Raw genomic sequence first — 72,089 nt, forward strand, 5'->3', positions numbered from 1 at the left:
AGACTCCTTTAGGATGGACCATACAGGGACCTGTATGTGTCGACAGAATGCATCCTCCGTCTTCTCTGTGTCCAGATCAGCCAAACACCCTCAGCTGTGGCAGAGTCACCCTCATGCAGAGTTGCCTCAGCCACATTTCTGTTTGCTGCCAAGGAGTTTCATCTGAGTTTTCTTCCATCTTCGATGTATCCCAGGACGACGAGAACACAGCGCTCTCCCGAGATGAACAAGAGTTCCTGGACATCATGAACTCCGAGGTCACTCTCAGCGAGGAAGGGAATTGGATCGCCCCTTTGCCCTTCAAAGCAGACCGGCCTACCCTGCCTCCCAACAGACAGGTAGCAGAGAAGAGACTGCAGTCTTTGAGACGTAAGATACAGCATGATCCCAAGACCAAACAGCAAATCATTCAGGCTCAAGATTTACACCAGCTGAGCATCCCACGTCAACTCACGGCCAGGAGCCCTTTACAGAGCTTGCACACCGAACTCCATGTCTTTTACGACGCTTTGGAGAAAGCTATCACAGCTGTGGCTTATGCCAGACAAAAGGGCTCTAGTTCTTGCACTTTAGGTTTTGTTATGGCCAGGGCCGAGATTGCTCCATCTGATGCCACCATCCCTAAGTTAAAAGTGCCCCCAGATAGGACCCCAGTGTCAATAGGTATTTGAGTACAGAAAAGGTTTCATGATTGTTTAATGTACTGCATGCGTCTCACATGGGGGGTGTGTGGGAACGTATGATTGGTTTGTATAGAAAGACTTTAAATGCTATGTTTCTAAAGTATAAGAATTTGACTCACGATGTTTTGGTCCGTTTATTATAGTGTAGATTTCTCATCATTGAGAAATCTAGGCCAGGAGTGTTCTGGAACAGCTGTTCCAGGAGCTCCAGATGTATTTGCTGTGTTTAAATGTTTGTGTGCAATCCCATGCTTGGGATTTTGCAGCAGGGGGTTTCCTGTTATAATTTGCATTTATAGGGTAAGCCACCTGCCAGTTATAGTTAGGTTCCCTGATCCCGCCCCTTGTTGAGTTTTGGAGGGAAAAAAGCCATTTTGAGTTAGTTCTCACAGAGAAGCCTTTCACACAGGACATAGAACGAAGTGGCTCCTGTAGAAAAGCTTCGTCTTTTACAGCTTGGCCGGGGTTATACAGCCCTACGGCTTGGCCAGGAGACATACAGCCACAGCTTGGCTGAGGGACTCCAGTCGGCCATCACAGCAACCTGGAGGTCTACAAAGCTCTGTTGGGGCAAGGGTCGCTCGCGGAAGCCAGACGCAGTTGGTACCGGGTGCAGGGGCTCCACGTCAACAGAGGCAAGTACAGACTGCCCAGATTAGAAGCTAGGATTTCCCCTTTAGTTAATTATAGTTAAGAAGACAGTGCCTGTTCCCTGCGGACAAGTTTGGGAGAACTGATACTTTAAAGCTCTACAATACCTGTTTGTTCCTTAATAAAAGAACTTTGTTGGACTTACTTTAAGTATTCTAAAGACTCTGTTTGGGGGAATCTATGGGCCTTTTATTCTGAGGCAGCCCCGGCGTCCCGTTGGGCACAGAGAATTTATGTCCTGTGTACAGTCTAATGTACAGGCCCAGCGTGCGACAGCACACCGTTGTTGTGCTCTTGTAATTTTAGAGTTTTTAAAATACTGGTAGCCAGATTTTGTTCATTTTCATGGTTTCCTCCTTTCTTTTGAAATTGTCCACATGCTTGTGTATTTCAATGGCTTCTCTGTGTCGTCTGACATGGTGGTTGTGAGAGTGGCCCAGCATTTCTGTGTTCTCAAATAAAATGCTGTGTCCAGGTTGGTTCATCAGGTGCTCTGCTATGGCTGATTTCCCTGGTTGAAGTAGTCTGCAGTGCCTTTCATGTTCCTTGATTCGTGTTTGGGCAATGCTGCGTTTGGTGAACCCTATGTAGACTTGTCCACAGCTGAATGGTATACGGTAGACTCCTGCAGAAGTGAGAGGATCCCTCTTGTCCTTTCCACAGATATATAAACCCCTTTTCCTAGTTCCAACAGGCCTCACTACCTCTGAGGATGCTTGCCATAGATGCAGGCGAAACGTCAGGAGGGAATGCCTCTAGACCATGGCCATATAGCCTGAAAAAAACCTACAACAACCCAGTGATTCCAGCCATGAAAACCTTCGACAATACAAAGCAATAGTAAATTACTAATGTGTATTCCTCGCCTAAGAAAACCTTTTCAACTTCATGAGGTTGCCATAAATTGACACATGAGTTGAAAGCATATCCAGGGCCAGATGCAACATCATAGTTGCCGAAGGAATAAGGAAGATACATCTTATAAAACACATTGTGGGATGTATACATATCTACACCAGAGAGACAAAAAGCCAGGGATTTTCATGCATCATGATAAAACTGTCCAAAAGAACTGAACAAAACCAGACCTCAAAGCAATAAATGAGTACTCCTATTTTTCAGATGAAGAACATGGTTTCCAGGAAATCACCAATTAGCACAGTATTAACCATGATCGTTCTGCTTTCATTAAAGCCATACATCTTTGAGATTACTGCAAATCTCCAAAGATTTTACCACTAAATCCCACAGTGTATTGTACTTTTTCCGGACTATGAATTAATCTGAGTGAAGCTGAGAAGAAAAAACAAAAATCAGGATAAAGAGAGAGGGAATAAAGATTAGAGCAGGAAGGAGTTGGATAAGATAGCATTCATCTGTGGGTTTATTTCAATAGTAATAATCCACAAGTTCTTTCCTATCTAGTGACCTACCCGTTCATTTCATACATTTAACCATAGAGCGCAAAATGTAGGTGAAATAATGAATCTGACACCTATAGCCTGTTACACCCCAAGGCCTGGCACAGAGAGCAATGTTTAATGACAGAAGCCAAGCCTAAGGACCTTATCACACACACTCCAAAAACACATTTTTAAATAGGCATGTATGGCAAACCACATATATGGCAAACTACCATTTCAGAATGCTAGATGAGGACAAGTTCTCACATGCCTCTCTCCTTTTCATCTGTCTTTCTATCTATCTTTCTAGCTAAATCAATAAATAAAAGTTAAAAGATGTATATATGTATGCGTTTTCCAAGATGGCTCCCCCATCTGGACACTCTTATGAATGACACCAGTGATGGATCTGGACCAAACTTGGCACACAAATTCATCAAGACAAACTTAAAATACTAGGGGGGGGGGGGGGTTGAGTGACATTTAGAGTTGTAGATCATCCCTTTCTAAGGAACCATGTCAATCCCACCGACTATGGATCTTCACCAAACTTGGCCCTTATACACATCATGACCAATGTAAATTACTGGCAGGTTTTTTTAGGGGGGGGGGGGTTGACACAGCAACGTGGGAGTTGTAGTCCACCCACCTCCAGAAAACACTTTGAAGTCCATCAAGATGGCTCCCCCATCTGGACACTCTTATGAATGACACCAGTGATGGATCCTGACTAAACTTGGCACACATAACCATCATGACCATCTCAAAACACTGGTGAGTTTGGCTGGTGTGTGTGTGTGAATTGAAACAGGATGATGGGAGTTGTAGTCCATCCACATCCAGAGGGCTGTGTGAATCTAATCAACAATGGACCAAACCTGGCACACATACCATCTTAAAATACCGGCAAGGTTTCAAGAGGGATTGAGGGAGAGTGATGGGCACTGTAGTCCACTCATGTGCTAAAGTGTGAATTCCTAAAATCCAAAACCAAACAATGGCAGTTCTTTGGCAGGAAGAAGGAGCTGAAGTGCTGCTTAAAACAAAATGATTTCGTAAATGGTTTAAATCATTTGAAGTCAATACCGTGTGCGTTTGAAATGAAATATAATGCCTTATTTTTCTTATATTTTGAATTAGAGTTTATGGTGCTGTAGCTTTTGGTTCTGTGATTCAGGCAATAAAGAGCCTAGTTCCTGTGTTTCTCCTGAGAGTTCAATTTAAGAAAATTAACTGGCAGTTTTGAAGTTTTGTATTCAAAGGCATACAGCACCCTCTTGTGGTTGTAAATCTTATCTCTCTAGTTAAACCAGTGGTTTCTAACCATGGCCCCTCCAGATGTTCTACACATCACTATCCATGACAGCTAGGGATTCTGGGAGTTGATGCTCAAAATATCTGCAGAACCAAGGTTTGGGAATCACTGAGTTAAATGTTGATAATATGGATTTGGTCAAACATGATTTAGTCAAACAGAATGACCTGGCCAAAACCAAGCAGTGGGTTTCAATGGCTGAGCGGGGATTCAACCTTGATCTTCCAGTAGTTAGAGCATCCTTTATCTCAAAGTGCTCTAAAATCCAAAATTATCTGCATTGGTGGCTGAGATAGTGATGCCTTTGCTTTGTGATGGCATAGTGTACACAAACTTTGTTTCATGCACGTAATTACTATAAATATTATATAATTGGACCTTCAGGCAATGTGTATAAGGTACATATGAAGCATAAATGATTTTCATGTTCAGACTCGGGTTCAGGATATCACATTATGTACCTACATACAAGGAGCCCCCGGTGGTGCAGTGGGTTAAAGCCCTGTGCTGGCAGGACTGAAGACCGACAGGTCACAGGTTCGAATCTGGGGAGAGGTGGATGAGCTCCCTCTATCAGCTCCAGCTCCTCGTGCGGGGACATGAGAGAAGCCTCCCACGAGGATGATAAAACATCAAAATCATCCGGGCGTCCCCTTGGCAACGTCCTTGCAGACAGCCAATTCTCTCACACCAGGAGTCACTCCTGACACGACAAAAAAAAAACTACATACAAATACATACAAATCCCAAACATGTGTGGTTCTAAGCATATTAAGTATGGGACACTCTGTGCCTGTATGTGTGTATATCCAACAAAATCTGGGAAGTCTGACTTGGCCATGGTGGTCCACGCTCTGGTTACATCCCGTCTAGACTACTGCAACGCTCTCTACATGGGGTTGCCCTTGAAGACTGCTCGGAAGCTTCAAATGGTCCAGCGCTCGGCAGCCAGGTTATTAACAGGAGCGGCTCTCAGGGAGCATACCACTCCTCTGTTGCGCCAGCTCCACTAACTGCCAATTTGCTACCGGGCACAATTCAAAGTGCTGCCGTCAGCCTATAAAGCCCTAAACGGTTCCGGCCCTACTTACCTCTCCGAACGCATCTCCACCTATGAACCGACCAGGACATTAAGATTGTCTGGGGAGGCCCTGCTCTCGGTCCCGCCTGCATCACAGGTGCGCCTGGCGGGGACGAGAGACAGGGCCTTCTTGGTGGTGGCCCCTCGGCTGTGGAATGCCCTACCTGCAGACATCAGACAGGCCCCTTCGCTGTTGGCGTTTCGGAGGAAGGTAAAGACCTGGCTTTTCGAACAAGTGTTTAGCTAAACAGTGCAATTGAATATAGGAACATGGTGCAATCGAACATAGGAATATGGAACAAAGGATTACGAGAATGGATTCTGATTTGTTGATGAGGCGCTATGATAATGATTGACTGTTATGTATAATGTATAATGTGTTTTAATTTGCCTATGATACTGTCTTGTGATAATTTGTACTATGTAAACCGCTTTGAGTCGCCTAAGGGCTGAGAAAAGCGGTATAGAAATAAAGTAAATAAATAAATAAATAAATAAATAAATAATCATGATGATGATTTAAAACAATAAAAAATGTGAAATCCCATCAAATAGCTGAATAATGTAGAAGCTAAAGTCAAACCATGTATTTATGCAGTTTAGGCATAAATTATTGAGACCCAAAGAAGAGCCCCTGCAGCAGATCTCTATCCTGGATCAGGTGGATATAGGATCTTATCTTATGAGCATCTTATGAGCTTTTTTTCTTTCCACAAAATACACAAGAAATGTCTCCCTCCTGTGCTCTGGGACAAAGTACCACATCTGTAGTTTGGATATTTCTTGACAGATGGCTCCTAGTATCTAATCAGAATGCATAGTGGAATCGTTTCCTTCCCCCCTTCTTAACAATGATAAGTCATCTCATTAGGGCCTTCAGAAGCCATTCCAGCATGTTGGGATGTAGAAGAACTACCAAAAATTAGAATTCGATCTAATCTTCTTAACAGCAGCTAAACTACAAATAGCAACTAGATGGGAAAACAACTCTGCCATTGGGATGGTTTGATGTTATACAGAGATTTGATTATGGACAACGTTGAAACACAAATTAATGAGGCACCACCATTTTTGGATAATCTAGCAAAATGTTTTCATTTATTTCTGGTTTTCTGGAAACTATGAAAATGAACAAAATCTGGCTACCAGTATTAAAAAAACCCTCTAAAATTACAACAGAACAACAACAGAGAGGAAACAAACAAGGACATCTAATCACCTCTCAACAAAAGTTTGCTCTAGGCACTGTAAGGCCATGATATGCTAATCAAGGTGGTCAGTTGAAACATTCACACCTAGCTCCAGCAGACAAGAGTCCTTTGTCTCACTCTGGTCATTCCACAGATATATAAACCCTTTTTCCTAGTTCCAACAGACCTCATTACCCCTCAGGATGCTTGCCAGGGATGCAGGCGAAACGTCAGGAGAGAATGCCTCTAGACCATGGCCATATAGCCCGAAAAACCTTATAACAATCCAGTGATTCCGGCCATAAAAACCTTTGACAATACATTGAAATAAACTTTATTCCGGTGGAGTTCGATATGAAATTTAGAATAATAATAACAATAACAATAATAACACTTTATTTATATACCACCCCGCCCCCAGAGGGGACTCAGAGCGGATTACGCATATAAACAAATAAAGGCAAACATTCAATGCTTTGTTACAAATAAAACAATGACACACTAATTCACAAAGGCAAAGGCTTCTCCTTTCATTTCCGGCTCTGAAGGCGGTGCTCATCTCCGGCTCTGTGGGAGGTGCTTATTTCCATTTCCAAGCTGAGGAGTCTGTGCTGTCTGTAGACACCTCCTGGTCATGTGGCTGGCATGACTGCGTGGAGTGTCTTATTGCCTTTCCTGCTAGGTTGGCAGGAACTAGGGTAATAGTGGGAGCTCACCCTGTCCCATGTATTCAAACTGCCAACCTTCAGATTAGCAGTTCAGCAGCACAAGGGTTGCACAGATCATGATGATAAGGTTTGGTATTAATGTTCAGAGTGCAGACTCATGTGATGGGGCTTATGGAAGAAACAGGAGTATTTACTCTTCTCTGTTACATATTGCCTCAGGCCCATCCAAGGTAAGAAGGTAGCTAAGTAGAAATTGTTATGTCTATGTGCACATCTACACTGATGACTTAGGTCATTTTGGAACTGGTTTGGGAGAAACTGGTTTCACTGTCCATATTATTAGACTACAGCTCAGGAACAGCAAGGGGGAGAAAGAAGAGGTAGGTCTCACCTGTGATGGCACTTCAGTGCTGGCATACTGGGAACACAAGGGAAAGAGACCCAACATACAAGGTTGATGACAAAAATGTTACAGGATTGGCAGCTATTTAGAGACTTTCCTGTGAATAGCAGGGGACAGGTTAATCACAGAAAAGAGACAGGCTGGCAGTGGCATAACATGGTGTTGTGTGATTGGGATCATCGTCTGGCTTCAATGTCAGTTTGCCTTCCTTGAGTGATAAAGTTCCATATTATTTTCTCTCCTTAAAACTGTATCAATTTGGATAAAATTAGCAAGTAGTTTTCTGAAGGCACTAGGCTTGAAAGGGAGAGCTGCAGGGTTGTTCAATGGGAGTGGGGAAATCACACCTTTCCTCACCCCACTGGGAGAAAGAACTTGGGAACTTGATGTCAACCACAATAATATAACGGCTGGAGCTTTTGGCAGCATTGTGATCTAATCTACTGCTAATGCTGCAGGAAATAGTGAGCCTGGCACAGGATTGGATTCCCACCTTCAAAATCCCCATGTGGCCTGTATACAGGCATGTAGCCTGGGGGGGGGGGGGGAGCTTGAGGGGTTTCAGCCCCCCCCCCCAAATTCTCATGGTGGTCCACGAGTAGGCCTTACTGGTACATTATTTAAACTGTTATGTTTATTCATATCATGATCTGATCACCATGCTCAATATATTCCATATGCATGGGGGTATTGGGGTAACGATACAAAAGGTTTGCTAGGGTCAGGGGCGGCTCAACCCATTACGCAAAGTAAGCATTTGCAGTATAGTTGATTTTGCCCAGGGGCGCTCTTGAGGCACTCTTGGGGGAAAATAGACTTTGACATATGTGAGTTGCAGTTACTGGAATGTATAATTCACCTACAATCAAAGAGCATTCTGAACTCCACTGATGGAGAACTTCCAATGATGGAATTGAACCAAATATGGCACACAGAACTCCCATGACGAACAGAAAATATGTATCAGTGATTGGTTGGGGGGGGGGGGGGCAAAATACTGTTTGCTTACCGTTGAAAATGACCTAGGGCCGCCTCTGGCTAGGGTAGATCCTCTTTCACTCAGACTCACCCCCCCCCCCCCCCCCGAATCAAAATCCTAGCTATGGGCCTGCCTGCATATATTCACGAATCTCTGAATTAACACTGAATATAACTCTGAATATAAAGACCAGTCTCTGAATTAACACTTTCAGACTTCTTTCCAAACCAAATCCAGCACTCCATTGCATGGGGAAGCTTCATTCTCCATGGTACTGCCTGCAGATTGGCTGCATATTCATTTTTCCTTTCAGAGTTAAAAAAAACCTTGCACACAAAAAATAGGGTCTCCTGTATGTGATGGTGAATGTTTGTTCAACCCACACAGGTTCAGATCCCAGCTGGCACACATTGCTCCTTTGTAAACTACAGACTCAGACCTGTGTTGATGGGTGGATCTCACTCAATGCGTACAAATCTAGCTTGATAATTGTACCTTTTACACTTGTTCAACAGACAATGGTTCTTTTCTCTCATCCTGAACATTCCACAGATATAAATATTCCACTTGCTTGACCACCATCAGATCCTCTGAAAATTCATCCACCAATGTAGGTGAAACGTCAAGAGAAAATGCTGCTAGAACTCAGCCAGAAACCACACGGTACCCATTAATAACCCTTAAACACAGTGTGATAACACTTTCAGCTTTAGTTTGTCAGGACATTTATTCAGTAAATTCCTGCCTTTAATTATCTTTCTAATTTCCTCTTTTTTTCATCAGTGAAACAATTAATTCCATAATTTGTTGGTAAAATGAAGACTGGCTTCCTGTTTAAAGCTGTCAACAGAATCATGATTCATATAAAGCTGGAGTAGAAAACAGGACACACTTCTTCTTGTAATACAAAAGGACTTCTTGTAGTTTATCAGAACAGAAGCAACTTTCCCTAGCATCAGATGCCCTGGTGTAATCCTTACATGACCTTTTTTGCAGAGGCCCATGTTCCTTGCATATATTGATTAGGGGACAGATTTATTCTACGAATGTTAAGCTCTGTTGCAAAGGCTCTTGCCTTCTGATAGAAGAAGAGAGACATCTCCCGGTCCACAAGGAAGTTGTGGAAAATTATGGCAAGCCTGGTGTAGATTTTCAGCTGAGCTTTCTTGTTGCCTAAGTCCATGGCAGCTGCAAGCGCTAAATTATAGTATCCAGCAGCATCAAAGGGGTCCTGAAAGAAGCGAAGGAAGATATGAGCCATCAAAAAGTAATCTATGTATGTGTTAAAGAATACCTAAATTGAGGAATCACATTAAAATACTAAACTAAAAGAGAGTAAAAGCATTGAAAACACAGTAATGATGATGATGATGATGATGATAATAATAATAATAATAATAATAATAATAATAACACTTTATTTGTTCCTCACTACCATCTCCCCAAGGGACTCGGTGCGGCTTACATGAGGCTGAGCCCAAATACAACAATACAAGCAATAATAACAACAATACAAGCAATTAAAATAAAAAACATAGACAATAAAATATGCAACAATTAACAATAAGACAACACACATTTAAAAACAGTGGGAAGGCCAAATGTAAAGTTAAAATTGGAAATGATGCCGGGACATGGGCGAAAAGGTGAAAGTGGCATTTGTGGAAAACATACAAGCAAACCTAATATGTAAAGTGCTTCAGAGGACAAAGTGCTATGGGATCATTATTCTGGGAAGGCACACTGGAACAACCACGTCTTCAAACTCCTCCTAAAGACTGCCAAAGTTGGGGCCTGCCTGATGTCCTTAGGGAGTGAGTTCCAGATTCGAGGGGCCACCACTGAAAAGGCCCTCTCTCTCGTCCCCACCAATCGTGCCTGCGATGCAGGTGGGATCGAGAGCAGGGCCTCTCCAGATGATCGAAGAGATCGTGTGGGTTCGTATACAGAGATGTGGTTACGCAGGTAGGCGGGTCCCAAACCGTTCAGGGCTTTGTAGGTAAGAACCTGCACCTTGAATTGGGTCCGGAAAATGAATGGCAACCAGTGGAGCTCCTTGAACAGGAGGGTTGACTGCTCCCTGTAAGGAGACCCAGTTAACAACCTGGCTGCCGCCCGTTGGACCATCTGGAATTTCTGAGCCATTTTCAAGGGCAGCCCCATGTAGAGTGCATTGCAGTAATCCAGTCTAGAGGTGACTAAGGCGTGGACCACCTTGGTAAAATGACAGCTCTGTTAAAAGACCTTTCTGCACCACCCAGTGTTTGTTTTGCTGTCTGTGCCCCTGTTCAGAAGATTTTACCTCATTTTTTGTCCTTGTAACAATTGCATTTTGAAAATTTTGGGTTGTTGTTGAAACAAAGATTTGTGATAAAGTTTCAGTGGAGACACTTTCCCGCTCATGATAACTCTTACAAGAGTAAATTCCCCTTCCCAGAGGTAGATTTCCTCTCTCTTCCTGTTGTCTCACTCCCGTTTGTAACTAAGAATCAAATGGAAGTCAGATGTTTGTAACTGAGGGACTGCCTGTAATACCGTATTACATTAATCCAAACGGGATGTAATTAAGACACAAGCCATCTTCAGGTAGGAGTGTCTCTGGGAACTACTTTTAACTGTGAATTAGTTTCACAGTCACCTCCAAATCCACACTCAAGGTCAAGTCTAGGAATAAACCTTACATTTCAGTATGATTGTGTGTGCACTTGTATAAGCCTATCCAGAACAACTGAATTCTCTGGATGGCATTTTGACTGACCAGGATCATCTCTTTCTTGTTGTTGTTCATTTGTTCAGTCGTCTCCGACTCTTCGTGACCTCATGGACCAGCCCACGTCAGAGCTCCCTGTTGGCTGTCACCACCCCCAGCTCCTTCAAGGTCAGTCCAGTCACTTCAAGGATGCCATCCATCCATCTTGACCTCGGTCGGCCCCTCTTCCTTTTACCTTCTACTTTCCCCAGCATAATTGTCTTCTCTAGGCTTTCCTGTCTCCTCATGATGTGGCCAAAGTACTTCAACTTTGTCTCCAGTATCCTTCCCTCCAGTGAGCAGCCGGGCTTTATTTCCTGAAGTATGGACTGGTTGGATCTTCTCGCAGTCCAAGACACTCTCAGAACTTTCCTCCAGCACCACAGTTCAAAAGCATTGATCTTCCTTCGCTCAGCCTTCCCTAAGGTCCAGCTCTCACATCTGTAGGTTACTACAGGGAATACAATGCCTTTGACTATGCGGATCTTTGTTGCCAGTCTGATGTCTCTACTCTTTACGATTTTATCGAGATTGGACATTGCTCTCCTCCCAAGAAGTAAGCGTCTTCTGATTTTCTGGCCACAGTCTGCATCTGCAGTAATCTTTGTACCCCCAGAAATACAAAGTCTGTCACGGCCTCCACATTTTCTCCCTCTATTTTCCAGTTGTCAATCATTCTTGTTGCCATAATCTTGATTTTTTTTATGTTTAGCTGCAACCCGGCTTTTGCGCTTTCTTCTTTCACCTTGATTAGAAGGCTCCTCATCTCCTCCTTGCTTTCGGCCATCAGAGTGGTGTCATCTGCATATCTGAAGTTGTTAATGTTTCTTCCAGCAATTTTCACCCCAGCTTTGCATTCATCTCTGTCTAGTTGGGATTAAACTTGAATGTGTACACCATCATCCAGTCCCATACCAACCACAGACACAAGTTTGGTCAAGACAGGAAAGGGGTTTTAGATGCTTTAAGCTTTATATATCTCTAACAAGTGGTCCTGTGAACATAATGGTAAGCATTTTCTGTTTATTCTTTAAGTGTTTACTGTAGCCAATAGTCAATATATGTTGAATACTCCATTGTATGAAATATGTGTTAAACTCAACAATACAATATTATATTTTGATCAACCCAAACCAAAAACATGTCTTTCGTCATGCCTTTATCATAACTTTTCCTTCCACAGCCCCAAACAATACCCTCTACCAGCTCTTGACAACAACAAAAATAAGAAATTTAAGTTGATCAACATGCAGCATTCTCCCTTGAAATAATAATAATGATAATAAAACTTTATTTATACCCCGCCACCATCTCCCCAAGGGGACTCGGGGTGGCTTACATGAGGCCAAACCCAACAACACATCAGTAAAAACAAAACAGCAAGCAAATAAAACAGTACAATTAATATAACTCACATATAAACAATAACACAGACAATTTAAAACCTTATAGTCGGGCCAGATGTAATAAATTAATTTTTTTTAAATAAACACTGAGCGTGAACAGAAGGAGGATGTATCTAAGCAGGAGGGTTTTAAAAGATAATGTAGGGAGACCAACCCAACGGATAGTAAAGTGCTTCTGAGGACAACTGCAGAGAATTAATCAGAGCAGGGCATTGTTTCCTTATTCAGGGAAGGCACACTGGAACAGCCACATTTTCAGGCTCCTCCTAAAGACTGCCAATGTGGGGGCTTGTCTGATATCCTTGGGGAGTGAGTTCCAGAGTCGGGGGGCCACAACAGAGAAGGTCCTCTCCCTCGTCCCCACCAATCGCACCTGCGAAGGGTGTGGGAGTGAGAGCAGGGTCTCTCCAGATGATCGAAGAGATCACGTGGGTTCGTACATAGAAATGCAGTCACGCAGGTAGGCGGGTCCCAAACAGTTCAGGGCTTTGTAGGTAAGAACCTGCACCTTGAATTGGGACTGGAAAATGAATGGCAGCCAATGGAGTTTCTTAAACAGGGGGGTTGACCGCTCCCTGTAAGTCGCTCCAGTTAGTAACCTGGCTGCTGCCCGTTGTACCAATTGAAATTTCTGAGCCGTCTTCAAGGGCAGCCCCATGTAGAGTGCATTACAGTAATCCAATCTGGAGGTGACTAAGGTGAAATATCAGTTCTTCTCCCTTCCTCATCTTAGCATGCAAAATAAAGAGACTCTGCACATTAGAAAACTTAAAAGCAACCCATTATTTAAATCAAATGTGTGGAACGTCAGTGGTCTGTAACTTGCAGCACTGGAAGTGCCCAGGTTGAATCTATCAACATGCATTCATCTTGATCATTCAAACAAATAATCTATTAAAACAGAACTGGTAAGCTACTGGGAAGTCACTTATTTGAGTAGCATGCTTATAAATCTGTGTCACCCTTCATATGTACACATTCTCAACCCAGAAAACTCTTTTCCATATTCACATATCGGATTTCTCAATTTTACCTTTAGGTCACTGAATGTAATATCTCCAAGAGCAAGGTACACTTTTACATAGTACATGGCTTCCTCATCAAACTGAAGAGGCGAGGGGCACAGTGACAAGGCTTTTAAGAAGAAGTGTTCTGTAAGTTCACATTGTCCTAGATGACGATAGATAACGGCCAGCCGGTGATATGCCAGTCTTTCACTTAAATGATTTCCTAATGAGGTAAACAAAAAATTAGCATGGAATTTCAAGAAAGAAAAGGATAAATTACAGTACTCTTTATCAAGCCATCTATTGACTTAGGACAGATTTATGCTTAGATGTCCATCATTACAGCGTGTGAATCCGTATCACAGCTAGAACTGTAAGATATCCTCAACACACATATGTTTGACATTTGCATATTCAGATAATATAGATTTCAATACAAATATCTGCAAAGAAAGGAGAGCACTAAATGAAATCGCAGGACCACTTAAGGAGTGCTTCATTTAGATTAATTTAAGATACTCTTCTCAATTGCACAACAGAATTGCTTAAGGAAATATTTAAGAATTATTTAAGGAAAGGTTATCTTCCAAGAAAACATGCTGAACAGCTATAGTACATGTCCAGTCAATGCTGTGCACATGTGGAGTATGTGACTCACATAGTCCACAAAGAAGTTTTCATTTCCATTTTTGATTTCCCACAGTTCACCACAGCATTGAGCTCTCCGAAGCACTAGGTGCCCTTACCGCCTACCACAGGGAAAACCAGCTGATCCCTAATCCATCCACAATACAGACATGTGCCTTTCACCTTAAGAACAGACAAGCATCCCGAGCTCTGAGGATTACCTGGGAAGGAATCCCACTGGAACATTGGAGTGCACCCAAATACCTGGGAGTCACCCTGGACCGTGCTCTGACCTACAAGAAGCACTGCCTGAATATCAAGCAAAAATTGGGTGCGAGAAACAATATCATACGAAAGCTGACTGGCACAACCTGGGGATCACAACCAGACACAGTGAAGACATCTGCCCTTGCGCTATGCTACTCTGCTGCTGAGTATGCATGCCCAGTGTAGAACACATCTCACCACGCTAAAACAGTAGATATGGCTCTTAATGAGACATGCCGCATCATCACGGGGTGTCTGCGCCCTACACCACTGGAGAAATTAGACTGTTTAGCCAGTATTGCACCACCTGACATCCGCCGGGAAGTAGCAACCAATAGTGAAAGGACCAAGGCAGTGACATCTCCAGCTCATCCCCTGTTTGGGTATCAGCCAGCACGTCAATGACTTAAATCAAGAAATAGTTTTCTAAGATCTACAGAGACACTCGCTAGAACACACCAGCAAGTGAGAGTCCAAAAGTGGCAGGCTCAAACCCAGAACTTCAACCAATGGCTGATACCAAATGAGAGACTCCCTCCTGGGCACACAGAAGACTGGGCGACTTGGAAGGCGCTGAACAGACTGCGCTATGGCACCACGAGATGCAGAGCCAACCTTAAGAAATGGGCTACAAAGTGGAATCCACAACATGTGAATGTGGAGAAGAGCAGACCACTGAGCACCTGCTGCAATGCAACATGAGCCCTGCTTCATGCACAATGGAGGACCTCCTTGCGGCAACACCAGAGGCACTCCAAGTGGGCAGACACTGGTCAAAAGACATTTAATCAACTACCAGGCTTGCAAACTTTGTGTTTTGTCTGTCTGTCTGTTTGTTTGTTTTGTTCTGTTAGAAATGTAATACAATTGTCTGGTTGCCCCAGACACGATAAATAAATAAATAAATAAATAAATAAATAAATAAATAAATAAATATCATAGCATTGAATGAAACAGGCAGAATAATCACAGGATGACTTAAACCTACACCTGTTGATAAGCTCTACAAGCTAGCTGGCATTGCCCTCCCGATGTGCGACGGGAAGTTGCTGCGAAATGCTAGAGAAATAAAGTTGAACACTGTGAATGCCATCCATTACATGGCTACCAGCCTCCTCCCAGTAGACTCAAATCAAGGAAAAGCTTTATGAGAACTACCACTCCTCTTGGCGTCCCCCCAGCAACAGCAAAGGTATCCCTCTGGGCAGCTAGACCAGGAAATCCCAACTGGATGGCCCCCATGAGGGTCTTCCTCCAGGGACAAACCAAGAATGGGCAATTTGGAAGTCCCTGAACAGACTCATTCCAGAAGTGGAATGAGCAGATCAAAAGACAACCTGGCAAAATGGAACTACCTAAAAGAATCCGACACCTTGTGTGACTGTGGAGCAGAATAGACAACTCCGCATCTGTATGCTTGTCCACTATGCCCTGCCTCATGTACAGAGGAAGAATTGTTGGAGGCTACAGACAATACCATTGCTATTGCCCGTTTTTGATCAAAAGATATTTAGCCACCTGCGCTCCTTCTATTTTTATCAGTTTTATACTAATTTTTGCAATGCTTTTGATATGAAATAAATAATCATGTCTTCTGAACATGACCATGGTTTGTTAAATAAAAGCCTCTTCTAATGACGTGTTACCGTAGCAACGATGTCTCAGATTGTGGCATAATGATAAACTACAATGATATAAAACCTTTGTAGACACATGGCTCTACCATTGAGGAAAAGAAACAAGTTCACAGGAATCCCAAACTTGCTTGTGTCAGGATAAATTTAAGTTTACTGGGTTATCAAAATGCAGTAATTAAGTTATCAAGCTTTAAGATATAAGAAATCTATGTATGTCTGAACCATCTTCAAGTTACTTTTAAAAGTCTGCTAAATTGATTTCCTTATATATTTTCTTTACCTAAATGGACACTGAGCATTAATGATGCCCGTGCATATTCCAGACACTCCTCATATGCTTGTAGGTTTAAAAGCAATTCCACCAATTTGTTGACCAGTCGAAGTTCAGCATTGCTATTGTTTGTCTTAATCGCAAGTGGCAAAGCCTTGTCCTAAAATGAGTGCAAATAAAAAGACAATTTATTATGAAAAGTATTTTTACAAAGGAAGCTCATGTATCATTATTCCACATAATAAATGAGCTGACATTCATTCTGTATAGCTATTACCAACTCAAGTGTCATTGAAATCAATGTGTTTGGGAAATGGGGAGGATGAACAGGAAGCATACAAGAGTAAGGCAAAGAAGGAGAGGCAAACATGAATGTTTCTGCATGAGTGTTTTGCCGGGGATCTAGAGAAGCTCATGGTTGAAATATAGTAATAAAGAGGTATGACCTATTTCTGAGAAATATACTAAAGAAGGAAGGAGGAATAGCAGCATTCATGCCCGTAGCCAGAATTTCGTTTCGGGGGGAGGGGTGAATTTTTTTCAGGGGGGGTGTTCGGGGGGGGCTGAGTTTCGGGGGGGGCTGAGTCTGAGTGAAAGAGGGTCTAGCCTAGCAAACCTTTTGTATCATTACCCCAATACCCCCATGCATATGGGATATATTGAGTATGGTGATCAGATCATGATATGAATAAACATAACAGTTTAAATAATGCACCAGTAAGGCCTTTTCGCGAACCACCATGAGAATTTCGGGGGGGGGGGGGGGGCTGAAGCGCCTCAACCCCCCCCCCCCCCCCCGGCTACATGCCTGGCAGCATTATATACCAAGGATGTTTACATCCATGAGGAGATTCATGATGTAAACCCTTGGAATATCTGGGAAAAAAGTTAAGGAGGAAACAAACAACAGGGGCATCATTATTAGGGGGCAGGGAGAGAGTCAAAGCTAAATTGAGGACTTGGATAATGCCTTCCTGGAAAAGATGACCACAAATTCAGATGAGAGATTTCAACTATCTTGATATCTGCTGGAAGACAAACTCTGCCAAGAATATCAAGTCCAACAAATTCTTCACTTGCCTTGCAGATTTCATGCTCCAGAAGGTGGATGTTCACCATTGATTGTGTCTGATTTCAATGGGGATGATGGTTTTTCTGGGCCTGAGCTTTCAAGTCCTGGCCTTGCTAAAAGGCCTGAGGTTTCACTGCTTGATAATGAATGGAGTGCTTCTCCTGTAGATTCTGAAGATCAAATTCCAGAAAGGGGCTCACGGCAGCCTTTCTCTGGAGAACCGTCTTCTGAGGATGAATTGTCAGGTGCAGAAGTTAATGAGATAGACGACAGAAGGCAAGACTGGGTTGTTGTAGGTTTTTCGGGTTATATGGCCATGTTCTAGAGGCATTCTCTCCTGACGTTTCGCATGCATCTATGGCAAGCATCCCCAGGGGTAGTGAAGACTTTTGTAAACTAAGAGAGAGTTCCCAAGCTTGCTGAAGGTCAACCCGTTTATTAGAAAAGAGAGAAAAGAAGTCCTTATCTGGTTGAAAAGGTAAACGGAATGTTTTCATTTCATTTCATGAGAGAAGAAACGCTTTATATGAGATGGGGAAAGGATTTTAGATCAGTTTGAGTAACAGTTTTATGAACATCTTTTTTCTAAGTGGATTTCTAATTGCCTGTTTCAAGTTCTGCAAGGTTCTTGTTCTGTGCATTCGATTTCTATGCTGTCTTGTTTTTTTGGATTGTGCATCCTTGGATCTTATGTTTTTACCTTTGTGCCTTGAAGTTCATGGACTATGTGTTATCTTTGGATTATACTGTTTTGGACTAGACTGGTTTTACCATTTTAATGCTTTGCTTACATTTATCCTTCAATAAACTGCTTGCTGATTTTACTGAACTGATGTGGTGATTAGGTACAGAGGTGTTTCTGCTCTGGGATACAACAGTGGAAGAGACAACAAGCGGATCAACTATCCTAACTTCAGTGCCAAGCTGGTTAATGGAGTGGAAGGGATGGAATGAAATAGAAAGTATATCAGATTTGCGGATGACACCATACCGGGCAAGATAGCTAATATCCCATAGGACAGGATCAGACTCTAAAATGACCTTAACAGATTAGAAAGCTGAGCCAAAACTAACAAAATGCATTTCAAGAGGGAAAAATGTAAGGTACTAAATAAATGAAATGCATGGATATAGGATGGGTAACATCTGGCTTGACAACATGTGAAAAGGGATTTAGGAAGCTTAGTAGATTCAAAAGTGAACATGAGCCAATAGTGGAGTCAACTCAGGAGTGTTTTGATTGTGTGTTCCTGAATGGCAAGGGGTTGGATTGTGGTCTCTTCCAAATCTATGGTTCTATGAACAGTTACAAAAAACAAGAAAATAATGCCAACCTTGTAGAAAGCTATTGCCTTTTCTCTTTCCCAGTCTCCATTAAAGAAAATGTCTCCTGAAGCTTCAAATAATTTCATTTCTAAATTAGGATCCTGAATACATATAGCGGCATTTTGGGCAGCCTAGAAAAAGAGATGCATTCTGTAATATTGGTCAAGAAAAATAAAAATAGCAATCCTCTGACTCCTGATGCTGAAACTACAAATGGTTTACAAGCACACCTGGACAGAAGTGCAAAGCTTCGCAAAATCCTGAAAATGTCTCAAAGCAATAAGTGGTTATTTCTTACATAAATAAAAATAATTACACAAATTGTTCTCCCCATCCACTTCTAACCATAGTAATATGTTTCAGATAAACATACACAGATGCAATATTGCATGACTGAAATTGAATAGCTGAAGCATTATATTCAATGTATAATCATAGGATTCCCCATTAATCATTTTTCCCATATTATTTTATCCTATCACACTTTCAGTTTCCCAACCAATGATGACTCTTACCTGGATATAAAGATCTACTAGCTCATTCTGCCTCAATATATAATATATCTTTCCTGCTTGGAGCCAAGCCTGAGCCTCCCTCTCTTTTGCCTGAAGATCAATAAAGATGCCAAGGCTTCTTTTGGTATATTCGAGGGCAGATCTATATGCCCTAAAGGAAATCACAGATAGCATGTTTAAAAAGGAAACAGCATACCCAAATCAACAGATACTGTATTTTTCTTTTGGAAAAGAAAGACAATTTCCAGGTATTGCAACTTGTGTTGCCCCCTAGCACACACTGCTGAGTCTTGCAATGGATTGTTGATACTTGGATATATTGACAGGCGGATCATAGCTAAAAAAACCTGAACGAAATCAGAAAAATATGAAAATGTGGGCAGCTCCTTGATCAATGATGAAGCCTCCCAACAAATTAGAATACCTAAAATCAACATGGAACAGGAGCTGGAAGTGTAGTGCCAAGGAATTGGAACTGTTTAGGCTGCACACTTTTATGGGTATGACTCTGTGCCATTAAGAGATGAACAGCAATTTTACTGAGCACTAGCTTTACCCACCACGCGTTACTGAGGCCAACATTCCATCTTTCTCTCCTTCTTTCCCCCTTCTTCCTTTGCTCCCTCTTTCCGCCCTTCCTTCCCTTTTCTTCTTTCCTTCTTTCCTTCCTTCTCTACCTCTTTCCCTCCTTTCCCCTTTTTCTTTTTCTTTTTCTCCTTTCTTCCTTCTCTACCTCTTTCCTTCCTTTCCCCTTTTTCTTTCTCTTTTTCTCCTTTCTTCCTTCTCTACCTCTTTCCTTCCTTTCCCCTTTTTCTCTCTCTTTTTCTCCTTTCTTCCTTCTCTACCTCTTTCCTTCCTTCCTTTGCTTTTTGTTTCCATGCTTCCTTCTATTTCCTTCTCTCCTTCCCTCCCTCTTTCTCTCCTTCATTCCCTCCTTCCTTCGCTACCTCTTTCCTTCCTTCTCTCTTTCCTTCTTTCCTTCCCTCTCTCTTCCTCTCCTTCTTTCCCTTCTTTCTTCTCTACCTCTTTCCTTCCTTCTCTTTCCTTCTTTCTTTGCCTACCTCTCCCTCCCTCCCTCCCTCCCTCCCTCCCTCCCTCCCTCTCTCTATCTTTATTTCTTTTTCCCTTCCTTCCCTCCCTCATCATTCCCTTTTTTTCTGTGTCGTCATTTAGCATTTTGTCATTTAGCTTTTTTAGATTTTTAAATCATTTCCACTGCTTTTTGGGGGGATTTTATAAGTGATGGTTGTTCGTTGGTCTGTTAGGGGTATAGTGTCCAAATTTCATGTCAATTAATCCAGTGGTTTTTTAATTATGTTAATCCCACAAACGAACATTACATTTTTATTTATACACTAGCTGTACCCACCATGTGTTGCTGTGGCCAACCCTCCCTCCCTCTTTCTCTCTTTCTCTCTCTCTTTCTCTTCCTTCCTTCCTTCCTTCCTTCTTTCCTTCCTTCTTTCCTTCCTTCTCTTCCTCCCTCCCTCCCTCCTTCCTTTCTTCCCTTTTTTCCCTTCTCTCCTTCCCCTCCCTTTTTATTTCTCTCCTTTCTTCCTTCTCTACCTATTCTTGGACTGTAACTCCCAGCAGCCCTTCTAATCAAGTTACCTACCTACCTACCTACCTACCTACCTACCTACCTACCTACCTACGTATCTTTATCTAATCTATCTCATCTATCTAGAGGACTGCTGGGAGTTGCACTCCAGGAATAGGAAATGGGAAATATCTACGGATTGGGGTGCTCTCAAAGAAATCCAAGGAGAAGCAAGCTTGCAGCTTGGAAACAGTGTATTTGGATCATCCTCCTCCCCTAAAGGGTCTGGTCTAGGGGATGCAGGGAGCTGTTGTTTTCGTGCATGCGCTATATCATCATTTATCTTTTTTGGGGTTTTAAGTCCTTTCTACTGTTTGTTGGGAGCTGTTTATGAGTGATGGTCACTCATTGGTCTGTTAGGGGTGTAGTGTCCAAATTTCGCGTCAATTTGTCCAGTGGTTTTTGAGTTATGTTAATCCCACAAATGAACATTACATTTTTATTTATATAGATGAGCAAATCTTTTTAGCATGAGCATAATCTGATAAAGGATATTTCTGTCCAAGCCCAGAAGGTTGCATACGCCTGACTGAGAGAGGAAATGAATCTTAAAATGATAATTTGATTGCTCTTTAGGAAAGGTTGGGAGATAGAAACAGCCTTGATTAGTTTTGGGATGAGCTCTGTTGAGAGAAAGCAAGGAACAGTTTGATGCAGTTGATTATCAGCAGCATCTTCCTAGTTCAAATCCAGGGGTTTTAAGATAGGACATCTATACACATACACATAATAAAAATGGAAATATTTATGTGTGAGTGGTTGGGGTGTTCACTTACACAGACAAGCTCCTGTCTCCACAAACAGCTATAGCTTCCACTACTCAGGAGACACCAATGGTCCTCCCTCCAATAACATTGCAGGTTATAGAGAGCACTGTGAACATGCCAATGTCCTCCACAAACACAATACTGCCCACCACCCAAGTGAAGGCTTTCATACGGAGACGAATTTATCCTTGAGTGTATGTGTTTCCTCCACCACAGACATCTCAGTGTTTCTTACTCACCATTGATGTGAAATTTTGTATGACCCCGCCCACTGCCTCTCCCTTAACCCTTTCCTATTATTTTCTGTGGCACACAGCAAACAGAGAAATCGATCAGCAACTGAACATACTAGAGAGGTTTGGGGGGAATTCAGCATGATTTATAGGAGTTGTAGGTACTGGGATGTATAGTTCACCTGCAATCTAAGAACACTCTGAACTCCACCAACAATGGACCTGGAACTAATTTGGCACACAGAACTTCCATGACCAACAAAAAATACTGGAGGTCTTTGGAGGGATTTATAGGAGTTGTGATTTGTCTACATCCAGAGCACACTGTGAACCCAAACAATGATGGATCGGGACCAAACTTGGCATGCATACCCGATATGCCCAAATTAGAATACTGAAGGTTTTTGAGGGTAATTAGCCTGGACATTTTGGAGTTGTAGGTACTGGGCTTTATAGTTCAGCTGCAATCAATGAGCACTCTGAACATCACCAAAGTAGAATTGGACCAAACTTGATACACAGAGTCCCCATGACCAGCAAAACATACTAGATGTCTTTGGGGGGAAATTCACCTTGATTTTGGGGAGTTGTAGTTCAACTACATCCAGAGAGCACTGTGAACTCAAACACTGACAGATCTGGACCAAACTTGGCACACATTCCTGATATGCTGAAATTTGATTACTAGAGGGGTTTGGAGGGAACTGACTTTCTGGGTGTTGTAGTTCACCCACAACCAGAGAAACTGTGACCTCCCCCGATGATGGACCTGGACCACACTTGGCACACAGAACCCCCATAACTAACTCAGCCTACTGGAGACGTTTGAGTAGACTGACTTAGCATAGTGGGAGTTGCAGTTTACCCTACAGCCAGAGAGCATACTGTACCCCACTGATGAGGCATCTAGAGCAAACTTGCCCAACGTAACAAACTTTATGTACTGGTGGAGTTTCTCAGGGTTAACCTGGCATGATGTGAGTTGTTGTTCACTCACAATCTTGTTTATTTTGTAAAATTAAAAAGTTGACTTTTTCAAACAACCCGGGCAACACTGGGCACCCAAGCTAGTATTGTATATTTGTTGGTGAGCTCCTGCCTACATAGTTGATGTCAAAAGGGGGGCTTGTGTGATTGTATTTCAGGCTGTTGGACTGTGAAAATACCATTTTGTGCCTTGTCAACATTTACATGATGCTTTTGGGAACAGTATGGAGATTTAGAGATCACTGTGCTATTAAAAGTACTTTGCAAACAAATCATATTGTTATCCAAGTTATTTTCCAAGCATGATAGTTTGAGAAGCTAAGATATGCAGTGTTGTTTATTGTACCTGCAGAACCCTGGAAAAGGTCTGTCGGATCCAGAAGTGGGAGTTTTTCTTAAAATACATTTTAATGAATCGATTAGGGATCAGATAGAATTGGTTTGCCTTTTAGGGATATTAAACCAATGAATTTGAGATTTGATAAGAATATATTCGTCATTTACACTGCACGCTTCTCCAGTGTTTGCTCTGTAACTCTCACAGAAACATAGTACAATGGGAAAATTACATTCGAAATGTGCATACATTGGGGCCTTGCTGATCTGTCATTTCAACTGACAGCAAATAATTTTAGCCCATACTTAAAATGGTGGTAATATGAAAATGGAAGCACTAATGTGGATGTATGTGTCATTGCAATGTAATAATACGGGGTGCAGCTATCTACATTTTTTGTCATCCACAAGGGTTCCTGGAACTGAACTTTTGTGAATTCAGAGGGCATACTGTATTGGGAAAAATAGTTTTCAAACTTACATTATAGAAAATCATGGGGGGGGGGGGGGGGGGGAGAGTCTGGACATATCTGTGATTCACCCATCCTTATGAAGTTTATGTGTGTATATTTGTGTTTAGCTTAGCTTACTATGCATATGTACACATTTATTATTAGATTACTTGCCTTATAATTTGTTTTTGCTATGCATAGCTTATTGTCTGATATTTGTTCAAAAATAATTGTTTTTAATCCTTTATGATACTCTTTTGGTACGTTTTTACATCTTTTAAGCCTACCATTTAGCTTCATTTAATACCACTGGGATGTTGTCATAAAATGGGAATTATTCTCCAGCTTCATTTCAAACTAAAAAGTAATTTGTGGGTTTCTAAACCATACCTGTTATTTGATAGATTTAGTTAGGCACCAAATACGATTTTCTTTAGGTACTGTCTATCTCCACCCATACATAAAGAAAATCGTAATAAAGCAAATTGTTAAGGAATTGGGAGAATAAAAATAACTTGCCCTTGAGTGATGTTCCAAATATATTTTTGCAAGAGCTTACATAACAATTTGTATAGTTTGGTTATGGCCAAATTCTATAGCAGTTCTTGCAACTATGTGGAAAAGTTGCCTAAACTCTTGGCAAGCAGAATAATGTCTGCATTCGTTTCATTTTTCTTGCCTAAAGTCCCCGTGAATGCACCTTTGGATCTAACCCAGTGAAATAGGAGTAGCAATGTAACGAAATATCATTCAAGTTAAAACAGATCATGTCACAGTATTGCCGGTTCTTACCTTTCTGTGCCTAAAGATAGATATAGCTGACTGATGGTTTCCAATACTTTTCCCTCCATGACTTTGTCAGACATTTTTCTCACCAGGTACAGTTGATATTCATTGTAAATGACGCACTGAGCTTCATCCGGAAGAATTCTGCTATAGAACTGGCAGAGGTGCTGAACAGCCATGAGCTGCCCTAAGAAAAATAAACAAGACATTTCTCAATAGACAGAACAAGCTAAGTCTATAGGAACATACTACTACTGTACAGACATGACTTTGATAGCCCTCAGTTTCCTGAATACTCAAGAAGCTTTATAGCAACCCAGAAATCAATTCCTGCTTTATGCCAGGATCCTAGGATAAAATGGTTATAGATTGTCCATGCTCCAAAAGCCCAATAAGATTATATTTCTGTTCACAGGTTTTTTGTAAACAGACTATCATTTCCAGGCATTTGGTGTGGAAATAGCAACTTTCTTCAAGACTCCTCTAATTATTTGTTACGTCTATAATTCAGATTGCTTACTGTATTGTATATGTGTGTATTAATATGAAGTTTTCCTTAACTATGTTGTGGGAGGGACTGCAGACCATGTGATCAGAACTGGGACTATTCAGGACTCAGACTCCATTTTAGAAACAGTACGCTTTAGAAGCCAGTAGAAACACGATACTTTAGAAGTCAGTAGAAACTATCAGACTCTCAGACCAGAGAGATGCTTTATAATGAGGACTGTAAAGATTGTAAGATGTCCTGTGTTATCTACATAGAGAAACTACTTCAAATCCTATCTGTAACTGGGTTGTTATGCAATATACCTGTATACTAAATACGTGAAGTTTGTGAGTAAACCAACTATGTTATTTTAACAAAGACTACTTTATTTTGGTCTCTTGAGAGTGTGATGTTTTAAGGGAGAGTAGATGTGTTTGGACAACTGAAAATAACACTTCTGAAACTCTGCTATATATTTGCTTTTTGTGCATTGGCATATTTTTGTCCCTAAGAGTTCAAAGAGATATCTAGGTATATCAGTCTAACAGCTGAGAAACCTAATTGCCTTGCATTAATGCTAGTGGATATTTACAACTAAGGAGAAGGCTGATTCAAGTGAGTTTTTAACTCTTCTCAGGGATATTCCTGGTATTGGTGGGGACAAGGGACAGGGCCTTCTCTGTGGTGGCCCCCCGACTTTGGAACACCCTCTGTTCTGGAACAGCTGTTCCAGGAGCTCCAATTTTGTTCTTTGCACTGAGTGTTTGTTTATAGTTCTAAGTTTCAGGGACTCTGCAGATAGGTGGCTTCTTTTGGCTGCATTCATAGGGCAAGCCACCTGTCAATTATTATTGGGTTCCCTGGTTCTGCCCCCTTTCTAGGCTTTGGAGGGAAGGGAGCCTTTTCCAGTCAGTCACAGCAAGGTTAGCCAATGTATAGGATGCGTTTACTTCCCCTGTACAAAGGCTTCAACCTTTAAGAGCTCCAGGGAAAGAACGCCAGGGAAGCATTACCACAGCTTTAAGAGTCTCCTAAGAACTCCAGGGATTCCTTCCTACAGCCTTGGGAGTTTCCAGGAAGACAGTCTTAAACTCTAAAGAACATCCATTGCCTGTCTGGTAGGTCCTCTCAGTGTTTCGAGAAGCAGTTCAGCCTGGCAGAGGAGCCCACACCAGTGGGGGTTGGATTTTAGTTAAAAAGGGGAATTTTCCTTTGAAGAAAGTTATTGAAGATAGTGCCTGTTCCCTGTGGACAAGTTTGAGAGAACTGATACTTTACCAAGGAAGCTTTACAATTCCTGTTTGATTCATTAATAAAAGACTTTGTTGTACTTTTTAAGCCATTTGAAGATTCCTTTTGTAAAGGACCATTTCTTATTTTGGAAGTATCTGCAAAGAATGTACATACCTTCCAAAGAGTTTGTCTTCATTGCCACCAAAAATGCCCACTCATAGAAACATCTTCCTTCATTTTTACAAATCCCATTGGAATAGTAGCATCCCAGCCTTAGGAGGACATCTATAAAATTTCTGCCACACTTAGCACTTGGCAGTTGAGAGAACAGCATTACTGCTTGAATCAAGAAATGCTCCCCAAGACACTTGGCAGATGAATGCAGACAGAGAATGCCCAAATTGGCCACAGTCACAGCCTGGTTACATAAAATCCCCATCTTTCTTGAAATGGTCAGAGCTTTATAGTAGTTTTCAGTTGCTAGCTTTGTATTGTTCATGCGCCTCAAAGCAATACCGATCATATTATAAATAACAGCTAGCTGTTGGCAAGTGCTTTGTGAAGATTTTACTACGGCATTTAAAATGTCTAAAGCCACCTTATTTTGATGATGAAGAATATATAACCAACTAAGAAAGACTAGATGGTTAATCATTTCTTCTATGCTTGTGTGTGCATTTGTTTCGAGAACCTTTTCCATGTAGCCAATTGCTTGTTTGTACTGTTTGTGATGACTGTGTAGTAGAGAGAGATTATAGTAAACCATCTTGCAGAGTTTTTGGTGGTCTTTGCTAACCTCTAGCAAGCAGAGAATCTGAGCAAGATAGTATGCAATCTGGGAAGGAAATGTCTGCCCCACAGTTTTTGAAGTATGGCATTTGGGAGCATTTTTAAATACCAAATCAATGCATCCGAATGACTCCAGTAAAGTACTTGTTGAGCTGCAAGAAGAGGCAACTTTGCAGCAACTTAGCACAAGGTGGGGTAAACACTTTTGACTGTAAAGTTGGCCTAATTTAAAATAACACTCAATTAACAATGAATGCTTTCTCAATCCCAAGTCATTATAGAGAATCTGCAATCTTTCTAGGAATGGCAGTGCTTCTTCATCTTGTCTAAATTTCAGATAGTGCCTTGCTACCAGGAAACATGCCTTGCCTTCTGCCTTCTTGCTTTGACACACCACTGCTCTTTTTAAAGCGTACTTCAGAATATCCGACTCCATGTCTGTGCTGCTGATGTAGTTGGGGATTCCCATGAGCAAAGAAGCAACTTTGCCAAAAATGCCGGTGCATTTTTCCTTGTTGTTCTGTTTCAGGTAAATCCCAGTTAGATTTGTATAAAGAGCAATTGTAAGATAGAGGTCGCTAAAATCTCCTTGCATCGTCGCCAAAGCCTCCTCAAAATACACCCGAGCTTGAGAAAGTTTGAACTTCCGGGCGCTCATTCTCCCCAGGAGAAAGCACAGCCTTGTCAAGGCCCACAAAAGGTTTGCTCGCTTTGCTGCTTCCCTTGCCAGCACAAAATAGTCAATCAGTTCATCCTCATTGGCATAGCCATAGAATAGGGTGTTGAGAAAGGAAAATGAAAGATTGTATAGGTTCTGGAAGCTGGGATCATAGCCATCACAGTTCAGAAACAGCAGTAATGAATCTGAGATCTCTGGTCCACAAACACCTTCCTGGTATATGCAGAAACGTGGTTCTTCCATTACAGAAGACATCTCGCCCTTCAAAGCCGAAACAGGCCTCTTCTGAACATCTGATTCTTCCTTGTGCAGCTGTAACTTTTTTACTTCCTTAAGGGATTGAGTCACTTTCCGTTTGAGTGTTGGAGAGTCCAAATTAAGAAAGGAACACGACTTCTCTGAAATACACAAGAAAGAAGAAGGCCTATATGGGAAAAGCATTATAGGAAAATAAAATAGCAAAAGCAAATTAGACAAACAATAAAGACTCAATATTTACTTTCCCATTGGAATAGAAATAGACAATTTTTTTTTCAATCCCTTAATTGTAAGCTAGGTCTCTAAGATCGTCTGGGGAGGCCCTGCTCTTGGTCCTGCCTCCTTTGTAGATGCGACTGGCAGGAACGAGATATAGTAGTTTTCAGTTGCATAGCGGTGGCCCCTCGGCTATGGAACACCCTCCCTAGGGATATCAGATCAGCTCCCTCCAGAGGCGGCCCTAGGTAATTTTCAACGGTAAACAAACAGTATTTTGCCCCCCCCCCCCCCACCAATCACTGATATATATTTTCTGTTTGTCGTGGGAGTTCTGTGTGCCATATTGTGTGTGCCAATTCCATCATTGGTGGAGTTCAGAATGCTCTTTGATTGTAGGTGAACTATACATCCCTGTAACTACAACTCGCATATGTCAAGGTCTATTTTCCCCCAAGAACGCCTCAAGAACACCCCTGGGCAAAATCAACTATACTGCAAATGCTTACTTTGCGTAACGGGTTGAGCCGCTCCTGGCTCCCTCCCTCCTAACATTTCGAAAAAGAGTTAAAACCTGGCTCTTTAGGCTAATTTAGATCCATGGAACGATTGGACAATGCAACTGGAAAATGGTTTTAGTAATGAGACACTGAGGACTTGTGTTTTATTATATTTTATTGCTTTTATTGTTTTTATATGGTTTATACTATATGTTAATGTTTTAACTATATTTTATGTTGTCAGGGGCATTGAATTATGCTGATTGTAAACCGCCTTGAGTCGCTTTTGGGCTGAGAAAGGCGGTATATAAATATGGCAAATAAATAAATAAATAAATAAATAAATAAATAAATAACCTACTGAAGGCCACATATTGTCAATAAGTGGGATTCAAACCAGGGATTTTATTCTATGAAGAAAGCAAATCAACACAGACCAGGATTATTCTTCTATTGCACAGTGATGTACACAACCTATTGTCAGTCTGCCATCTTCCTGAAAAATCCATCAATCATTCCTGATCACACTACGGTGACACCACTTGCCTGTGCGATATGCTTGATCCACTACAACACATAAGTGACATAACGGGGAAGGATTATTCACCTCTCTCACTATTCTCCACTCCCTTTCTTAGAAACTAAAGGTTATTTTTCTAAATCTGTTTAATTGCAGCATTACAGGGATGTGAGATCACAAGAGGGACCATCCTAGTAAGCTAGTGGGACCATTGTTTCTTCATAGTAAAGCTAAGTTTCTCCATCCCAAGCGAGGGAAATAAACGGCACAGTTGGTAGTTTTTTCTGCCATAGGAGAAGGTAATGATAGAGGCAACCCAGAGGCAAAGAGAAAGGAAGAGCAGCAGGAACAAAACTTCTTTCTTTTAGAAAAGGGCTGCAACTTGCCTGAAGGGAAGCAGGGAAATCATATCCCGCATGGCTGCTTGCTTTGAGAGAAAGGTATTCTCTCACAAACCCGAAGTGAGATGCTAAAAATCTATCTGTAGCCAAACAATCTAGCGTATTTTAATTTCAGCCCCTTACTACTGCCAAGTTGTGCAGGCCTGGTGTAGGTCCAAAGCACTATCTGTTCAATTAAATGCAATAAGGCTTTCAAGAGAAAATGCAAAATATTGTACTGTCAATATTAACTTACTAAATTAGTTAATTAATTAACTACTAAAGAACATAATAAATATAGCTGAGACAGGAAATTTAGAAGTTGAAAAAAACAACAACAACAGGGATAATGGTTAAACTATGGCCCTTAATGTGGTCATTGTGCAGGTACGGCTGTACCAGGAGCTCCAACTACATTTTCCTTCTATTTAATGTTTGCATGCATTCCAAGGTTTCAGGGGTTTTGCAAAAAGGTGGCTTAACTTGATTTGCAGTTATAGGGCTAGCCACCTGTCTATCATTGTTGTGTTTGGTTCTGCCCCTTTCCCCAGGGATCTGGGGAGGAGAGGGAGCCATTTTAGTTCAGTCTTACAGAAGGAAACTAAGCTATAGGACTGGGCAGTAGCCTGGGCAGCTGGTGGCCCTCGGAGGAATTGCCCAGCCCTCAGCTTGCCCCTTTGGCAAAAATCTTAATCATATTTCCTCCTGAAGGACAAAAGGTCCTCGAAAAAACCCTTTGCCTTCGCTCTGATTAACTCAGCTATCTCCACCAAGAAACAGTCACCCCAGTCTACACGCTGATAGATCAGGCTGGCTTGAGATTTCCCCTTTGTCTCGCTGGCCACATGGCATTTCCTTTGTTTACTCCTTTCTCAAATTCCTTTGTGCTCCCTCATCCCGCCTCCATCTCTCCTGATTGGCTGTCACCACCAGGTGGCAGAGGTCTCCCCATTGGTTCCTACGGACCACTGGAGCTTCCTGATTGGTCCAGAGGCACCGGGGGCGCGAGGGCTGCCTCCCAACTGTATGCCCATCGCACAATCATGGCAGGGAACAACAGGGAAGCCGGGGTGGGGAGTTTGAACTCTTCAACTTTGAATTTGCTATAAATATGCCTCTGATCAATGTACTGGTATGCTTGTGGGTGAGCTATCCCCGCATTTGCATCCGACTCAGCTGAATCACACAATAAACCTTGGTGCCACTTCTTTGCCTTGGCAAGAGTCTCATTTCAATTATTAATATTAATAAAATTGCTGGAATCAGGCTTCTCTGACGGCTCGCCAAGGTAACATTCCCTCTTTGGTGGGAACTAAGGGTCATCTCCCCTTGGAGTTTACCCCCCTAAAGTCTAGTCTGACTTCAACAGCCTCTTAGCCTTACAGCATCCAGGGGAAAACAGCTTTACAGACCCAAAGAACTCCAGCTGGAGAATCTACAAGCCTTGACTGGTAGGTCTACTCGGCGCCCAAGAAGCAGTTTGGATCCGGTAGTAGAACCCACATCAGCAAAGCTTAGATAGTAGACAGCCTGGGAGAGGTTAAAAAAGGGTTTTCCTTGTTAAAGAAAGAAATAGTTCTCCAAGCAAGGTGCCTGTCCATTGTAGACAAGTTAAGAAGCATTTGTTTGACTCATTGGAGATTTGGGAAGTATTTGATTAATTTGTTCATTAATAAAGGACTTTGTTAAACCTTTCAAGCCTCTAAGACTATTGTACAGGAAAATCCTTGAGGGCCTCTCTTTCGAGGCGCCCTGGCTTCCCGATGGGCATAAAGTGCACATCTTATTCAAAAGACAATTTTTACAGGCCCAGCGTGCAACAGAACAGTCATTCCAAACCAATGCAGCCTGTCCCTTTCTAGTTTTCCATGTTTATAATGGAGAACTGCTCACAGAAGTAAAAAACCACTTGAAAACATTTTACCTTGCTGAATAGACTCAAGTTCAAAATTCTTCTGTCCATCTAGGGGGGGAGGGGAGGAGAAAAGAGAAAAGATCATAGCAGTATTTTCATTGTAATTGTTCAGTAAATTCAATCTCTCAATTTACCACTTAATTCAGTGGGATTTTAACCATTCAACTTGCATTTGCTATTGGTTTTTGTGGGATTTCACTCCTGAAAAAAAAATCTGAATTGTGTACACAGAAAACCATATCCACATATTTCATGTAAGTAAAGGAGTTTTTTTGTTGAGTTCCAGGATCAGAGAAGTAGATGGCGAAAACAGAAGAACGGCTTGCCTCAGGGGAACGTACTTGCTCTATCAGTGTTTAACATTTATACACATGATCAGCCACTGCCAGAAGGGACAGAGAGTTTCATCTATGCTGACGATCGTGCCATCACCGCTCAAGCAGGGAGCTTTGAAATGGTTGAACAGAAGTTCTCTGAAGCTTTAGGTGCTCTTTTATAGGGAAAATCAGCTGATTCCTAATCCATCCAAAATGCAGATGTGTACTTTTCATCTGAAGAACAGACAAGCATCTTAAACTCTGAGAATTACCTGAGAAGGGATCCCACTGGAGCATTGCAGCACACCAAAATACCTGGGAGATACTCTGGATCGTGCTCTGACTTATAAGAAGCACTGCTTGAAAACTCTAACCTAGTCATATTTCACCTGCTCATGCTCAGCATTATTTTTAAATTTTAATTATTACATTTGGCCCAGCCATAAGTTTTTAAAAGTTGTTACTGTTAATGTTTATTGCTTATTTTCTGTTATGAGTTTTATTTTTATTGTTTTGTATTACTTTTTGTTATTGTTTTTATTATTGATGTATTGTGGGCTCGGCCTCATGTAAGCCGCACCGAGTCCCTTGGGGAGATGGTAGCAGGGAATAAATAAAGTATTATTATTATTATTATTATTATTATTATTATATCAAGTAAAAAGTGGGTGCTAGAAATAATATCATATGAAAGCTGACTGGCACAACCTGGGGATCACAACCAGACACAGTGAAGGCATCTGCCCTTGCACTTTGCTACTCTGCTGCTGCCCAGCGTGGAATATATCTCACCACATTCAAACAGTGGATGTGGCTCTTAATGAGACATGCTGCATTATCACAGGATGTTTATGTCCTCCACCACTGGAGAAATTATACTGTTTAGATGGTATTGCACCACCTGATATCTGCTAAGAAGTAGCAGCCAGCAATTAAAGGGCCAAGGCATTGACATCTCCAGCCCATCCTTTGTTTGGATATCAGCCAGCAAGCCAACACCTTAAATTAAGAAACAGCTTCCTAAGATCTACAGAGATACTTGCAGGAACACCTCAGCAAATGAGAGTCCAAAAGTGGCAGGTAAAAAACAGAACCTCAATCAGTGGTTGATACCGGATGAGAAACTCCCCTCTGGTCACACAGAAGTCTGGGCGATGTAGAAGGCACCACAAGATGCAGAACTAACCTTAAGAAATAGGGCTACAAAATGAAGTACACAACATGCGAGTGTGGAGAAGAGCAAATCACAGACAACTTACTACAATGTGGTGTGAGCCCTGCCACATGCACAATGGAGGCCCTTCTTACAGTGACACCAGTGGCACTCTAAATGGACAATTTCTAGTCAAAGGAAATTTAGTATAATGCCAAGTTTTTAACTTTGTAGGTTTTCTATACAATATAACTATATTTTCAATTCGTTTCTGACACAATAAATAAATAAATAAATGTATTGTCAAAGGCTTTCATGGCTGGGATCACTAGGTTCTTGTGGGTTTTTTCAGGCTATAGGGCCATGTTCTAGAGGCATTTCTCCTGACGTTTCGCCTGCATCTATGGCAAGCATCCCCAGAAGTAGTGAGGTCTGTTGGAATTAGGACAATGGGTTATTATATCTGTGAAATGGCTGGGTGGGGCAAAGAGCTCTTCCCTGCTGGAGCTAGGTGTGAATGTTTCAACTGACCACCTTCATTATCATTTAAATCCTGGCTGAGCCTGGGAAAATCTTCTGTTGAGAGGTGTTAAGATGTGCCTGGTTGTTTCCTTTCTGCTGTTTTGCTGTTGTAATTTTACATTTTTTTAATACTGGTAGCCAGATTTTGTTCATTTTCATGGTCTCTTCCTTTCTGTTGAAATTGTCCACAATTGTGGTCAGTTGAAACATTCACACCTAGCTCCAGCAGGGAAGAGCTCTTTGCCCCACCCCAGCCATTCCACAGATATATAAACCCATTATCCTAATTCCAACAGACCTCACTACCTCTGAGGATGCTTGCCATAGATGCAGGTGAAACGTCAGGAGAAATGCCTCTAGAACATGGCCCTATAGCCTGAAAAAACCCACAAGAACCTAAATAAATAAATGTAGGTAATTGTGTAATACTAGAATTGTTTATATTTATTTATTTATTTATTTCACAGTTTTCTATACCGAGCTTCTCAACCTCATTGAGGGACTCAGCCCGGTTTCCAGCCATAAAAAACATATACACTCATTAAAATATCATATATCACAATTACAAAAACAAGATGGATCTACATCAACTTCCATCCAGGGTCCTCATTCATCGAAGGCCTGACTCCACAGCCACGTCTTCACCTGTTTCCTAAATGTTAGGATGGATGGGGCGGTTCTGGCCTCCAGAGGGAGAGAGTTCCAAAGTCGCGGGGCCACCACCGAGAAGGCCCTGTCCCTCGTCCCCACCAGGCGCGCTTGCGAGGCTGGTGGGACCGAGAGCAGGGCCTCTCCAGATGATCTTAGTAATCTTGATGGTTCGTAGGGGAGAATTTATTTACCTATTTGATATAAATTGCAGGTGTTATCAATTGTTAGTTTTTCCAAGAGGCTTGTCATGTTTTCTTCCAGGCCTTCTTTTTTCAAAAAAGAATGCTCATCTTGAAAGAGGAAGAGGCATGATGATCTGAAGGAAACAAACATCACAGAAGAATCAGGACATTTGTGATCTCTAGTTTCCCAAAAAAATATTACATTGACATTGATGGAATAACTGTCAACTGTTTTTTTTTCTACTGCTAATTTTTAATTTATGTACTTTGTTTTAAATCATGTGTGAGTCATCTTAGATCCCCTGTGGGAGACCAATTCATTATGTAAACAAACAAATAAATCCATTGCTTTCATAGTAATATAGCTGTTTAGCAGGTTTGAGTTCACAATCAATCAACACCAAAATGAAAAAGTGATGCCCAAATATTGGATGGGAGGTTGTGATCACCAATGTGCAGCAGCAGAAGTATTTCTAAAAGCAACAGATGTTGACAATTAGAGGAGACTGCCTCGCTTTGTCATCTTCTTTAACACTTACTCTGTCGCAGCGGTGCTGAAGCCTTCAGGACTGACGTGACTGGTTTGTACAAAACCAACCTGGCCAGAAGGGACGTGTCTTCCTACGAACCATGGCATGCATTTCATAAAATAGCCAATTATTTCAATTTGATCTCCTTCCCGGAAACTAATTTCCTCAGGAACAATACTTTCATGGCTAATCATCGCTACAGAAAATCCAGTGGCTGTATAATAAATAAAGAAATGAAATTGATATTAATGGGAAAATGCAAGGACTATGAAGAAAAGCGATATACTACTAGTAGCATTATTTTAAATATTACAGTTGATTAGATTTTGAGGCACCCAAGAAGTCAAAGCCTTTCATGGCAGGATTGCTGTACGTTTTTGGGCCGTATGGCTATGTTTCAGTAGCATTCTCTCCTGATGTTTCACCTGCATCTGTGGGAAGCATCCTCGGAGGTTCTGTTGGCAATTAAGCAAATGGAATGTGTGTGTGTATGTATGTATATATGTGTGTGTGTGTATAAATACACACACACATATACATATACATATACACACACACTAGATGTACCTGCCACGCATTGCTGTGGCCAACCTTCCCTTCCTGTGAGAGCCGTTCAGCAGTGGAACTCTGCCCCAAAGCATAGTGGAGGCTTCTTCTTTGGAAGCTTTTAAACAGAGGCTGGATGGCCATCTGTCAGGGGTGATCTGAATGCAATATTCCTGCTTCTTGGCAGGGGGTTGGACTGGATGGCCCATGAGGTCTCTTCCAACTTTTTGATTCTATGATTCCTGTTTCTGTCCTCCTTTCTTTCTCTCCTTCCTTCCTTCCCTCTTTCCTTCCTTCCCTTTTTTCTTTCCTTCTCTCCTTTCCTTCCTTCTCTTCCTCTTCCCTTCCTTCCCCCCTTTTCTTTCCCTACCTCTTTCTCCTCTTTCTTCATTCTCTACCTATTCTTGGATTGCAACTCCCAGCAGTCCTCCTGAACAATCTACCCACCTACCTACCTCTATCTAATCTATCTATCTTATCTTTCTGGAGGGTTTCTGGGAGTTGCAGTCCAGGAATAGGAAATTGGAAATTTTCAGGAATTGGGATGCTCTCAAAGAAAACCAAGGAGAAGAAACCTTGCAGCTTGGAAGCAGTGCATTTGGATCATCCTCCTCTCCTAAAGGGCCTGTTTTAGGAGATGCTGTGAGCTGTAGTCTGGAAGAGAGTATGGATATGCAATTGTGTGTTTTGTTTGCCAGGGGAGTCGTTTTTGCGCATGCGCTGAAGCGTCTTTTGTTGTTGTTGGTGGTTTTTTTTGCTTTTTAAGTCCCTTATGCTGTGTTTTTCCATGTTTTTTATGAATCATGGTCACTTGCTGGCCTGATAGGTGTATTGTGTCCAAATTTGGTGTGAATTTGTCCAGTGATTTTTGAGTTATGTTAATCTTACAAACGAACATTACATTTTTATTTATATAGATGTGTGTGTGTAGGGGGGGGATGTCCAGGGTGGGAGAAAGAACCCTTGTTGGTTTAAAGCAGGGTCCTCAAACTAAGGCCCGAGGGCCGGATACAGCCCTCCAAGGTCATTTACCCGTCCCTCGCTCAGGGTCAACCTAAGTATGAAACGACTTGAAAGTGCACAAGAAGAAGAAGAAGAAGAAGAAAAACAACCCTATCTCATCAGCCTAAAGCAGGCCCACACTTCCCATTGAAATACGAATAAGTTTATATTAAAATTGTTCTTCATTCTATTTAATTTATTGTTTTAAAGTGTGTTTTGTACTTCAAATAAGATATGTGTAGTGGAATTCATTCATGTCTTTTTCAAATTATAATCCACCCCTCCAGCAGTTTGAGGGACAGTGACCCGGCCCTTGGTTTAAAAAGGTTGAGGACCCCTGGTTTATAGCAAGTGTGAATGTTGCAATTAGCAAGCTGAGTAGCCATGAAGCTGCAAAGTCAATCAGTGAGGGGATTTAGATAGAGGTAGCCTGACCTCTGTTGCCTGGAGACATCATCTGTTTGGGAGGTTTTAACTGCTTGCTGTGTGTCTTGAGTTCTCATATTTCTGAGTAGTGTTCATTATTTACTGGTGTACATTACAAGTATATTATCTAATCATTGCTGATCTCACCTGTGTATATTTTGCAACACATTAGAGCAACTACTGCATTAGAGTGTGGAGACTTGTGTAAGTAAGGTCTAGATGTAAGTAAGAGCTGCACATTTAATTAAGAGGTATAATTAATTGTGTAGAACCCTGTATTATTTTTGTGGAATGCTGAGCCATATAGGTTAATGTATATTCTTATGTTAGGATCAAGCCTCGTTCCCTCCTGTACAATTTTACAATGCTGGGATAATTATATTGCTTTATTCAGTGTTATACAGACTGTCATTTTATTACATTTGCACCCACTGAAATAATATATACATGTAATTTATGTATTGTTATTTTGAACTGCTTATTTGATACATCGTGAACTTCGTTGGGCACCGTCATGTGTAAAAGCAGTATACTGCTGCTCAGTGACTGAAAAAAAAATTAAATATTCAAGGGCATCGAACTATGAGTAGAAGCAGAGAGTGTAACAAGAGAATCTTGCCACATAGAGAATCACTCCAGTGCTGCTGTTTCCCAGATATCTTTTTAAAACAACCCTACTGTTCAGATGTTGCGTGTCGGTTTATACTTTGATTTTCAGGAAAGAGCCCCTCCTCCCATGTTGCTGAATATCAGAAGAAAATATCATTCTCACATACGACAACAAGCCTTTAACATTTCACAATTTCTAGTTCACGTCACAAGTGTGTGAGCAAGGCTGGCTTATTCATAGCTCACTCAGGCACAGTTCACCTTATGACTGCTTGAAGACTGTCATGTCTTCAATAAATACTTTTGAATTATACATTTCTTCTTCTAACAAACTCAATGCAACATAGATAAAATTAGAACAGGGGTACATTGAAACAGCAAAATTAATGCAGTTTGACGCCACTTTAACTGCCATGGCTCAATCTTATAGAATCATGGAAGTTTGGTGAGGCACTAGCACTCTTTGACGAAGAAGGCTAGCAACTCCCCGGATTCCATAGCATTGAGCCATGACAGTTAAAGTAGGACCAAACTACATTAATTCTACAGTGTTGATGTACCCTATGTGATCAAGATAGTATATTCCTCCTGACTTCTCAGTCATATAATTGCTTCAACAGTTATATTTAAAAATACATCCTTGCTATTAGGTGGTGTAGTTGCTTGGGCACTGGACTATGGCACTGGAGACCTAGGTTTGAATCCCCACTCATCCCTGAAAACCCACTGGGTGATCTCAGGCAAGCCACACTCTTTCAGCCTTAAAGATAAAGGTAAAGGTTTCCCCTTGACATTAAGTCTAGCCATGTCCAATTCTAGGAGGTGGTGCTCAACACCTTTTCTAAGCCGAAGATCCAGTGTTGTCCATAGGTATTACCTAGGTCATGTGGCCAGCATGACTAAATGAAGCACCATTACCTTCTCGCCAAAGTGGTACCTATTGATCTATTTACATTTGCGTGTTTTCGAACTGCTAGGTTGACAGAAGCTGTGGCTAACAATGGGAGCTAACCCCATCCCACAGATTCGAATCACCGGACTTCTGATTGGCAGCGGTTTAACCCGCCGATCTTCCAATCAGCAGTTAGCAGTTTAATCCGATTAGCAGTTTAACCCGCTGCACCACCATTGCCCCTTATAGGATAACAAAGACAAACTCTCTGAACAAATCTTGCCAAGAAAACCCTATGCAGGCTCCGGATTCAGCACACATAGCAACCAGATAGGAACTCCATCAACTGTGGAAGGAGGCAGAAGAGAGTCCTGACTGCCCAGCCATGCCAAATGCAGTTCAGCACGATTGGGTAGCCAGCTAGGAGTAACCTCCATCCCCTTGCTTCAGCTCTCCCCAGCTAGAACACACCATCTACCTGGTGGCCAGGCCTGTAGCCAGAGGTGGGGGGGGGGGTGTTAGAGGTTCAACCCTGCCCCCGAAATTTTTCAGGTTAAAAAAACTGGTTTACTCATGAATTTTAACTGGTTAACCAAATCCCCATGCTAAGTTTATGAGACGCAAAAAATTAAGAGTCCCTCCAGAACTGCAAGCACTATCTCAAGCAAATGTTGACAATTTATTCACACTGTCATTACTTGCAGCAATAGCCGATGTAGCAAAGCAACAAAGTTTGGGGGGGGGGGGGGGTTTGAATGCTGTCATTAAGGAGGCCACACTTGGTGGAGGTGGTTGACAGGGGTGGAGCTGCAGGCTATTGAAGGCTGCTCTGCCCCCTGCTGTGCTCTTTGCTTCAGCATGAGCTAGGAGGCAGTTTCAACCCCGCCCCAAATTTCAACCCCCCCCCCCCGAAATTTTTTTCTGTCTACGGCCCTGCTGGTGGCCCTTTGCTAAGAGAGCTTGAAGGGGGAAAAGCCCATTCCCCTCCATTGGCAACTCAAGTGGGTTTAACTACCTTCACCAAGAATGGCAAAAGAGCACAGTAGGTGCCGTGGTTGGAGAATGTGGCAACAGAGGAGATAGACTGGAAACTGGCATCCCATATCCCTGAACACAGGATGGCAGTCAAGACCAAGGGATGCAGAATGTCCTGACAACCCTGAATCCTAGGGCATGATTTGGACTTTCCTCCAACTTTGCTTTACCTGGGTGAGGCTGCATTAAAATGGCCTTGCCCCAAGTTAAGTCAGATCAGCCCCCAGGCAGTGTTCAGTCACTAAATGGTCAATGTAGATGAGCCCTTAGTAGCCATAACTCAGAAACGTTTTGAAGGCACAAAACAACAAATAACATAGAGTCATAGCGATGGAAAAGACCTCATGAGCCGTCCAGTCCAATCTCCTGCCAAAAAGCAGGAAAATTGCATTCAAAGCACATATATGTACCCATAAGACTTAAGCCAAGCTAGGTTTGCTGGCTTGCGTGCAGGTGGATAGGTGAAGTTGGAGGAATGCACCCCACAAGAATGCAGTTTGGTTCCCAGATGCTCCCAAGCAACCTCTAAGGAATGTAGGGGCATTTTCACCATGTTTTAATTAGTAAGTGAGGAAGACCCAGAGCACACTAGTAAATGCACTATTATATTAAATACTATCTATCAATCAATCAATCATATTAAATATATTATATTATATTAAATACACATTATTTAATACTTATAAATAATGCAACAGCGGCTGGTTTGGAATTTCGCCATCTCTGCAAAAAGATACTTTCAGAAGTACAATACCTTCAGAATGTGCTTTCTGTCCCCTGATACTTGAAAATGGAACAAGCATCATACACAGCAGAGTTAGGTTACTGGAAGAAACAGGGATCTTTAGCAGGATGTCTCTCTCGTAGTTGGAGACCATGCAAAATAACAATTGCAATCTCCCAACAGCTATGTGAACTAAATCACAGCAGGGGATAATATGTGATGTTGTGAAACAGAACCTGGAAGCCTCTACATTTGCTCTCTTTATTAATAAGATCAAAAAAGTAAGTAGTATCGGTCCTTTCTGCCAAGTTAAAAATGATAGTTCCTCAACTTCACATATATTAGACATCATGCATGTCCATACAGATAATCTATAGGGTCGTGGCAAGACATTTTCAGCGTCTGTGTGCTAACTGTGGAAATATTTTTCCAACTCAATGAAGTAGAGATTAATTATAAGCAAATTAATAAACGTATTAGGGCCTCCATTTTAGAAGCAGCGACTTACCAACTTGATCAGTGACAACAGGTTCACTTTTGCTGACAAAATCAACAAGGTCTGGGTTTGTTTTAAGAAACCACCTTAAAAGAGAAAATGCAATGCGTAAGCTTAGCACAACATGAATTATGATCTCAACCAACACTGTCTCCTATCAGTCCAACACTTAGTTTTGTAAATTGTTATGTTTGCTTTAATAGAGAAGCACAAATGATGGGAAGACTGATAAATTACAGGGCATATTAATTCAGTTTCCTGATGATGCATTCAGCTTCCTGTTCACTGCAAGCTACAAATACAATAGAAAATGGAAAGGAAAAGAGGGAGGGTGTTTCAAACTCCCAAACATATTTTTCATCTTTTCCTTTTTGTGACTAAATGAAGTTACTTAGGCCACTTTCCAACACAGAAGGTGCATTTACACATTGTAAACTTAATGCAGTTTAACACCACTTTAAATACAATGCCCCAATACTATAGAATCTTGGAATTCATAGTTTAGTAAGGCACCAGGACTTTTTGGCAGAGAAGACTAAAGATTTTATACAACTAAAATTCCATAGCATTGAGACATGACATTTAAAATGGTCTCAAATCACATTAATACAGTACAAATGCACGCAGAGTTCAAGCACTTCTAATAGCATGATTACATTAATTTTCAAAGGTTCAAAGAATGTCACACATTACATCTCAGTAGTCCTTGCAAAAGCAGTTTTCTCGACTGTTTATTTTGTAACCACACTGCTGTGCTAAATTCGGGGTTGTGAGACAGCTGTGTTAAAATATTCATTGTGAAATGTAACTTGCTGCCTCCATGGTTTTCAAATAATTGGCTAAATCCTCAAGTAGAATACATTAAAGCAATTTCTTCTAAATGAAAAATGATACACCTTTTTAGGATTTTCCCTATTTCATCACCAGAAGGAAACCAACATTAAGGATGTATAGAATGCCTTATCAATGAAATCAATGAATGCTCAAAAAGGCGGCAAGAATGTATTATGTACTTGACCATGAGGTCACATTTGTGCTTTACCCTGTCTGCAGTCTTGATTTATCCATCAGTCACATCAAAATATAGAGTTGGCCCTAAATTCTGTCCCTGATTCATACATGAGCTTTATTTATACCTAAGTACTTGGGTGTAAGATCAAACCAGTCCATCCTCCAGGAAATAAAGCCCAACTGCTCATTGGAGGGAAGGATATTAGAGGCAAAGATGAAGTACTTTGGCCACATCATGAGAAGACAGGAAAGCTTGGAGAAGACAATGATGCTGAGGAAAATGGAAGGAAAAAGGAAGAAAAGCCAACCAAAGGCAAGATGGATAGATGGTATCCTTGAACTGACTGGCTTGACTTTGAAGGAACTGGGGGTGGCCACAGCTAACAGGGAGCTCCGGCGTGGGCTGGTCCAGGAGGTCATGAAGAGTTAGAAGCTACTGAACGAATAAAAAACAACAAAGTACTTGTGATGTGTGATCCATTAAAAATGGTTTTAAAATCATTACAAAAGTGTGTGGTGCTGGTATTTCGTTTCTAAAGTGTTTCTAAAGTATAGTTTGTGAAAATGTGTTACTCTAATTGGAATACTGAAATTTTTTGTTATAGTAATTGCGCATAATTATTATAATTGGGGAAAATTCAGAGGCTCCTTTAAAACTGTTGGAGTGTTGGAGTGAAACTTGCTACATTGGTAGGACACATTTACCACTGTTAGCCCACCAAATTTCAGAACGTTTCACTTATCCACTGATTTTTGGGGAATTTTCAAAAAAATTAACACATTTTTTTTAAAACTATAAGGGCTATCTACTTGAATTTTATGTACAATGCACAAGATAACCAGGCCATCAATCCCCAGAAGTTTCAGAAAGATTGACACATCTACAGATTTTTGGGGATTTTTAAAAGTTTAGACACAAACAATTTATCCCCCCCAAAAAGTGACAACAGCAATTCCCTTGAATGCCTGACTGTCTTTATGACACACAACCACATAACTTTAACTTTGCACAGATTTATACTATTACTTACTTACTTTAGTCCTCTTTGCAGATTCAATAATTTTATTTATTATTATTAGACTGACTCTAAACAACTGGTGTCATTGGGACTTTCAGGTGCTGAGAATTGCATTCTGGGAAATGTAGTTTAGGGCAGGGCCTTTGGTATTCTATGCCACAGGGGGCCTCACATTCCCAAACTACATTTCTAAGAATGCGGTGTTCTCAGTCTCCCACCAATAAGCTTTGCTAGTCCTGCCCCCAGTGCCTTTGTTTATGGTGATTGAGCCGAAGAGAAGGGATTGGTTCTTAAAACACTTTGAAAATGATTTGAAAATGAAAATGATTAGTGAGTGTTTTGATTTTTGAATCCTCCCCCCTCACCTTTCCTGCATGTTTCTAATATCAATGTGTATGCACAAACTGAATTTGATATGAAGAAAGAATAAAAAGAAAATTATGCACACCTCTACTGAGTACATATATACATGGTATGACCGGTACAGTCTATGCATTTGATGAAAGTGAACCTAGGGACTTTTCACACTGGCACAGAATATCTAGCGGAGCCAATGAAAAGGGCAGGTTCAGGGGACATAACTAGTGCACATGATCCTGGTACCTTGTGAACAATTTAAGTGCTGCACTCAATGCAGCATTTTTCCTAAAATGTTTTGTTTTGAATTGAAAGGTGAAAAATACATTAATTTTTTTATTCATAGAAGAAGCTTGATTTAGCATACATCATTTTCTTTTTAATTATAGCAAGAATTATGCTCACTTTCAAAAAAATCAAAATAGTATTCTTTTGCCATCTGGTACAGAATGAGAGAAAATATAGTCTGCTATTGTTGGGACCAGGAAATGTAAAGTTAATTTCACAAGGAAGAAATTAGAATTGGTTAAAGAAAAATGAGGAGGGAGCAAAGAGGAGAAACAGTGAAACGTGACACTTTTCTTGATGCTTTCTTGGCTTGTGTTGATTAAAACTCACCCCTTAGTTGTTCTGCAAAATAAATTATTGTATTTTTATCTCCTTGTTTCTAGTATTTGATTGGCAAGTAAAAAAAGATTAGCTATATTGGGGCACTGTGCATCAACACTATTGAATGGTCATCAGCAGTTATGAACAAAATTTATGTTTGTGGGCACATACATATGGATATACACATATACACACAGAGAACTAAGTTAAGGTACCTACTGATGAAAAGCATTCAGGGGCTCTGCAAAACGTTCAGCATCATCATTCCAGGTGGCTGATTCTGGGCCTTTCTCAGTAGCTGACCTTCGCTGGTAAATTCGGATCACTCTTCTGTCATCATCAAGTCTTCCTTCATTGACGACATTTTCAGGATGAATTACAAAGAATGTATCTTAAGGGGGAAGAAAAAGACACATATAAAGGAGGCCTAGCATTTTGCAGACATTTAAACAGGCGTCACATAAAATACTTTCTATTTTTTAAGTATAGTTAATCATCCACTATTCTGAAAAAAATATTATGACCCCCTATGATTCTAATAATAGCAGCATTAGCAGGGATTACAAGACGTTGAAAATTAATTTCTGAACTATTAAAGCTCTATGTGGATAATTTTGAAAATGCAGATATATTATACGTAGTATACGTACATTCCAAGACCCCTTGTGGATACCTGTAACCGCAAAAATAACAAAGCATATGTTTTGACTATACTTGGGCAAGATGCATATTACAGAATTGAACTGGAGGACACAGAGAGCAATACTATCACATTTGGGGGAGAATCTTTTTGTAGCATAAGTAAGTGATTTAGTAGTAGAGTTAGAGATAAGAACTTACATTGATAGCAGACAATTTAAGACAATCTTTCAAAAATTCATTTCAAATAAAACAAAGTGAAAAGATGGCTCCTCCGGGAGGAATCTAGGTGGGATAATGCTACCTGGATACTTATTTGCCATTATTACATTTACACACGTCAAATGCAAATTATATTTCATATTGATTGGATTGAATTGAATGCAATTTGCAGTTATCTGCTCTTCTTTTGAGCTGAGACAATTTTAATTCTTTGTAAAATACATTGATATTTATAAGAAAGGAAGGAGCCCCCGGCGGTGCAGTGGGTTAAACCCCTGCGCTGGCAGGACTGAAGACCGACAGGTCGCAGGTTCGAATCCGGGGAGAGCGCAGATGAGCTCCAGCTCCTCATGCGGGGATATGAGAGAAGCCTCCCACAAGGATGATAAAACATCCGGGCGTCCCCTGGGCAACATCCTTGCAGATGGCCAATTCTCTCACACCAGAAGTGACTTGCAGTTTCTCAAGTCACTCCTGACACGACAAAAAAAAAAAAAAGGAAAGGAAAATGCACTCCCAAGTATGCAAAAGTGTATTAAAATCATACAACAAAAATGAAAACATTTGTTCCACCAAGTGATAAATATATTGTTACAATGGTTACCCCAATAGTTCCACTTATGAGTATTTCAGTAAGCAAGAAAAACAGTCTACCTAAACATCCAGTTCCAAGCCTTTTCCCAAATAATAATAAATAAAAACATACTTTATTTATATTCCACTTTATTTCCCCGGCAGAACTCTGAACAGATTATCATACAATGTCATTTTACATGAATGACATACAATACATCTCCACAGGCCCGTAGCCAGGATTTCAATTCAGGGAGGGGGGGCTGAATTTTTTTTCAGGGGGGTTTTTGGGGGGGCTGAGTTTCGGGGGGGGGGGGCTGAGTCTGAGTGAAAGAGGGTCTAGCCTAGCAAACCTTTTGTATCATTACCCCAATACTCCCATGCATATGGGATATATTGAGTATGGTGATCAGATCATGATATGAATAAACATAACAGTTTAAATAATGCACCAATAAGGCCTTTTCGCAAACCACCATGAAAATTTCGGGGGGGGGGGGCTGAAGCCCCCCGAGCCCCCCCCCCCCCCTCCCGGCTACATGCCTGCATCTCCAGTGTCTGGAGGCAATGCTCAACTTCCGGCCATGGGAAGGTGCTCTTGTTCCATTTTCCATGCTGAAAGAGTCTGCAGTTCATGGACATCCTGCTCTTTTACCTTCCTGTCGAGGCGGTACCCTTTAATCTACTTGCATTGCATGCTTTCAAACTGGTAAGCAGGCAGAAGCTAGGACGGACAGACGGAAGCTCACCCTGAACTCACAGCTTCGAACTGTTGACCCTCCAATCAGCAGCCTATCCTGCAGCTAGCAGCTTTAACCACTGTGCTATTGCGGCCCCAGAATACCAAATATATTCTGTACCTATTTCAGCTGCTACAGAGTCTCTTTAATTAATCCAGTACTCAAAGGAGACCTCTAACCTGCCAAGTTTTGAATGTATATGCTTTATGTTAATCTACATTGTTAGAATGATTAGATCAAACTTTTTTTGAACAAACTTGATTCAGATCATACAAGGCTACAAGCCACGGGGGTTGTTTCTGAACATTTTATGTTGCTCTTTTACACTTCATGCTGCTGTGTTCTTTATTGTTTGATAGTGTCCTGGGGGAAATGTAATACTACTCTTCATGTTAGCCACCTTAATGGGGGGAAACCCTTTTAAGAGTGAAATATGACTGATACAAATAAAATGAGCTGTCTCTATCAATTTACAATACATTAAATTCCAATTTTCTCTCCCTATACACATTCATTAACAAGTCATTCCCACAGAATAATTATCTAATCTCTTTCCCATTTCATTTTATAGGTACTTTCTACCCAAATACATTTTTCATAAATAGCCCTTTTAAACACAAACGTAAGTAGGCATTGCTTGTTAAAGCAATGTGTTAGCCCTTGCTGTTTGAAGACTAGTCTTTTTTGGAAGCTCCTACTTTTCAGTTATTTTGTTACACCTAAACATGGGAAAAGTCCAAAAAGTGACACTCCAAGTCCATTTGAGAAAAAATCAAAAATTAGTCATTGTACTAAAAGGAGTAATTTCATGCTACCAATAGTTATTTTATTTTTAAAGATACATTTTAATATCCTTGGTTCAGGGGGAGCTGTATTGGTGATGCAGCAAAATATAACAAAATACAAAATACACAAAGTATCATTGCACGTGAATTTTGTTATGTCTTTCTTAAAGTTAACATCGTTACATGTAAGAAATTATTTCCAAACTCTGCACATAACTGAGGAACCAGAAACGCTGAAGGTGTGGCAAACATAAGTAGAGGAAATATAATACTACTAGCTGTGCCCTGCCACGCGTTGCTGTGGCCTATAGTAAAACTTATCAAAGTTGAGGTAGATATCTGGACTATTATGAAAGAGAGGTACCTACCTATTCCTTCCCCCTTTCTCTCCTTTCTTCCTTCTCTACCTCTTTCTTTCTTTCCTTCTTTCACTACTTGGTTTCATCCTTCTCTCTTTCCTTCATTCCCTCCCCCTTTCTTCCTTTGCCTTTCTTCCCTCCCTGTTTGTGTCCTTCTTTCGCTTTTTATTTCCTTTTATTTCACCACCATCATAACAATAACAATAATGCAATGCATTGCCTCCGGGACCTGACACCTCTCCCATTCCCATAGGAATAATAGCATCATAATAATCATAGAAATAACAACCTTTACCCGCCACGCATTGCTGTGACCAACCTTCCCTCTTTCTCTCCTTCTTTCCCTCCTTCCTTCCTTCCCTCCCATCTTTCCTTCTCCTCTTCCTTCTCTATCTCCTTCCTTCCCCCTTTTTCTTTCTCTTCTGGCCTCTTTCCTTCCTTCTCTCTTTCCTTCTTTCCTTCCCTCCCTCTTTCTCTACATCTTCCCCCTTCCTTCACTCCCTCTTTCCTTCCTTCATTCCCTTTTTTCTTTCCTTCTCTCCTTCCTTCCTTCCCCCTTTTTCTTTCTCTTCTGGTCTCTTTTCTTCCTTCTGTCTTTCCTTCTTTCCTTCCCTCCCTCTTTCTCTACATCTTCCCCCTTCCTTCACTCCCTCTTTCCTTCTTTCATTCCCTTTTTTCTTTCCTTCTCTCCTTCCTTCCCTCCCCCTTTTTCTTTCCCTCCCTCTGTCTCTCATTTCTTCCTTCTCTACCTCTTTCCTTCCTTCCCCCTTTTTCTTTCTCTTCTGCTGTCTCTCTTTTCTTTCCTTCCATCTTTCCTTTTCTTTCCTTTTCTTCTTCCTTCTTTCTCTAACTTTCCTTCCTTCCCCCTTTTCTTTATTTCCCTTTCTCTTTCTTCCTTCTTTCCTTCCTTCCTGTCTTTCCTGGATTTTGACAGGGCGGGAAGGGGTGCGGTGGGGTTTGGAGGTGGCGTGAAGTAAAAGGAGGTAAGATTGGGGCAGGCGAGTGATGGAGCGTGAGGTTGTGTGTGTGTGCGGCAGCGGGGGGAGTGATGGAGCGTGGGGTTGCGTGTGTGTGTGTGGCGGTGGGGGGAGTGATGGATTGTGGGGTTGCGTGTGTGTGTGCGGCGGGGGGAGTGATGGAGCGTGGGGTTGTGTGTGTGCGTGCGGCGGGGGGTGTGTGTGCGGGAAGCGGCGCGGCGGGGCTTGGAGTGGGCATGGCTTCCGCGGAGGGAACTGTGTGCGCGCGCCAGGGAACTTGCGGCTGGGCAGCAATGCGCATGCTCAGTTGTTTTGCCGTTTTGTGAGTGTGTTGTTGTGTTGTTTTTCATTTTGAGTAGATATGTTTGTACCTTATGGGTTGTGTTATGGGCATGGGAATTTTGGTTAAGTTTCGTTGGGGGGTTTGTGAGTTTTGTTGATTTGCCGTTTTGTGAGTGTGTTGTTGTGTTGTTTTTCATTTTGAGTAGATATGTTTGTACCTTGTGGGTTGTGTTATGGGCATGGCAATTTTGGTTAAGTTTCGTTGGGTTTTTTTGAGTTTTGTTGTTTTGCTGTTTTGTGAGTGTGTTGTTGTGTTGTTTTTCATTTTGAGTAGATATGTTTGTACCTTGTAGGTTGTGTTATGGGCATGGCAATTTTGGTACAGTTTCGTTGGGGTTTTTTTGAGTTTTGTTTCCTCGTTGGATGCCCTTAACAAATTTATATATATAGATAATATGTTGCATTCTCCAGTACATAAACATGCCAAATCATTTGTTTCAGAAGCATTCCATAGAGTCCAATGGATAGCAATATTATCTGGCAATTGTACATATAAAGCCAGCTACCTTCTTGAAGTAAGAGCTCTCGATACATCCTATCAAGACAGTCTTCATCTAGATGGACGTCAATTCCAACAGCTTCTTCTGGTGGGGAGAGCCAAAAATGGTCATCCAGTAACAGATTCTCCATGCAATGGTTTAGAAAACCTGCCAAAGAGATGTTTTGTCATCAAAAACCTATTACTTAATTCTTTCTTTAGAAAGTTAGTAAGTCAAATATCTTATTAGTAGGACTAAGGTCTTGATTGGTTTAGGTCTTGATTTGGCAGGTTGGTAGTCTAAGATGCATTCAAATTCAAATCATGCTCTGATTTTGAACAAAAATCTTCAAGTAGCCTATTGTCCCTCATAAAAAATCAATACATGACAACTGCTTTGTTCACCGGGATTTGATGAAATTTCCAGAGGTGGTAGTAGTAGCAGCAATAATAATAATAATAATAATAATACACTTTATTTATATTCCGTTCAATCTCCCTGATGGGACTCAGAGCAGAGTACAACATACACTGATAGGCAAACATTCAATGCTTTAATACAGTGGAACAATGACATACAAATCCACAGAACAGAGGTAAAGGCCTTCCCTTTTCATTTCCGGCTTTCTGGAGGCGGTGCTCAACTCTGGCCATGGGAAAGTGCTCTTGTTCCATTTCCAAGCCGAGGACCTTGTTGTCCATAGACACCTCCTGGTTGTATCGCCAGCATGGTTGCTTGGGCGCCTTTATTACCTTCCTGCTGAAATGGTACCTATTGTTCTACTCACATTTGCCTGGTTTTGAATTGCTAGGTTGGCAGGAGCTAGAGCTGACAGCAGGAATTCACCCTGATCTGCAGCTTCGAACTGCCAGCCTTTAGTTCAGCAGAGTCAACACTTCAACAGTGTAACCTGTTGCACCACTACATATGAGAGAATTGCAGCTTCCAAATCACAAATAAATTTGATTTTTAGCCTGCTATTTACTTTTAAATGTTTTTTTTTAAAGAAAAAGAATTATCACTAACTTTTTTGAGTTTTTTTGGCAGAATTTAGTTCATTGGTTGTCCTTTCTGGGGGAAATCAAACCTACCAGATTTTAGATGAATACAAGGAGTTTAGAGCAGCCCTCCTCTGCTAATCTATTCAGAGAACCACCTCTATTTTCTTGGGGAAGTAACAGCAGGGAATATCTATTCTAGCATCTTAAAGACCTACACAGGTCTTAAGGTAGACACTAACGATCCACAGCTTTTCTGAACCTATATTACACAATGTATTGTCAAAGAGTTTCATGGCCAGAATCACTGGGTTGCTGTAGGTTTTTTCGGGCTATATGGCCATGTTCAAGAGGCCTCTAGAACAGGGCCATATAGCCCGAAAAAACCTACAACAACCTATATTACACACTTCAAACTTTCATAATGCAACATCTCTAGAATCAAGAAATATCAGTGGTGGTGGTGGTGGTGGGGGTTCTCTGGATATCAAATGCTTTTTAAAAGATGAAAGCAAATTATAACTATTCTAAAAGGAAATATTTGATGCAGGGAGAAAATAGCAAGGTTTGATAGGGCAGGGAGAACATAATTTGATGGGGCTTTATGAAACTCTTCTTACATCAGGAGCTGGCAAAGAATAGTATGATTCGTGCTTTAAATAATCCCTTAGGTCAAAAAAAAAGTCCGTGGAACTCAGATTGTTCCAATTGATAATTTTGGGGATTTTTTTCAGGGTTTGGGAGTAGTAGAAGATTCAAAATGGGCGTGTGATCTACAAATGTCAAAGAAAGTGTAAACATGGCTCCTTGGACACTCAAATGTTGTGTATTGCTTATCTGCAAGCATGTCACATTTAAGGCAAAATAGGGAAGAATACAGCTCTCTACATTCATCCAGATTAGGGGCACAGAGTCCAAGCAAAAGTGGAAAAAGAAATCTATCTTTTAACCTGAGAAAAACTGTCTCTGGGAATATCTATGCCAGTGGTTCTCAACCTGTGGTTCCCCAGGTGTTTTGGCTTACAACTCCCAGAAATCCCAGCCAGTTTACCAGCTATTGGGATTTCTGGGAGTTGAAGGTGAACATATCTATGGACTCACAGGTTGAGAACCACTGTGCACAAGGCCTTCAGGCGAAATCCAGACCATGATGACATTCTACATGGCCCACAAAGCTTTCAATGCCAGGGCAACATGATTAGATTTACACACTCTTACAATTACAAACATCCCTTTGAAGGCAACTGCAATTCTGATGTGGCCCAAGGTGAAAATCAGTTTGACACCCCTGTTCTAACGCAGGTCCATGTCAAGCAGATGTTGATAGGGTCACATTGGAGAATATAGAGAGAACATTTTAATCAATTCCACACATAGAAATGCTGGAGTTCTCCAGTGTTTGCAGGGATGTGGGTAGAGAGGGGTTACAGCTTACAGGGCACTTGAAGAATAGTAAGAATAGACTCACATTGGATTATGGGACTCTCCTGTCAAGTTGTCATTACCTCCTCCATCCCACAAGCTCTGTTGCTGCTCAACTCCCTCGATCCCACCCACACCTTCAGTTCTCAAGAAGTAATTTTTTTTAAAAAATGAAGAGAAAAGAAAGTCTGAGCCTATCTAAGCTGGTATTTAATTTTCCTTACTTTTTTTTTAAGGGTTTTCTCAGAGCAGTGAAAGTCCTGACATACTACATCCTAATAGAATAGCTGGAAGCATGAATCATGTTGGTTTGGGAACAACTGAGTAATTCTCCGAAGAGAAGAGGAACAGTGTTTGGAAGAGGGTGGACATTAAGGACTTGGGACAATAAGCAAAGGTATTTCTAGATATCATCCTGCTTGGTTTGAGGGGCATAGAGGAGCAAAAGAAATACCACAGGGGTGCTAACCCTTCCCTATGCCATTCAAAGCTCCCCCCCCCCCATATATATACACACACACATCATGTATAAGGTGTGTGTGTGTGTATATATATATATATATATAGAGAGAGAGAAACACTTTAAAATGTTCCTGTTCCGACTTACAAACAAATTCAACTTAAGATCAAATCTACAGAACCTATCTTTTTCATAACTTGAGGACGGCCTCTATTCGGAATCAGCCTAGATTATTTCAGTCTATTCTTTGAATTGATCCAAGAGATGGATTCTAAAAAATCGGTTATTTGGGTCTGTTCTTTCATATGCAACATTTAAAATAAGTTTTTCACACGTATGCTTGTAAAGCAAATGTATATTTCTTACTATTTAGATACAATTTGCACACATACTTTCTATAAATAGTAGTACTTTACCAAGGGAATGATAAGTGATAAATTTCCAGATTTCTTCAAAAGTCCAAAATGTTACCACTATTAGGTGATCTTCGCTGTGAATTGAAAGTAGTCTGGCAGACAGCTCCTAAGAAAGATTAAAAAAAACATGCATGCAACTGGCTAACAGAAGAAGCTAGCAGCTCACACTTGTGATTTTTTTTTTTTGTCGTGTCAGGAGCGACTTGAGAAACTGCAAGTCGCTTCTGGTATGAGAGAATTGGCTGTCTGCAGGGACGTTGCCCAGGGGACGCCCAGATGATTTGATGTTTTTATCATCCTTGTGGGAGGCTTCTCTCATGTCCCCGCATGAGGAGCTGGAGTTGATAAAGGGAGCTCATCCGCCTCTCCCCGGATTCGAACCTGCGACCTGTCGGTCTTCAGTCCTGCCGGCACAGGGGTTTAACCCACTGCGCCACCGAGGGCTCAAGAGCAGAAAACATGGCAGAAGGAAACACTAATGTTGAGAGAACCTTGCTGCTATTTAAGCCTAATGGCAATACCCTGGGGCTTTAGAAATTTTCATAATGCTTAGGTAAGATATCAAGTAAAATATATGAGCACTAAGGGTTGTTGTAGGTTTTTTCAGCCTTCGACAATACAATGAGCACTAACTTCCTGGCTTTATTTTTACTGTTTGTTTTACTCAGAAAGTTACGGTTCAAAGAGACTGTCAGGCCCTATATCCGAAGATCTCATCCCAGGTTTTGTTTATCACAGATTATCTTGCAGTGGAGCCCCATATAATCCAAATTAAAGCAGAAAATCTGGGATCAGATCCTGGGATATACGACCTGTCTGGAAGGGTCCTGAAAAGGATGCAACCAACCTTGTTTCTTTCATTAGCACGTTTCTTTGCCTTAGTACAGTTTGAGGTTCAGAAAATACAAAGTGATATCCAATTTGCTGGTCCGAACTTGAGTAGATCCATCGAACAGCTGGATTGATGAAAGATAACTTATTATTCAACTACTAATTCAGTGGATCTAGGCTAGCCAGGATAAACAATTAGATCCAGCCCATGAGAGGAGGTATAATTCTCTGAAGTTACTGCATAGCAGATACTAGCACACCTTATTATTTGTCATGCTGTGTATTAGTTCAAAACTGTTTGGAGGACAACACAGTTTCCATCCTTGATATACGGAGCTCTTAGTAATCCACTTTGTTATGCAGTTAAGCACTCCATCAACTTTGCTGGACTTGCCATGTTAATCAAATGTCCAATCACCATCTCCCAAAGCTGTTACTTTATTCTCAACTTAAGAACCGAAAATGGAATGTCAGTGGACAACAAAAGAGATTTAATGACAGGCTTAAAAGTAACCTAAACAAATATGGTATAATCACTAAGAAATGGGAAACTCTGGCACTCATGCAATATAACTGGAAGTCTGATGTTACCAATGGTGCTATGGACACCGAAATACAACACCGCCTGAGCTCTGCGAGTGCAGTATTTTCCCGAATGAATCAGAGAGTGTTTGAGGACATCCGTAGGGATACCAAGGTGCTTGTCTATAAAGCTATTGTCCTCCTAACCCTGCTCTATGCCTACGAAACGTGGACTGTCTACAGACGTCACAAGCAACTCCTGGAACGATTCCATCAGCGCTGCCTCTGGAAAATCCTGCAAATATCTTGGGAAGACAAGCGGACAAACGTCAGCGTGCTGGAAGAAGCACAGACCACCAGCACTGAAGCAATGGTCCTCTGCCATCAACTCCATTGGACCGGCCACGTTGTCCGGATGCCTGACCATCGTCTCCCAAAGCAGTTGCTCTACTCTGAACTTAAGAATGGAAAACGGAATGTTGGTGGACAGGAAAAGAGATTTAAAGATGGCCTCAAAGCCAACCTTAAAAACTCTGGCATAGACACTGAGAACTGGGAAGCCCTGGCCCTTGACCGCTCCAGCTGGAGGTCGGCTGTGACCAGCAGTGCTGCAGAATTCGAGGAGGCACGAGTGAAGGGTGAAAGAGAGAAACGTGCCAGGAGGAAGGTGTGTCAAGCCTACCCCGACCAGGACCGCCTTCCATCTGGAAACCAATGGGAGAAGATGTGGGTCAAGAATAGGGCTCCACAGCCACCTACAAACCCACAGAAATAGTCATCAAGGAAGACCATCTTACTCGTCCAACGAGGGATCGCCTAAGTAAGGATTTTGAAGACGCACAAACACAGGGTGAAAGGAAGAAATGTGCTCATCAAGTAAACCCTTGTCATGACCACCTTCCACATGGAAATCTATGTTCTCAATATGAAAGACCATGCAGATCCAGAATAGGTCTTCACAGTCATGTATGGATCCACCGCCAAGATTCTACCTCTGGAAGACAATCATAGTCAGCCATGAGTGATCTCCCAGTTCCTGTGAACTGTAGCAGGTTGAAATAAAACTATTTTGGACCTTCACTGACAGTAAGTAAGAATCATACTAGAAACTAAACTCAGTGCCAATTTAGATGCATATGAGTGCTAGTAATCTTCCACATAGTTTCTCCTTTCAAAGTTGGAGCTTTGAAACATGAAAGGATTGTTTCCTTCTAAAATATGATAAAAAGCTACTATTTCAGTCTTATTGCAGTGCAAGTGTTGTCAAGTTGACAGGCCTTTCTTTATGCATCCATAATTAAGGATTACTAGTAGGACAAATTTGACACTTACATCATGACTGTTTTGTGCTTTGCAGGAAGCAGAGCTAAGGTGATACGATAATGTTTCCAGAGGAAAGGGATGCATATTTTCCATGGCTGATTGTGTAGAACCCTGTCTACTCATTCCCTTTCCTGTTTCTGAAGCATACAAGAACCTTTGCACCATTTACCAGGCTCCTCATTGTAGCCACTTCAGTGTGACAAACTAGAGGGCTGAAAATAAGATACACTGTTATGAGGAACCAACTGGAACATGTGAGGTCTAAACATGCCCCTGCTCTCCTATCGTCAGAGTTGGAATCAAGTGAGAAGGAATGAGTTTATAGGGCTATACAGCTAAGAAGAAATGAAAGCTGAATTCTAATCCAGTTACAATTATATCAAAAAGTGTCTGATCTTGGAAGAGAAATAGATCAGTACTTGGATGGGAGGCTACTAATAAGTACCAGGCCCGTAGGCTCTATTTCATAGGGGGACATGCAGAGGCGGCCCTAGGTAATTTTCAACGGTAAGCAAACAGTATTTTGGCGCCCTCAACAACCAATCACTGATATATATTTTCTGTTCATCGTGGGAGTTCTGTGTGCCATATTCGGTTCAATTCCATCATTGGTGGAGTTCAGAATGCTCTTTGATTGTAGGTGACCTATACATCCCAGTAACTACAACTCGCATATGTCAAGGTCTATTTTCCCCCAAGAGTGCCCCTAGGCAAAATCAACTATACTGCAAATGCTTACTTTGCGTAATGGGTTGAGCTGCCCCTGGGGACATGGCAAAACCATCTCTGAGTATCCCTTGCCTAAGAAAACCTTTTGAAATTCACAAGGGCTATCATAAGTCAAGAGGTGAGTTGAATGCACATATATATACACAAACATTACTTACACTAAAAACTGTCCTGGCTTTCTGGTTGTCATTCTCCAGAAGACGGAGTTGTTTTCTCAAATATCTCTGGAGTTCAGCATTAGGAAGCCCAGTTTTACGTTTCACCATGATTACCTTCAGTGATATAGCTGGGGGAAAAATGAGTTTTGTGGTCTTAAGAATATGAACATACTTTACACCAGAGCTTGAAAAGGTTATTTTTAAAGCATCCAGAATCTACAGCCAATCTCAGCTCAGGAGATTCAGTAAATTTTAGTCCAGAACTATTGGTCCTTGCGATTCATTTTTGCAATGCATTGGTATCATGGTCCTTGCGATTCATTTTTGCGATGCATTGGTATCATGGTCCTTGCAATTCATTTTTTCCTTCTGGACTGTTATGTTGCTCACACTATAAAACCATATAATCCTAGAGCTGGAAGAGACTTCAAGAGCCATCTAGTTCAATCCCTTTCTGCCATACAGGAATACATAAGAAAAGAATTCCTGACAAGACAGCTACTCATATGCAGCCTACATATGAGTATTGGGAGTAGGAGAATCAAAATACATATAATTATGAACACGCACTATAAAGGAGAAAATTAATTCGAAGATTGAACGGTAAGCAAACAATATTTTGGTCCCCCCCCCCACCAATCACTGATATATATATATATATATATATATATATATATATTCTGTTCGTCATTTATTTATTTATTTATTTATTTATTTACAGTATTTATATTCCGCCCTTCTCAGCCCACAGGGGACTCAGAGCGGATTACATTGTACACATATACGGCAAACATTCAATGCCAATTTGACATACAACGTATACAGACATACACAGAGGCTATTTAACTTTTTCTGGCCGCCAGGGGAGCTGTCGCTTTCATCGTCCACCTGCGACACTGATGAAGTACTTCCGCATTCCCTGCATGCTTTTGCTGGAGTGCTTTGCTGGAGTCCTTTTTATGGCCTCATAAATTAGTTAATTTAACCTCTCCACACAAAGTGGTACCTAATTTTCCTACTTGACAGATGCAACTGTCTTTCGGATTTCAAAGGTCGACAACAGGCTACACAATTGGTTGGAAGCCCACTCCAACCCAGGCTGGCTTCAAACTCATGACCTTTTGGTCAGAGTGATCTTAATGCAGCTGACACTCAGCCAGCTGCGCCACAATCCCGGTCATGGGAGTTCTGTGTGCCATATTTGGTTCAGTTCCATCATTGGTGGAGTTCAGAATGCTCTTTGATTTTAGGTGAACTATACATCCTAGTAACTACAACTCGCATATGTCAAGGTCTATTTTCCCTCAAGAGCGCCTCAAGAGCGCCCCTGGGCAAAATCAACTATACTGCAAATGCTTACTTTGCGTAATGGGTTGAGCCGCCCCTGCCTATATAGAAAAAATGGAAGAAAGATGTCAATAGACCTCACCTTTTTGTTGCTGCTGCTGCTGCTGTTGGAGTGCAATTTCTCTGCTGACATACGGCAATGAAGGTACATCCAAGTGCACTGGAACACATTTACAAGAAGAGGCATTGTGTCTTGGTAACTCTGTATTTTCTTCCCAACAGGTTCTTTGCTTCTGATTGAAAACTGGATAAGCTGTATCAGGAACTTTCCCCTCTGACAGAACATCGCAGTCTGAAGTACTTGTGATGAATGGGTCGTCTCCTGTTGCTCCTAAAGACTCCATGGGCAGCCAGTCTAATAAAAATGAATTATTACACAAATCATATACAATGTTGAATTTTTAAAGGTTAATATCGGTTCAGCCTAATATAAAAACCCTGATCTGAATCATTTTACCTCTACGGTAAGGTGGTCTGGGCAAGCTCTTCATCTCTCAGCCTCTCCACTCAACACTGCCATACAGGGGAGTATTAATGCTGACTTTTTATGTAATAGGTCTGCTTTAGGGATGAGAAATGATCTGGACAATTGGAAATATTTCATAAATGTTACTTTAAGGGGAGAAGTAGCTATAGAAAAAATGCACCCAGCATTTTCCCTCTTCCTTTGAGCCCTTCTACCATATAAAATGGTCTCCTGACAACTCTGTGCAAAGTAGAGCAGGCACCACTTTGGGAGCTCGCATTGGAAGTCAGATACATAATTCAGCATCATTCTGGTAACTAACACACACTACACAGCTCTCATTTTGACCTAGATAAAGAGGGAAAGCATAAAAGAGAGAGAATATGGAATGAGAAAGGATTTTCAAAACATTTTTAGCTTAGTCTATGCATTACAGCTGAAAAAGTATTTGACACATCTTTGCAATTTCCCCCCCCATAAACCTTTTCTTCTTCTATAGAATAAAAGACTGTTGTTTGCTCTTCTTTTATGCATTCTGCATTCCTATTGAAGGACATGCAATGCCCCAAGCTACACAAACATTTAAATGCAGAAACAAATGTATGGAGGGAACCCCTACCTTTGCCACTCTTGCTGGTTCCCAACTTTCACTCCAGCCACATAAGGCATACTTCACTGCTCCTGTCCAAAATGACTGCTGAAATGTCCCTTCCTGTTTGAATCCCCCTTTTTCCTGTTGGCTCATATCTACTCTGGACTTTTCAGCTAACACAGCAAGTTGACCATTAACAGACAAGGTTAAGCTTTACAACCCTTTTTAACTGCTAAGCTGCTGAAATGCCCTAAACTACATTTCATCTATTTTTATTGCTTTTGATTGTGAGAAGCTTTGAAGGTCCCATCTGGTGCTTTGCTATTGCTTCATAACCCAGGACTGAATCCCAGCAAAGCAATTGTTGGAAACTAAGCTCTAAGGTTCTTGGTAATGAGAAATGACAAAAATCTTGGAACTCTGTGTTATTATCTTACAATTCATGATTTTTTAAAATATAAATGGAAGGTTTTCATGAGCTATGTCTTCGTACATTTTGTTATTACAGTTTATGTATGTATGTGCAGGTACAATTGCACCAGTAGCTCCAATTTTGTTTGCTTTGCATTTAATGTTTGTTATAGTCCTAAGTTTCAGGGACTCTGCAGATAGGTGGCTTCTTTTGGCTGCATTCATAGGGCAAGCCACCTGTCAATTATAGTTAGGTTCCCTGGTCCCGCCCCCTTTTTGAGTTTTAGAGGGAATAGGAGCCATTTTGAGTTCAGTCTACACAGAGAAGCTTTCCACGCAGGACATAATACCAAGAGCTCCTGTAGAAAGCTTCGTCTTCTATGGCTTGGCCGGGGAGATATACAGCCTACAGCTTGGCCGGGGTTATACAGCCCACAGCTTGGCCGAGGATTATACAGCCTTACAGCTCCTTCGCTGAGGGACTTCAGTCAGCCATCACGGAAACCTGAGTTCTTTTTCCCCTGGAAGTCTACAAAGCTCTGCTTGGTAAGGGTCACTCGTGGAAGCCAGAAGCAGTTGGTACCGGGTGTAGGGGCTCCACGCCATCAGAGGCAAAGACAGACTGCCCAGATTAGAAGTTAAGGATTTACCCATTAGTTACAGTTTATGAAGATAGTGCCTGTTCCCTGTGGACAAGATTGAGAGAGAGCCAATAGACTGTTAAGAAAGCCTTAAAGTACCTGTTTGTTTTCATTAATAAAGAACTTTGTTGAACCTTTATGCAATCTAAAGACTCTGTTTTAAGGAAATCCAAGGGCCTTTAATCTGAGACAGCCTCAGCGTCCCGTTGGGCACATGGAATTTGTGTCCTGTCTACAGTCTTATGCACAGGCCCAGCGTGCGACAGCACAATGTATGTGTACATATCTCTTAAAAAAGGGTCATCTTAACCTTCGGTAAAACTGAATTAATGTGTTGCAAAATGATGCATGTCTAAAAATATGTGTCACCAACATGAAATGTTTGGAAAGCTCTGACCTACACCATGCTGGCTTTTTCACTGACAACTAGAGATGGATATTAGACTTGTGCACGGATCTGTTTTAGCCATTTTCTTTTGACTTATTTGACTTGTTCGGTTTCTCTGGACGGCTATAACAGCAAGGGTTCAGCCACCATGTATTTTTTGCCTGAAATGGCTCATGTAGCTGCCGAGTATGGTCTCTTCTCTTCTATTTGGGAGCACGGAGAGCTTCCTTAACCCTGTTCCTCAAACCCAGGCTCCTTTGGAAGAAAGAAATGGAGCCCAGGAAGGGTGCCTTCTTAACCCCATTGCTCGAACTCAGACTCTCTTGAAAGGAAGAAAGGAAAGGACTCCAAGGATGCTTCCTTAACCCTGTTGCCCAAACTCAGACTCCCAGAACAGAAAGAAAGCCTTGCAAGTTCCCCATTGCTGTTAATGGGCCGGATCTTCCCGGATCTTTCAGCTGCCTAGCTGAAAACAGATTTTTCCATTAGCCAATTTCCGAGAGGCTCCCAAAAACGGATCTGGGTACCCGATGAAATTTGGATACCAAAAATGGATCACCCTCCAGCCAAATTCCACAAGCCTAATAGGTACCCATGGATTCTGTATCCAGCTTGAAAATATTTTTTAATCCAAAAAGCAAGGTTTGAGTTTGCCATTTTATGCAAGAAACATCATTTGACTACAACACTGTATATGATAGGACTTGGGCATCCCTGAAATTTGGATGGGGTGTGTGTCTTGGGACCAAACCCCAGTGGTTACCAAGGACCCACTGTATATCAATATAAATTCCATAACCACAGTAATATATACACACACTCTGGCATAGACACTGAGAACTGGGAAGGCCTGGCCCTTGAGCGCTCCAGCTGGAGGTCAGCTGTGACCATCAGTGCTGCAGAATTTGAAGAGGCACGAATGGAGGGTGAAAGAAATGTGCCAAGAGGAAGGCGCGTCAAGCCAACCCTGACTGGGACTGCCTTCCACCTGGAAACCAATGCCCTCACTGCAGAAGAAGATGCAAATCAAGAACAGGGCTCCACAGCCACCTACAGACCAACAAAAATTCTGATCCTGGAAGACTATCCTACTCGGCCAATGAGGGATCGCCTAAGTAAGTAAGTAAGTACACACACAGTTGTGCTCTATCCAGAATGCAACAAACAAAATCTGTTCTCATATACATCCACCATAATTTACCACCTTTAGAGTTGTGGGGGGGAAAATTAGACATTCAGTGTACTGGCAAATTTTTCATGGCACAGTTCCAATGAAAGGAGCATTTTCATCCAGCAATGTCCTATATGTGTGTGTGCGCAAACTCTCATGTTTGTATGTTCGCAGCAGAAAATAAATTCTCAGTTCTAAACCAAAATCTTGCGCACTATACATGTTGAACAGAAGTGAGTAACTTTAGAAGCCTTTTAAAATCAATTAAAAGAGAGAAGACAGAAAATCAACTATTAAAAAGCCATCTGCAGTGAATTCCTAAGATCTTGTGGAAATAAAAGTTTTTACTTGCAGGGGAGGCAGTCCCATGGCTTGGCAATAGCCAGGTTCCACTTCACAAATGTATATAGTAAGGTAAGCAACATTGCCAAATATAGGGGCCCCCATTGGACAAAAGGAAGATTCACTGTTTAATGGGATTTACTAGTTCAAAACGGCATACTATATTAGATCTATTTTTAAATGTATGTCGAAAATGAGGCTTAATTTCCTGTATTTAAACCTACTTCTGTTTTTTCAGGGGTCCAGGTCAGGCTCTCTTCATATGAAACATATATAAGGACGGTCTCCTCTACACCAAAATTCCCACATGGAAAGCCTGATGTTTTCAGGATTCTTCCTAAAAGGAAGCTAGGACATGCATTGCATGAGAGAGGGAAACAGCAACATTTCCTTTTATTGTTTTCTTTTTTAATGTTTTCATCAGGATCTGCCCAACTTCCTGCTTTAGTTTTGCTGCATGTTCAGTTTTTCTGCATACTGGAGGTCTTGCAAAGCAATTTTTAAATACATTGGAAGGATGGCATGCTAAAACTGAGTAGGGAAGATTCATGTTCAAATCTCCTGTCTTAACCATGCAACTTATTTAGTTGACCCAGGTCCAGACATTCTCATGGAGCTGTTCTGATCACAGAATTTGAAGAAACCACACGGGAAGGCCATCCAGTCCATCTCCCTGCCATGCAAGAACACACAATCAAAGCATTCCTGACAAATGGCCATCCAGTCTCTGCTTTAAACCCTCCAGAGAAGGAGACTATGCTCTAAGGCACATGTGTCAAACTCAAGGCCTGTGGGCAGGGGCGGCTCAACCCATTACACAAAGTAAGCATTTGCAGTATAGTTGATTTTGCCCAGGGGCACTCTTGAGGCGCTCTTGGGAGAAAATAGGCCTTGACATATGTGAGTTGTAGTTACTGAGATGTATAGTTCACCTACAATCAAAGAGCATTCTGAAGTCCACTGATGATGGAATTGAACCAAATATGCACACAGAACTCCCACAACGAACAGAAAATATATATCAGTGATTGGTTGGGGTGCGCCAAAATACTGTTTGCTTACCATTGAAAATTACCTAGGGCCGCCTCTGCCTGTGGGCCAAATCTGGCCTTCCATGTCATAGTATGTGATCCTCCAGATGCTGAACTACCATTCCTGTATTCCTAATCATTACATATCATGACTACAGCCAATGGGTGTTGTTATACAGTAATATCTGGAAGGCTGCCACTTACTCAGTCATGAAAGTGGGTTTTGGATTTACACACAAGGCTTGTGAATATGATATCTGACTTTAAAATGTCCTTTAACCTTTCCCCAACCTCAGAGCCACAAGTAGTGTTGGATTGCAATTCCCATTATCCCCTGCCCACATGGCATATAATCAAACATGATGGGAATTGTCATTCAATAACATCTGGGGAGCCCAAACTGGGTAAAATAAGTAAGTAAGTAAATAAGTAAATAAATAAATAAAATCTAAAAAAATTACAGTTGGCCCTCTGTATCCATGGACTTTCCACCTCGTGGATCCAACTGCCCTTGGAAGACAACCAAAAGGCTGAGGTGGCCCTAGATGAAAATGAGTTTGACACCTCTGCTCTATGGCAACACATTCCACTGTCAAATAGCTGTTACCATCAGGAAATTCTTCATAATGTTCAGTGCGCAGGCATGTAGTCGGGGGGGGGGGGGGGCTTGGGGGGCTTCAGCCCCCCCCCCCCCAAAATTCTGATGGTGGTCCGCGAGAAGGCCTTACTGGTACATTATTTAAATTGCTTTGTTTATTCATATCATGATCTGATCACCATGCTCAATATATCACATATGCATGGGGGTATTGGGGTAACGATACAAAAGGTTTGCTAGGGTAGACTCTCTTTCACTCAGACTCACCCCCCCCCGAAACAAACAGCCCCCCCCCCCGCAAAAAACAAACTCAGCCCCCCCCTCCCCGAAACAAAATCCTGGCTACAGGCCTGTTCAATAGAATCTCTTATTTTGCAATCTGAATCCATTGCTCTATGTTGTAGTCTAGAGCAGCAGAAAACAAACTTGTCTCTACTTCAATGTGACCTCCTTTCAAAGATTTAAACATGGCTATCATGTCTCCTTTCAACATTTGTTTCCCCAAGCCAGGCCCGTAGCCGGGGGGGAGGGGGGTTGAGGGGTTTCAGCCCCCCCCCCCCCAATTCTCAGGGTGTTCACGAGAAGGCCTTACTGGTACATTATTTAAACTGTTATGTTTATTCATATCATGATCTGATCACCATGCTCAATATATCCCATATGCATGGGGGTATTGGGATAATGATACAAAAGGTTTGCTAGCCCCCCCCCCCCCCGAATCAAACTCAGCCCCCCCCCTCCGGCTACGGGCCTGAGCGCCCCCCCCCCCGAATCAAACTCAGCCCCCCCCCCTCCGAATCTAAATCCTGGCTACAGGCCTGCCCCAAGCTAAACATATTCAGCTCAATCCAGGTGAGGTCTGAACAAAGTATAATAGAGAGGAAATATGACTTCTCTCGATCTAGAAACAATACTCTTATTCATGCAGCCTAGAATTTCATTGGCTGTTTTAGCTGCCACATCGCACTGTTGACTCATGTTTAGCTTGTGGTCTACTAAGACTCGGAGATCCCTTTTGCATGATTTATTTTCAAGCTAGTACATGTGATTGTATATTAAGAATGTTGTAAGAAGTAGTGGAGGTGGGCCACATGTAGAAAACCATGTTGGGCATATTTATATGGACCATTTTGGTTAATACAGAACTTGTCTGAGGAAAACCAGTTTTTTCTGAATAGATAATTAGATGGACATCTGAAACATATTTGAGAGCAGAAAAGTGGCCTCAAACTGGTTCCAAAATTCATAGTATCTATGGCCTGGTGGACAATGCAGGTTTTTCTCCATTTCTAGGCAATACTCATAAGAGTTGTGTGTGGCGGGGGGATTCACTTACAGCAGCCATGTTAGAACCTAAACAAAAGTATTCCTTTTACAAAGAAGTGCCAGAAGAAAAATAAATGTTGCTCAATTACGCTGAAAAATACTGGTTCTGTGGCAATTAACGAAAATAACATAATCTCGAGCTTTTTATAAAACAGTATGAGTTTAAGTGGAAGATTAGTTTTCTACGTTCAATCATACACATTTATTTATTAATTTATTAAGGGGAAGCGGTGGCACAATGGTTTAAACTGCTGAGCTGCTGAGCTTGCTTACTGAAAGGTTGGCGGTTCAAATCTGCAGGATGGGGTGAGCTCCCGATGTTAGCCCCAGCTTCTGCCAATCTAGCAGTTCGAAAACATGCAAATGTGAGATCAATAGGTACCGCCTCAGCAGGAAGGTAAATGATGCTCCATGCAGTCATGCATGACCTAGGAGGTGTCTATGGACAACGCCGGCTCTTTGGCTTAGAAATTGAGATGACACCACCCCTCAGAAGCGGAAGGGGAAGCCTTTACCTTTATCTGTGATTGGTTGTTTCTAGGCATTGGATGTTTGCCTCTGTGTTTGTGTATGCTGGAATCTGCCCTGAGTCCCCTTGGGGAGTTAGGGCGGAATACAAATATATTATTATTATTATTATTATTATTATTATTATTATTATTTTGACATAAGTTCCAGTTTGGGCCACAGAGTTGTGTCTTTGTTTGTAGTCTGTCTGTATGATTTTCTTGCAACAACTGAGGATATGATCCATGGTTTCATCAACTTCCTTGCACAGTCTGCATTTTGGGTCATCAGCTGATTTTTCAATCCTGGCCTTAATGGAATTTGTTCTGATCGCTTGCTCCCTGGGCTGCAAGAATCAAGCCTTCTGTCTCCTTCTTCAGGGTTCCATTCATGAGCCATAACCAGGTCTTCTCCTTGTCAACGTTTCCTTGAATCTTTCAAGGAACTGCCCATGTAAGGCTTTGTTGTGCCAGCTGTCAGCTCTGGTTTGGAGTGCAGTTTTCTTGTACTGACTCTTTGTCTGCTGTGCTTTGAGAAGTTTCCGATTATTGACTTCAATTAAAGCAGTTCTTGGCTTTCCTTGACATATTCTGCCAGGGCGTGTTTTTCTTCTTCAACTGCTTGTTTGACTTGTATATTATTATTATTATTATTATTATTATTATTAAGTGTATTATTTCTGCCTACTTACTTAATTCTCTGCACAGAGCATACCTCAGAGCACTTCTGACTTGTAGAAGCACAACTGAGGAGTATTGTATAAATATTCCAAATACATAGTGCAGCTGGAGCTAATAAAAGAAAAACCTACAACACTTGGTTATTGCTGAAAATATTTTTCTCAGTAGTCTGTCATCTAATACTGAGGTTAAAAGCCCATTCTGCTGATTTGTATTTTAAATAATAAAGACCTTTTTGATAGCTACAAAGGCAAATAACATAGCTGATGGCAAATCAAGAGTCAATGCTCTGAACATTGAATTTAAAGTATTGGGGGATTTGTTTCATTACCAGAAGGTGAACTAAATTATCAATGAAAGATTTCCCTTTCCCAATACCTCTGATATTGTTCAATCTCCTTTGCAATTTTATTTCCTTTTTCAATCAAAATGAACCCATTGATATTATATTATAATAATCATCTCTTGATGCTAATGTGTAGTAGTATACTCATGGGCCAGCAAAAATATATACTAGTTTCAGACCTTATCATAGGAGTAGCTTGCTAAACTTTATATTCTTGCCTTCTTATTTTCCCTCGTTTTTTCTGAATCATGAAATAACATATTAATACAATGTTTTATAGTTACAGCACCAAAAGCCTTACACTTACCTAAGAGGGAAATCACATTAATCTAGCAGCCAAAAGTGCATAATGGAAAGCTGTAGCCAATAAGTTGGGCAGTAGGTTTAAATTTAAAGGGCCCTTTAGGAACTATATTGTGGTCTGTTTGAACTCTCCACAGATTGGATTTCCTCCTTTGAAACAGCACTAAATGAAAACTTCATTCTGCCTTGCATGGATATCCATCCTATTACACCTGCAAACTCTTTTTCTGCTGTACAGCTCTTAGATTGACTATGCTGCTAATATTCCACCAAGTTATAAGCATGCATACTTCAAAGTAAACCACTACTGATTTCAGCTGAAGAAGACTGGGGAATTACTCTTCCACTGAATGAAGACAAAAGAGCTAAGTTTAAAGCTGTCATGGAAAGCATGTTAAAGGCACTTGGTAAAGAGCAAGAGGCAGAAACTTTTCAGGGAAGGAACAGTTCTAGTGGGCGGTGACCCTGGAAGCAGGCAACAACCAGGCAAAGTATTTTCGAAAAACTGGACACTTCTCTCGACAGATGAACGCAACATGAATTCCAAAGTTAAATATGAAATTTATTTTATTTTCCACTAGCTGTCCCCTGCCACGCGTTGCTGTGGCCCAGTCTGGTGATCTGGAAAATAATGTGAAAGTGTGGGTTTCTAATATATGTAATTTCTTTATGCTTGCGGGTAAACAGTATTTCTTGTTGTTTCTTTGTCAGTGTTGATGTGGAGATTGTCTGGTTTGCCTACTCTGGATCAAGCAACATATAATTGTCCTTCTTTAGGGGTCCCTTTCAAATCTATGATACTATATTTCTCTCTCTGTGTGAATCATATATATCTATCTATATCTCTGGCTGGATGGTTCTTTGTCAGGAGGGCTTTGATTACATTTTCTTGTCCTGGTGAAGAGAGCTGGACTGGATGGTCTTAAGTATGTTCTGTTGGTCATGGGGGTTCTGTGTGAGAAATTTGCCCCAATTCTGTCATTTGTGGGGTTCAGAATGGTCTTTGATTGTAGGTGAACTATAAATCCCAGTAATATCAAGGTCTATTTCCCCCCAAATCCATTTGTGTTCATATTTGGACATATGGAATATTTGTGCCAAGTTTGGTCCAGATCCATCATTGTTTGAGTCCACAGTGCTCTCTGGATGTAGGTAAACTACAACTCCCAAGCTCAAGGTCAATGTTGCCATCCAGAGCAGGGAACGAGGCCCTAAGATAACTATCCACCACACTTGGCTGTGAAAAACAATCCTGTTTTATTGAAGAAAAATGGTTACAAAATAAAGGAAAAATGCAAGTCAAAAGCCACAGCAAAATCAGCAAACGTGATTTTAAATAGACAAAGCAAAACCAAAAGCCTCACTGGGAAAATACTGGAATCTGTTAGCAATCCACTAACCGTACTTGATATCCTAGAAATCTTCCCAAACTATGGCCAGGGAACCGGGAGAACTGCCAAGGTCTTCATCAATTTTGAAACGATGCCTGAACTGAGGCAATCAGCCTGGCGTATTGCAATTAAAACTCAAGAATCGGTTCCGTGAACCGCCCTTCTGTTTTGAAGCCAATGTTTTTAATTCTTGAATTCGGGAGGATCGACGCAAACTGAGTGATTTACTTCTGTCTTCCCAAATTTGGCCCCTTCTGTTGTCATTACAGTTAACAGGTGCAGAAGGGAAGGAAAGTTCAAGGTCTCCCTCTGAAACATTCTCATGAACACTGGTACTTTCATTTTCCAAATCTACAGAAGTTCCTTCCTCACTAATTTCAGGAACATTGGCATTTTCCAAACCTACAGCAGTTTCTTTCTCACTAATTTCAGGAGCATTGGCATCAAAAGGTACATTTCCACTAGCATCAGTAAATATACTTTCATTAGCATCAGGAGGAACAAACAGAGAATCAGGTTCAAGTTCAAACTCAGGCTGAACCCAACAGTCAATGCCCACCAAACCCTGCTAATATTTTCTGTTGGTCATGGGAGTCCTGTATGCCACATTTGGTTCAATTCTATAATTGGTGGAGTTCAGAATGCTCTTTGATTGTAGGTGAACTATAAATCCCAGCAACTACAGCTCCCAAATGACAAAATCAATTTTTTTTGAGTGAAAGACATACATTGGGTTGTTAGGTATATGCTGTCCAAATTTGGTGTCAATTCGTCCAGAGGTTTTTGAGTTCTGTTAATCCCACAAACGAACATTACATTTTTATTTATATAGATTTTATAGAGTTACACAATCCCAAAAGAGTGGTATTCCCCCTCCCCGCTTTTGTCTTATTTCCAATAATCTCTCCCAGGAAGAGTAGGCAAACTACACATTCCGAAAGAGATTATCTCACCTTTCATAACAGATCACCTCAGGGGAGCTAGACAGGAAATGCACACCCACTAACCCCATGCTGGAACTTTTCCTAAGACTATACTAAAAGCTCTTTAACAAGAGGAGCTAACCCACAGTTGCAGAGCTACACATCTTTCATACTTAAGATTCACTTATAAACACACACAGCCCCCTTCATAATTCTTTGTGATCTCAGCATATATGTATATTTTTTAAAAAATGTAACTGGATGCACTGAAGGGGGAAAATCAGGTCTGCGCTCATATGGTCCAGTGCATATCCTCTGGAAAACTAAAATAATATGCCTATTTATTTATTTCTGGTATTTCTATCCCATTCCTTCTCAACCCCCGAAGGGGAACTCAGGGCGGCTCACATTTGGCAGCAATTCGATGCCACTACAGCAATATAATAACAATTAAAACAATAAGTAAAACATTCATTAAAACAGTAAAAAATAGTATTAATAGCTGTAACATCATTCCAGTCAATTCCATATCCAAAGTGTCTGTTGTCCAAAAGCCTGGTCCCAGAACCATGACTTCAATTTCTTCCTAAATGACAGGAGGGAAGGAGCCGATCTTACCTCAGTGGGAAGCGAGTTCCACAGGCATGGCGCCACAGCCAAGAAGGCCCTGTCTCTCATCCCTGCCAGTTGTATTTGTGACGCTGGCAGGAGCAAGAGCAGGCCCTCCCCGGATGATCTTATACTGTGAGGCAGGATGTAGAGGGAGATGTGTTCAGACAAGTAAGCTGGGCCAGAACCATATAGGGCTTTACAGGTCAAAACCAGCACTTTGAATTGAGCTCGGAAGTGGACCGGCAGCCAGTGGAGCTGAGACAACAAGGGGGTGGTATGCACCCTGTATGTTGGTCCAGTTAGCAATCTGGCTGCCACCTGTTGGACTAGTTGCAATTTCCAAACAGTCTTCAAAGGCAGCCCCACATAGAGTGCATTACAGTAATCTATTTGGGATATAACAAGAGCATGGACCACCATAGCTAGATCAGACTTCCCAAGGTACGGGTGCAGCTGGCACACAAGCTTTAACTATGCAAAAGCTCCCCTGGCCACTGCCGAAACCCGGGGTTCCATGCTCAGCAGGAAATCCCACAATATCTGCTTTGAACTGGGTTATCTGAGTCCACACTGCCATATATTCCAATTCAATGCAGATAATCAGGGTTTTATTCCGCTGTGTGGAAGAGACCCTATAGATATAAAGTAAACAGGCTGATCATACTGTTGGGATGGGCAGGGGAGAATTACACCAACTCTCAGCTCCTTGTAACCATGGCATTGAGGATCGGCATTGTTTTTTCTTGGCTTCTCTTTCATCATCCCATTTAAAGGTGACAGTGATGAAACAGTCAGGCAGAAGGGTGGGCGTATTGCCTATTTATCTATCCGTAATGATTTTAAGGACTTAATACCTATGATGGTGTGTTAATCAAGAACTTAGACCCTTCCACACAGCCATATAACCCAGAATATCAAGGCAGATAATCCCCAATATCTGCTTTCAACTGGGTTATCTGAGTCCACACTGCCATGTAATCCAGTAAATGTGGATTTTATACAGCTGTGTGGAAGGGGGCTGGGTTTTCTAACAGAAAAACCTTCTTATTACAATGAAATAAACTATAGTTTGAATATGTCTATTGCAACCTTTTTATTTGTTTGTAGTGTGGTTATCTGGATAGATGTGTTATTTTGGTGTATTTCTTACATGAGAGAAAAATGAGTCCTGAAAGTACAACTGGGCTGGGATTGCATTGCTAGATAACAGTTTAAGAAAGGAAGAAACAAGAAGGAGAAAGAAATGTGGCAGCACATTGAAGACAAACTGTTTTTATTTATTAATTTTATCACTAATTTATGCACTCAGCATTATCCAGATATGTATTTTCAAATGGTATTTATTAGAAATCCTCATTCTTAACTTTGCAATATTATGATTTGTCTCATTAGAAATTGGATATCTTTTTGGATCTTATATAAAGCCTCATCCTCCCCCCCCCCGCCCCCGCCCCCCAAAAAATCCTGCCATCATTTTAAATTGGATCAGTAAACGTATGTACACCAAGTTTGGTCCACATCCATTGTGGCTGGGATTCATGGGACTGAGCGACAACTCTCATTGATATCGGAGGTGACCCCCCCCCCTCCAGGACTCTGTAAAAGATGGTTCAAAACCAAAGAATTCATAGTTTTACCAAGGACACCAGGTTGGAATGATCCCATAATCCCCTATCTCTCCCCCATGTAGGAACCTAAGGCTCTTTCCATGGCCCCACATGGCAAGACCCCTGTAATCCACACTTTATGGACTTTTCTATGAATTTTTAGAAATCTTTAGTCAACTTTTCATGGACTTTACTACAGTTTCTTCCATTATGTCAGCCCTGCTGGCCAAAACCAGTTCTAAAGTTCATCAACGCACCTCATATCTCCGGATGATAAAACAAAGGACCTGGCCATTTAGGCCAGACTACAGATGATGATTCCAAGGAACTTAAACAATAAACCCTGGCCAGCTTGAGGTCTTACACACTCACTGAGCCATTTTGCAAACATTAGTCATTTAAAACCAGTCAACTGGACATTTCTTCATTGTTTTCCTGTTGCCCACCTCCCTTCCACTAGATTTTGTTCATTTTCATGGTTTCCTCCTTTCTGTTGAAATTGTCCACATGCTTGTGGATTTCAATGGCTTCTCTGTGTAGTCTGACATGGTGGTTGTGAGAGTGGTCCAGCATTTCTGTGTTCTCAAATAATATGCTGTGTCCAGGTTGGTTCATCAGGTGCTCTGCTATGGCTGACTTCTCTGGTTGAAGTAGTCTGCAGTGCCTTTCATGTTCCTTGATTCGTGTTCGGGCAATGCTGCATTTGGTGGTCCCTATGTAGACATGTCCACAGCTGCATGGTACACGGTAGACTCCTGCAGAAGTGAGAGGATCCCTCTTGTCTTTTGCTGAACGTAGCATTTGTTGGATTTTCTTGGTGGGTCTGTAGATAGTTTGTATGTTGTGTTCCCTCATCAGTTTCCCTATGCGGTCAGTGGTTCCCTTGATGTATGGCAAGAATACTTTTCCTCTGGGCGGATCTTTGTCTTTATTCTCGTGGCTTGTTCTTGGTCTTGCAGCTCTTCTGATGTCTGAGGTGGAGTATCCATTGGCCTGTAGAGTCCAGTTGAGGTGGTTCAGTTCATCTTGGAGGAGGTGGGGTTCGCAGATTCTTTTTGCACGGTCTGCCAAGGCTTTAATGGTGCTTCTTTTTTGACTTGGGTGATGGTTTATTATTTATTTATTTACAGCTTTTATATTCCGCCCTTCTCACCCCACAGGGGACTCAGGGCGGATTACAGTGTACACAAACATTCAAGGCCAATTTTTGACAAACAAACATATACAGACATAGACAGAGGCTATTTAACTTTTTCTGGCCGCCAGGGGAGCTGTCGTTTTCATCGTTCATCTGCGACGCTGATGAAGCACTTCCGCATTCCCCACATGCTTCCCCGCTGGAATGCTTTGCTGGAGTCTTCTTTATGGCCTCATAAATCAGTTAATTTAGCCTCCCCACACTTTAAGGTGGTACCTTATTTTCCTACTTGACAGATGCAACTGTCTTTCAAGTTGCAAAGGTCGACAACAGGCTTCACACAATTGGTTGGAAACCCACTACAACCCAGGCTGCCTTTGAACTCATGACCTTTTTGGCCAGAGTGATCTTAATGCAGCTGACACTCATCCAGCTGCGCCACAATCCCAGTTGGAGTTTTTATGTAGATATCTATCTATGTGTGTGGGTTTTCAGTAAATGGTGTGACCCAATTGTTGATCTGCTTGCCATAGATGCAGGTGAAGCGTCAGGAGAAAATCCCTCTAGAACAGTGTTTCTCAACCTGGGGGTCAGGACCCCTGGGGGGGGGGTCACAAGGGGGTGTCAGAGGGGTCGCCAAAGATCATCAGAAAACACAATATTTTCTGTTGGTCATGGGATTGGGAAGTTTGGCCCAATTCTATTGTTAGTGGGGTTGAGAATGCTCTTTGATTGTAGGTGAACTATAAATCCCAATGTCTACAACTCCCAAATGGCAAGGTCTATTTTCCCCCAACGCCACCAGTGTTCAGGTTTGGGCAT

At 41.5% G+C, this 72,089-nt stretch overlaps 1 protein-coding gene across 2 annotated transcripts; it reads right to left on the reverse strand.

Annotated features, from left to right (window-relative positions):
* Window positions 1-9,081: 9,081 nt before the first annotated feature.
* SH3TC1 (SH3 domain and tetratricopeptide repeats 1) lies at window positions 9,082-58,048 on the reverse strand. 2 transcript variants are annotated; one of them, XM_060777998.2, is made up of 17 exons: window positions 57,880-58,048; window positions 56,877-57,149; window positions 55,448-55,575; window positions 51,885-51,990; window positions 48,616-48,756; window positions 43,692-43,863; window positions 40,489-40,562; window positions 34,756-34,960; window positions 34,226-34,350; window positions 31,401-31,439; window positions 26,309-28,000; window positions 24,418-24,598; window positions 19,251-19,401; window positions 18,744-18,866; window positions 16,347-16,497; window positions 13,562-13,758; window positions 9,082-9,604 (listed from the first exon to the last, which is right to left on the reverse strand). In XM_060777998.2, the coding sequence occupies exons 2-17, from the start codon at window positions 57,136-57,138 to the stop codon at window positions 9,350-9,352; spliced, it is 4,002 nt and encodes a 1,333-aa protein (XP_060633981.2). In that variant the 5' UTR covers window positions 57,139-57,149; window positions 57,880-58,048; the 3' UTR covers window positions 9,082-9,349. The 2 variants fall into 2 exon arrangements, with proteins under 2 accessions (XP_060633981.2, XP_060633980.2); XM_060777997.2 differs by lacking the exon at window positions 57,880-58,048 and adding an exon at window positions 57,252-57,519.
* Window positions 58,049-72,089: the final 14,041 nt, after the last annotated feature.

Source organism: Anolis sagrei, chromosome 5, assembly GCF_037176765.1.
Source record: "Anolis sagrei isolate rAnoSag1 chromosome 5, rAnoSag1.mat, whole genome shotgun sequence".
NCBI classification, from domain to species: Eukaryota; Metazoa; Chordata; class Lepidosauria; order Squamata; family Dactyloidae; genus Anolis; species Anolis sagrei.

Excerpts from the sequence above, each read along its gene's own strand:
- SH3TC1 (XM_060777997.2), bottom strand. The coding sequence starts at position 57,285 with ATGAAGAGCTTGCCCAGACCACCTTACCGTAGAG. Across the intron at positions 28,001-31,400 it reads ACTTGAGTCTATTCAGCAAG|AGAAGTCGTGTTCCTTTCTT; the intron begins GTAAAATGTTTT and ends TGTGTATTTCAG. Across the intron at positions 18,867-19,250 it reads TAGTAGATCTTTATATCCAG|GCTGCCCAAAATGCCGCTAT; the intron begins GTAAGAGTCATC and ends CTCTTTTTCTAG.